Raw genomic sequence first — 72,089 nt, forward strand, 5'->3', positions numbered from 1 at the left:
CATCTCCTAGTTGTATTTACTAGTTTAATTTTTATACTTTCATATGTACATTTTCATACTTTTTTATTGATTTCTCTTTTGACTTTAGGGGTTCCATTTTGATGTTCAATCTGGAATTTTTATTTACATACCCAATTTATTGATCTACTCATTCTCTGTTTTATTATTTATGAATTTAAAGATATAAATTTCCAACAAGCACTGTTTTGGCTGCATCCCACAAATGTTTGGAATGTGGTCTCATTGTTTTCATTTTCTTTAATGGAATTATTAGTTATTTTTATGATTTGTTTTTTGACCTACTCATTTCTTTGGGATTAGGTTATTTAATTTCCAATTAATTTTAATCTGCTTCCATGGGACATTATTGAATATAATTTTATTGCATTTTGGTATGAAAGGGGTGCATTTAATATTTTTTTCTTCTATTATTTGTGAGGTTTTTGTGCCCTATTGTAGGAACAATTTTTGTATAGGTTTCATGTACAGCTGAAAAAAAAAGGTATATTCCTAAGTATTCCCATTCTGTTTTATACAGAAGTCTATCATATCTGTGGGGCAGCAAGAGGTCTCTCTCAGTGGTAGAGGGATGGGTCTGGAGTCAGGCTGACCTGAATTCAAATCTGTTCTCAGACACTTAATAGCTCTGTGATCCTGAGCAAATCTCTTAACCTCTGTCTGCTTTAATTCACTGAAGAAGGAAATGGCAAACTGCTCCAGTATTTTTACCATGAAAACCTCATGGCCAATATGCCCCGTGGGGTCATAAAGAATCAGGTACAACTGAATGACTGAACAGTAACAATAATGATCATATCTACCTTTTATAAGATTCTATTCATTTCTTTGACTTCTTTCATATTTATTTCATTGTCAGATTTCTACTGTCAGATTTCTTTTTGGTTTTTTTTTTTGGTTTGTTTTTTGTTTGTTTGCTTAGGAAGACTCAACATTTATTAAACACCTTTAGTGTGAAAGGCTCGGTGCCAAGATACAAAGATTGACACAAACATTCTGACCTCAAGAGGGCTTAAAGCCTAATATGGGTTTATGTAATACAAAAAAAAATGTTAAAATAAAGGAACAATGACCTCCATTCTTTACCGTTCCAAGTCTTGACCAGCTGTCATTCCCACTCATCTCTACATATAATTAATATCAGTTTTCAATTAACAGGCCATCCCTTTAATGATCAGATTATTGTAATCATTATTAATTACCTATCCATAGAGGATTAACTCAACCTAAGTAGGTAAGGGAAGTCATTTGATTAAATTTAATAGGTCATCCCTTCAATGACTAGGCAATTCTATCATTAGTTCTCCACAAAGAACCCTAACAACCCAAATAGATATGGGAAACCATTTCATTAATGTTCTGAAAACAGGCGATCCCTGAAGGTGATGAATTGGGTTTTCTGAGAGTCTATAAAATTGGGGCTAGCTATCCCTGTCTTTACCACTTTGCATCTCCAATTTCCCCACTCCAAATTTGCCTGGGAATCCAGGCTGTCAGGCACTATTTTAGCCATAGTACTAATAACCAAGGACCCTAGGCACCCCAGAAATGTCCAGCTGGCTTTCTGTGACACATAAATTTCATTAAGTGGTTACAACACTCAGCCATATCCTCAAGAACTTTTCCTACGTGGGGGAAAAGCTTCACATAGTATGAGACTTGGTTTTACTCAAGCCTCTTCCTTTCCAAGACAGAAAACACAAAACCAAGGAATGGAATGGAATTTTGTTTGTTTGTTTGTTTCTTTTGTTTGTTTTGTTTTGTTTTGTTTTTTATTAAGACGAAAACAGTGAAACTCAAAACTGGATCACTTGGCCCTTCCTCTTCTTACCTCCTCCTAGTTCAAACTACTTACACCTCTCAATGGCAAGCATCCTCTTAGACCTACAGTTGGGTTCCACACATTCAAGCTTCAGTACAATCATTTTCGTGTGGTCTTTCCTTTTTGCCGGAAAATTGGTTTTGTTTGACCAACATAGCCACTCTTCTTCCCATCTTATCGCCTCTTTTTCCTGAGCGTACACGGAATCCTTGCCTTTCCTGTACATTGTCCCTTTGTGGGGCTGGTGCTTGTCGCACTTTTTGCAGAAAGTTCTGCGGGTTTTAGGGACGTTCAACGAAGGGTGGAGCTGTGCTTTCAACTGGGCTTCTCTGTAGTCCGGGCGTCTGGGATCCTTCGGCCGAGCGCTCATAGGCTAGCGAAAACTCGGCTGAGAATGACGAGGAGCTGAAGAAGACGACCGGCTTTGAAGGGTAATGGCAGAAGACTGCCTCAGATTTCTAACAGTAGAAAGCTGAAGTCTCCTACTAGGACAGTTTTATTTATTTTCTGTCTTTGTGTGTGTGTGTGTTTGTGTGTGTGTGTGTGTGTGTGTGTGTGTGTGGCTAGGCAATGCGGTTAAGTGACTTGCCCAGGCCACACAGCTAATAAGTGTTATGTGTCTGAGGTCGGATTTGAACTCAAGTTCTCCTGAATCCAGGGCCGGTGTTCTATCCACTGCGCCACCTAGCTGCCCCTATTTATTTTCTCTTGTGATTCATCTAACTTCTCCTTTAAGAATTTGGATGCTATCCCATTTGGTGCATACAGGATTAGTATTGATATTCTTTCTTTGTCTATCGTTTCTTTCCACAAGATCTAGCTTCCCCACTTATTCCTTTTAATTATGTCTATTTTCCGTTATTCTTTGTCTTAGACCATGATTGGTACCTCTGCTTTTTTTTTAACTTCAGGCAAAGCATAATAGATTCTGCTTGAGCTCCTTATTTTAACTATGTGTGTCTCTTTGCTTCAGGTGTATTTCTTGCAAACAACATACTGTTGGATTCTGGTTTCAAATCCAATTCTATTTTAGGGGGAGTTCATCCCTTTAATATTCACAGTTATGAATACTAACTTCATTTCACAATGTCATTTTTTCTTCTATTTATCCTTCTCTCTTTCTCTTCTTATCCTGGCCCTACTCAAAAGTCTATTTTGTTCTGACCACTGCCTTCCTTTATCCACACACTCTTCTATCCTCCCACTCTTTTCTCATTGTCTTCCTCTCCTATTTTCCTGTTAGGTTTGATAGATTTCTATACCCAATTGAGTATGTATGTCTTTTCTTTTCCTCTGAAGCAATTTACATGTGACTGAAATTCAAGCTTTGCCTACCATCCTCCATCATTTTCCCTTCAGTGTGAAAGCTCTTCTGTGTACATCTTTTACATGAGATTTTTCCCTCTTTTTCCTATCCCATCTGCCTTCTCTCATAGCACTCCTCTTTCTCATCCATTTTTTTACATCATCCCAACAGAATCAACTTGTTCCTGTAATCTCTATGTAGAATCATTCTACCTGAACTAATGAGGATAAAATTCTTAGAAGATACATGTTATCTTCCTTTATAGGAAAGTATACAATTTAACTTCATTGCATCTCAAGATTTCTCTTTCATTTTTACCTTCTTAAGCTTGAGATTATAGTTAAGTGGGATGTTATAGTTTCAGTCCTTTGATTTATATATTTTGGGTTGGAACTTCTCTCTTCTGGATCAACCAGTCCATTCAGTAAGTACTAAAAGTGAACCTAATCCCTTCATTAGTTAAGAATATCTTGTATAGGATATTATAGCTGATCATTCACCATTAATGATTGTGGGCAAGGAGTTTTTTAAAGGGTACAGTGTAGAGTCTAGGTAAGAATCCTATAATAGCAAAGACCAAAGTAATATGGAATGGATATGATACATGACAGAAATTTCAGCCAATAGATCACAGGGCAGACTGCCAGAAAAATTAAGGAGTCTAACAATCTTTCCATCAATTGTTGGGAATTGAAGATTTTGGAGATCTTAATTCATACAAACATTGTATTCTACATAGTATGGTGTCTCTTTTTCATATCATGTTTTTCTGTTCATAAAGTATACTTCATGTAAAACTGAGGGTCCTCCAAATCTCCTGGATATTCATTGACTAGAATTACTTCAGTATCTAGAGTAAATGAAGTAAAAAAGAAAGTGGGTAGGAGCAATACTTGGTTTACGTTCTGGGTAGATCAGTAGATTGAGTCATTTGAATTCCACAATTTTAACTAGAACAGCCTAGTCATGCTAGTAGGGTGTGTAAAAAGAGTAGCCACAGAAGAAACCCAAAACTGGACAGGTAAGTGGAACATGATATGTTCTATGACAATATTAACTTGATGGAAGTTGAATCTATGATAAATTGAATCAGCAGATCCAGATACACCAGGAAAGGTGAAGAAGCTGAGATCAAAGAAGTCATCTTGACATTGTCAATACCTTCCAATTGTCTTCTCAAAGAGAGTGTTTATAACATGCATAAATACATAATACATAGACACACACACACGCACACATATATATTAGACAGTTTGAATAAATTTGAAAGGCTTCTCTATAACTTCCACACATGGTTCCCAATTCACCCTCTAGGAAAAGAATCTCTCTCCCCCCCCACACACACACATACACACACTGAAGGTATTTATTCATGTGAATAATCATGCCCACATGAATAACCATAAGTAGGTAATGGTCATCCCATTTGACATGTGTTGAAGGGTTATTTCTCTGTAGAGTGACATTATTCATGATCTTTTACCTAAAAGGAAGGAGTCCTATCTGCATGTAACATATTATTTTGACTTACCAACTCCTCTTAAAATGACTCCTTTCTCTTCCTTCTCATTAGGTCTGTCACTTGCTATTCTCATTCTCACAGCTTCTACTTGAATAATTCTTCACCTCAAATTCTTATTCAATTCAAATTCATTTTTTTTCTTTCAGAATAATTAATTTCTCTCCTTTAACTTCCCTTCAAGGCAGTATGATGCTGTGAAAGAGTGACAGATTTGGAATCAAAGAATGTAAGTTTGAATCAAAGTTATGCTGCTTAAGATATGTGTGACCTTGGGCTTTAGTTCTTCACTTCTGTAATGAAATGTTGAGCTATATAACCTCCAAGATACCTTTCAAATCTAAATCAATGATCCTATGAACTTCATTTTGTATTTTGGTCTCATGGGTAATGAGAATGTCACCGTTCATATGACTGAATTCCTTCGGTAGTATATTAATTAATCAGGAATCACTTATTAAGTAAAAGTATGTGTGAGGCTCTGTATTATATGATGGGATAGACAGACAAAAATGAAATAATGTATTATGCTTAGAGTTGATTTTACTTGTTTTTCTTTATAAAGTTGTGATCAGATACAAATGAAAACCACATTTGGAAAACTAAGGAGTATTTTCAATGATTTCAAGAAATTCCCTGATGAAAAGCTCATTTTTAACCAAAATTCTCCAGAATTTTATCATGATTTAATCTCTGAATGATGAGTAAAACAAAGGGCAATATAAAGGTACATAGCGAGTATATAAAAAGGTTGCAAAATAGTGAAAACAATCATGTGTAAGAAATTGCAAAGAAGAAATGTATGGAGAGTAATACAACTTGTCATTTTGAGAAAATCCAAGAAAAAAATGAAAAAGGTCACATGTTGCATTAGTATTTATGAAATACTGAATGTCTTATAGGACAGTTTCCAAGGCTATCATATATCTTGTACATATATATATATATCAATAAATATTTATTTATTGGCTGATGATTTGAATATTTATGAAAGAATATAGATAAGAAAAATACAGGATGAGAAGTTATGGATGGATAATGAGCTATACTAGTGGAAGGAATGTTCACATCAGCAAGCTTGTGGATCTGCTGAAATATAGAAGCAAAATGAATGGAAGAATATGTATATAAATCACAAACTGTAGATACAGCATATAAACTGTTTTGTGTTTATTTAAATAAATCTTATAAAAAGTTGATTGAATATAGACATAACATGGTACATATTCTTTGCCTTATCTCATACTAATTATGAAAAAAATGGTTGCTAATGAGCATTTTTAAGTATACACTATGTGCCTGACATTGTACTAAGGACTGGGGGTGTGACGAAAGCAAATAGCATTCCTATCTTTAAGGAGTTTGCAATCTAATGATTGTAATAATAATAAATAATAAATGATTATAATATAATTAATTCACATGAATGAATTAATTTCTATTTTTTTTTTACATACTGAAGTCATATATTTCCATGGTCAATTTAGGGACAGAAAAGAGGCTCTCAGATTGAGAAAGAAGCTATTATGAAACACATATTGGCCTCTCCATTCCCCAGTTGTAGACTACAGTAGCCAATATATACCAGGAATTCCAAAATGACAGATGTGTCTATTCTCATTAGTTGAAAGACATATTAGGAGATTCACTGATTCTAGGTCCAAGAATTGCTTGGCTCAAGCTAGGGAAGACCTCATTTGAGTTAGGTCTTGCCTCTCTTCCCCCATTGGAGACTAAAGTTCAGATAAAGTAACAATCTCTGTGTTTAGAATGGAAGCTTATGTACAAAATGAAGATAAAATGATAACAGTTTTAAGAATACTGATAGCTTTTTCATATATCAAAACTTTAACTTTTATCAATGCCTTAGAATTAGTTTTTAATGATTTCCTTATGTTTCTTCTGGATTTTTATACTGAATTTTCCATTGAGTTCTTGTCTTTGTGTTACAAATACCTGAAAATCTTTCATTTCATCGAATATCCATTTTTTTTTTCATTCAGGACTATCTTCAATATTGCTGGATAAGATATTCTTATATTCAATCCCAGCTCTTTTGTTCTTTGAAAAGTAATGTTAAAAGACCTATGTTTTTTAGTGTCGAAGATGCTAGGTCTTGTGAAATCATAATTATTTTCCCACAGTATTTAAATTGTGTTTTTGTTGTTGTTGTTGTTGTTGCTTCAAATATTTTCTCTTTAACCTTGGAATTTTGAAACTTGGCTATGACATTCCTGTAAGTTTTCTTCCTAGGATCTCTTTCAGGTAGTGATCAATGGATTCTTTCTATTTATACTTTACAGTCTTGTTCTAGAACTCCAGGGCAATTTCCCTTAATAATTGCTTATAAAATTGTACCAAGTTTCTTTTTTATCACAAATTACTTGCAGAATGGCTGAGCAAGTTGCAGTATATGATTGTGATGGAATACTACTGTGTTATAAGAAAGGATGAGAGAGAAAAAAATTGAAAGACTTGCTTGAAATAATGATGAGAGAAATGAGTAGAACCAAGGGAACATTGTATATAGTAACAGCAATATTGGGTTTTTTGTTTGTTTGTTTGTTTGCTTTCTTGATGAAGCAATTGGGGTTAAGTGACTTGTCCAGGGTCACACAGCTAGTACTGTTAAGTGTCTGAGGCTGGGTTTGAACTCAGGTCCTCCTGACTCTAAGGCCAGAGCTCTCTATTCACTGTGCCACCTAGCAGCCCCCAACAGCAATATTGTTTTAAGAATGACTTTGAGCAAATAAGTTATTGTGTATTACAAATATGAAGTTAATTATAAGGAACATATGAAGAAAGATGCTATCTGTATCCAGAGGAAGAACTGATAAACAGAAGTATGTATAGAATATTTTTACACACACACACACACACACACACACACATCTTTTTGCGTCTAATGGTAGCCATCTCTAGGGTAGGGGGGACAGAAGAAAAAAATATGATAATTTTGTTTTACATTGGAAAAGAATAGAAAGTTGTGCATAATAGATTTATAGTTTCATGTTCAATCTTTTTTTAATTTTACTATATTATGAAAATGCTTTTTAATTCCATAAATTCAAAATAACATTTAAAAAAATAAAAGAATAAGATTATTTTAAACAAGATACTACATAAACCTTAAATAATTACATAAATATCAGACATTATCCTGTAAGCTTCTTGTAAGCTCAGTAAAGAAAGGAACAGTTTCATTTCTGTGATTAAATCCCCAATTCCTAATACAATGCCTTACAAATATTATGTACTTAATATTTGTTATTTATGAAACATGATCGCAATAGAATATCACTTTGCTGAAAGAAAAAAAATGCATATGACAAATACAGAGAAGCATGGAAAGACATGCATGAACTGATGTAGAATCAACTAACCAGAGCCAAGAAAATAATATACCCAATGACATTTACAATGCAAATGGAAAGATTTACAACAAAAAATCAAAACTAAAAGTTTTGATAAAAGTATAAAGATCAAACAAGAAAAAAAAAGGGAAAAATGACTCTTCCCTTCAATCAAAGAACCAAGAGAGCACAAATGCTCATCCTTACTTTCTCACTTCACTGGATGACTTAAAAGGAAGTTAAAAGCTGGAATTTAAGGAAAGGTTTTTGCCTCCAACCATGTCCCCAGCAATGTTTCAAATTTTGCCAGTCAAATTTTCTTTTTATTTGATTACATAGCAATGAATGAATGAAACAAAAACCTATTAGCAAGGTAAAGTGGTAGAGATGGAGGATTGAGAGTTGGATTTTGCCAGGGGTGTGCTTATAAACATTTAGCTACCAGCTCCTTGAAAAAATGTTCAACAAACTTTTAAGTTTAATATACATTATTAACATTTTCTCCATCATTTTTTGACTTGATAATCAACAAAATAAATCAAGCCCTGAATCATAGACTAGTTTCTGAGATATAAATGTTCACTGATAATTTACAATTGACTCATAAATGAGTAAGATCTGACTCAATAATTCATCTGGATTAGCAAAGCAAGCTGATTAAAATAATCCCGTATTTATCTAATGAGTTTAGGAGTCAATAACAACAATAAAATGATTTAGAAGTGTTTACAATGTGCCAAGCACTGTGCTACAAAATGGGTATGTAAAACAAGTAAACAATATAATTCTTGCCCTCATGGTTAAATTCATTACATTCTAACAGGGAAAGGTAACACATATTGGGTAGGTAGAAATGGAAAAAGTGCACAGTATTGATGCAATAGTATGATTTATGAATGTCTGGGAAATGACATGGCAGCACAATTCTAGCGAAGATAAGATTGCAAAGTCCCAGAGTCCGGATTATGAGTTTCAGTACCATGAGGAGGAGGGGAAGGCTAAGACGACACTGGCTATGGTTTGGAGATATCCAGGAAGTATAGGAAATCTCATTTTTTTTCCAGTGTGAATATAAATTATTTTTCCTCCTCTCTTTTTGTAATCTTTCTAAACTGTTGATCTTTTCTTATTTTCACATTGTTTATTAATTTTAATAATTAGCTATTCTTACACTATTGACATTGTTGCTTCCTTGATAAGATTTAAGAGTAGATTATGCCCTAATCTTAGCAGAGCACATCCAAATAACATTTCCTAGCAATCATAATGGAAGTGCATATTCATTAATGATGGTAAGTGCATAATCTCATCAAAATTAAGACTTATATTCTCTTTAGTTTCTGAGGTGACATATTTTGGCTTATTTCTCAAAGTCTGTGGTACCCTAAATAGAAAATACAGCCACAAATAACGCAGAGCTGGTTTGTTTAGGTAAAATAGAAATTGCTATCACGCACAGTATAGATACACATATGCACCTGTTAGTAGCAAATATGCAAAAGTCATGATCATCTAAGCCTTAGGTAGTTAGAAAATCATCAACTTACCCAAGCAGTGTAAGTATAAATAAGGAAATAGATTCAGCAAGTTGCAATGACTTGCCTAAGGTCATATGTGTGACAGAGAGGAGAGCTGGAACTTCAGCCAAACTATTTCCACTCCCAGTCCAATTTTAGTAAATGTCTTTGAAAAGGAAATCCATGATTAATTAATATTTAGGAGAATCATAGGATCAAAGATTTAGAGCTGGAAATGACTAGATACCTTCAAAGGCGTCTGTTCCAACCTCCTCATTTTAAACATAAGGAAATAGGATGAGAAAGTTACTTGACCAAAGTAACAAGTGGCAGAGTTGAAATTACAATGGCTGAGAGTTAAACCAACATCCTCTTCAGCCCAATATAGCCTCCTTTCTACCATACCATGCTGATTATAAACTTAACTTCATCCACTTGTATTTCATTGATGGAAATTGCTTTATTGGAGAGGCAGCATGGCCAAGAGGAAAGGACATTAGAGATAGCTTCAGAAGACCTGCATTTTAATTCAACCACCAACATTTGTCAACTCTGTGACTGTAGTGAAATTACTATATCACTCTGAGCCTCTGTTTCTTCTTCATACAAATTATAGCATGCCTCTAATTCTTGAATCACCTGCCTCACCTAGTTTTTGTGAGGAAGTGCTACATTAATATGAGCTTTTAGTGATTTTGAATTTGTGTGTATACATTGTTTACTCAACAATCAATATATCATATCACTATTGCTCCAAATTCTAAAAGGATTTTCCCCTTGAAAAGTGTCACGACCTAGAAAGTACAATTTAAGAAATCTTTTTTAAAGTACTATTCCTCTCATCCCCAAGAAATATGTCCTGAGGAAAATAACTAGGTCATACAAATTACTTATATACATATATACATATATACATATATTTATATAACGGGGAAGCACTTTTTAAGGATTCAATTTGCACAGCAGGGCATCTATCTGGCTCAGTTATCCAGAAGTGGAGTCAGCAGATATAATTCTGTCAGTCAATGATTCTTTTGACAGACAATCCAGAGCAGAAGCAAACTGGGAACTCCAGTAGCCAGGCACAGCCAAGCAACATGAAATGCTGACAGCTCTAATGAAGCAAAAGCCAGAGTGAAAAATCTTTCAAATGCTCTGGCAAGACAGCCATTTATCTTTTATTTGATTTACAGGTTCCCTTTGTGAGACAGGGCCTAGCTTATCAGTAGGCAGCCTCTTGGATTAGATAATCAATAAAAGGTCTTTTGAGTAGGTTATGTCAAAATGTCGTTCTACTACTGACTCAGGATATCATGATTGGAAAGTTGTCTTCATTAAGGTCTTTCTTCAGGGGGATTGGAATAGGATCCAAGAACTGTGTCCTTCCAGAGAATAAATAGAATAGATTCAAAGTTCTTGTATACCAAGGTTAACTTTTTGACTGCTTATTTGTGATGAACTGGAGAGTTTTGAGTGTTTACATAAAATATGTTTTATTAATTTCCAGGTATTTTCATAATATCAAATGAAATGAGAGAATAAGGAAATCATGATCTAAAAGAGAACTTATAGATCATCTAGTTTCAATGTTTTGTTTTAGATATAAGGAAACAGATCCAGAGTGATTAAGAGTCTTGCCCAAGGTCACAAAGACAGTAAGAATCAGAAACAGGACTTAAACCTTTTTACTCCAAAGCCCAAACACTTTCCACTAAGAAAACTCAGACAGGAAAGGCACTAACAGAAAAGAAATAATGATTCATTTTTTCCATCCTCACAACGTTCCATGGGACAGATTAGCATTCATGAAAGAATATCTATCTGTTCTTGCTTTTAGTAGGCCTAAAATAGGTACGCTTTCCTTGGCTTAATAAAATGAACATTTGTGTCACAGAGAACATAGCCAACAGGCCATCCAAAAATAAATAACCCAGAGTTAATAGTAGGTATGAATTTTAGAATGGAGCTAATTAGTAAATGAGCTGATTGTGTAGGAATAAAAATTAATGAGAAAATTTCTCTCTACAAAACAGAAATGTATGCTGGCAGAAAGAAAGTGAAACTACTATGTGTGATTTGTGAAAGGGGCTGTCTTAGTTTTTGTAGAAGCAATTCTTTTGTTGTTTGGAAAGTTGGCCCTAATAACTTAAATCCCTTTGAAATATAAAATCTGAAATGTTACAGAAAAGAAAGAAAATACACACACACACACACACACACACACACACACATATGAGATAGGAATTTGGAGTTGCAAAGTCACATGAAAAGCAAATTTTGAAACATTATGAACATTGGAGTAGGACTTCTAGAAATCCAAACTATTACTTTAAGAAATATCCCTGACCACGAATTTTTGCTTATTTTAGTTTTCATTAGGGGAGAGGTATACAAAGAAGAAAAAGATATCCCAAAATATACATACTTATGTCCCATAGCTATAGCAACCAGTTTTCTGGTTATGCCAAGTTTTCTAGTAACTTCTATTACAAAAAAAAAAAAGGCAAATTTATTCAAAAGAAAAGCCCTTCTTTTATCAGGGGCTTATGACATCTGGTACAGTTATATCAGTGAAAACAGCAAATGGATCCAAAGTTATTTTCAAAAACACAGCTATTATCAAACTTCATCATCCCTATGCCTAGCATCTCAAATATCCTACAACATAATGCAGCTCAGATTTCCACAGGGGCATACACAACACAAGGGTATACAATAGTTAAGGAAAGCCACTTAGTAACACCATAACTTTTCCTGCTGTTGTTTTCCTTTGCCAGAAAGGAAGTTTTTGGATCTATTTTCATTCTCAGTCACAGCAATATATTGGCCTGATCTTTCCTGCCAGAAAAGAAATTCTGTTACTTCCATATTTTATCAGCTGATGTGGGCAGTTCCAGAAGAGGGCAATATTTTTGGCCTTTTCAGAAGTATTGACAGCATATGTTGTCTTCCTACACCATGGATTAACTATTTGCTCTTCAACATAGTAATGACATAAAAGACAATGTATCTGAATTTCTAGGAAGGAAGACACATCTATTTAACTATAATATAACCACCTCCTCATACACATAACAGAGAATAAGTGTCATAGGATCATAGATATAGTTCTGGAATGAAACTCAGGTAATGTGTTGAGTTTATGGTGAGTTTATTCTCTTCCCCAAATCAAATTGCCTATAAAATAAAGTTCAATTTTTTCATTATAAAGTACTTGATGCCCTCCAAAATTTCTAACAAGATTTTGAACTTAATTTTTTCCTTTGTATTATTTAATAATATTGTAAATATTATTTATTAACATTCCTTTTAAACTTTTGAGTTCCAAATTCTCTTCTTCATTCTTGTCCCCTCCCATTGAGAAGTCAAGTAATTATACATGTGAAATCATACAAAATGTATTTACATATTAGTCATGTTGCAAAAAAGCAATTAAAATAAGAAAGTGAAAAAATATTCTTTAAGTTGCCCTCAGAAACCATCAATTCTCTTTTGGGAGGTAGATAGCATTATTCATAATGAGTTCTTTGGAACTGTCTTCATCACAATAGCTAAGTCTTTCACAGTTGATTATCCTTCTAGTATTACTGTTGCTGTGAACAATGATCTCCTGGTTCTACTCACTTTATTTCTGACTCAGACTCAGTTCTCTATTATTTGAGAAAAGAAACCTTTATAAGAGAAATTTCCTCTAAATTTATTTCCTAGTTTTCTTCTTTGCTTCTAATTTTGGCTGAACTGGTTTTGTTTGTCCAAAAAACAAACTTCATCTGTCATTCATCCCGACATTTATTTCTGCTCTAGCTGGGCATGTTTCATCAGAAATAATAATTGAAAGCTGGAAGGAACTTTTTTTTTCAATTTTCAGTTTGGAATTTGGAGACAGAAGATCTGAGTTCAAATTCTACCTTTGTTACCACTTGAATAACCGTAGATAATTCAGTTACTTACTTTCGGGCCACAGTTTTATGAAAGAGTGAAACTATGTGATGATTCTCTAAAAGTCTTTCCCATTCTTAAATTCTAAGAGCAGAAGAAACTGATTCTCCAACAGTCTGAAATTTTTGCTCAAGTAATAGGGCCATAGTGAAAATAATGGGAAAAAAACATACTGTATAACATAACACAGAAAGGGAAATATGTTGGATGTCAAGATGTCAGGAAAGGAGACCTGCATTTATTTAGGTGGATATATTACTTATTTTTGATCTGTGTCAATTCTTTCAAATATTAAAGACAAATGGATCTGATTATCTTAATAAAATAATATCTGGAAAATGTCCTTTTTTACCAAAAATAGCTTAAACATTTACTGTGAATTAAGTTATATTTTTAATTCTAGTGGTATGGTTTTTAGTACATTTAATAAGCAATATTTTTTTTGAGAAATCTGAAAGTTTTTTTTTTTTAGTTTTTAATATTCACTTCCATAAGATTTTGAGTTCCAAATTTTCTCCCTATCTCATCCCTCACATCACCCCAAGACAGCATGCATTCTGAATACCTCTTCCCCTAATCTGCCCTCCCTTCTATCACCACCCCCCTTCTCTTATACCCTTCCCCTTCAATTCTAATGTAGGGCAAAAGAGATTTTATGCCCCATTGCCTGAATATCTTATTTCTCAGTTGCATGTGGAAGCAATTTTAAACATTTGTTTTTAAAACTTGTGGTTCAAAATTTTCTCCCTTCCTCCCTCCCCACTAATCTTCATTGAGAAGGCAAGCAACTCGATACAGTTTAGACATGTGAGGTCATGCAAAACACTTCCATAGTAGTCATGCTGTGGAAAACTTACTATATTTCCCTTCATCCTATCCCATCCCCTTTTATTCTATTCTTTCTTTGACCTTGTCCCCCCTCAGAAGTGTTTGTTTCTGATTACCCCCTCCCCCAATTTGTCCTCTGCTTTATCATTCCTTCACTCTCTTAACTCCTTTTCCCCCTATTTTCCCTTAGGTTAAGATAGATTTTAATACCCAATTGAGTGTGTATGGCATACCCTCCTTAAACCAAATCGATGAGGATAAGATTCACTCATTCTCTCTTACCTTCCCCCACTTTCCCTCCGCTGTAAAAGGCTTTTCTTGTCTGTTTTATGTGAGATAATTTACCCCATTCTACCTCTCCCTTTCTATTTCTCCCAGTACAATCCTCTCTCCAGATATCACCCCTTCATCTTCAACTCACCCTGTGCCCTCATCTATCTTTATCTTTCTTTCTATCTTTCTATCTATCTATCTATCTATCTATCTATCTATCTATCTATCTATCTGTCTGTCTGTCTGTCTGTCTGTCTGTCTGTCTGTCTGTCTGTCTATCTATCTATCTACCTATCTATATATACATATACTTTTCCCCTCCAACTACCCTAATACTGGCAGAGGTCTCAGGAGTTACAAATATCATCTTTCCATGTAGGAATGTAAACAGTTCGACCTTAATAATTCCCTTATGATTTCTCTTTCCTGTTTACCTCTTCGTGCTTCTCTTGAGTCTTGTATTTGAAAGTCAAATTTTCTTTTCAGCTCTGTTTTTTTTTTCATCAAGAATGCTTGAAAGTTCTCTGTTTCACCAAATGTCCATTTTTCTCCTGAAGGATTATACTCAGTTTTGCTGGGTAGATGATTCTTGGCTGAAATCCTATCTCCTTTGACCTACAGAATATTATACTCCAAGCCCTCAAGTCCCTTAATGTAGAAGTTGATGAATCTTGTGTCATCCTGATTGCTTCCACAATACTCAACTTGTTTCTTTCTGGATGCCTGCAATATTTTCTCCTTGACCTGGAAACTCTGGAATGTGACTACAATATTCCTAGGAGTTTTCCTTTGGGGATCTCTTCAAGAAGGTGATGGGTGGATTCTTTCCATTTCTATTTTACCCTCTGATTCTAGAATATCAGGGCAGTTTTCCTTAATAATTTCTTGAAAGATGATGTCTAGGTCCCCCCCCCTTTTTTTAATCATGGCTTCAAGTAGTCTAATAATTTTTAAAGTCTCTCTCCTGGATCTATTTTCCAGGTCAATTGTTTTTCCAATGAGATATTTAACTTTGCCTTCTATTTTGTCATTCTTTTGATTTTGTTTTATAATACCTTGATTTCTCATAAAGTCACTAGCTTCCATTTGCTCCATTCTAATTTTTAAGGAAATATTTTATTGAATGATCTTTTGGACTTCCTTTTCCATTTGCCCAGTTCTGCTTTTTAAAGCATTCTTCTCCTCATTGGTGTTTTGGACCTCTTTTGCCATTTGGGTTAGTCTGTTTTTTAAAGTGTTACCTTCTTCAGTAATATTTTTGGGAGGGAGCCTCCTTTACCAAGCTGTTGACTTGTTTTTTAATGATTTTCTTACATCACTCTCATTTCTCTTCCCAGTTTTTCCTCTACTTCTCTTACTCCACTTATCAAAATCCTTTTTGACCTCTTTTATGGCTTGGGACTGATTTATATTTTTCTTGGAGGCTTTGGATGTAGGAGCTTTGATTTTGTTGTCTTCTTCTGGTTGTATGTTTTGATCTTCTTGGTTGCCGAAGTAAGAGCCTATGGTCTGACTTTTCTTTTGCTTAATTTGCTCATGTTCCCAGCCAAGTACTTGAGTTTTAAACTCTTCGTTAAGGTAGCGGTCTGCTTCCAGAGTGGAGAATGTACTGTCCCAAGATTTGGGGGGTTTTGTTCAACTGTTTTCAAAAATATTACTAGGGACCTGTAAATTTTCAGTTCTTCTAAGGTAGTATGATCAGTGGCAAGGTGTTTTCTCCTTTCCTGGCCTGGGCTTTGGTCTATGAATGACCACAAGCCCTCTTGTCTGCCTTTAAACTGTGAGGAGGATTTACTCTTCACCTCAACTACAAAGCTCCACCACACCAGTGTTCCTCCTCACCCCAAGACTGCCACCCAGAACTGTGACCCAGATCCAAGCACAGGCAAAGCAAGAGAATCTTGCCTCAGCACCAGCAAAGAGATCCCTATATTTCCTCTCTGATCAGCTACTTTATTCCCCCCTCAACATGTGGGCCAAGCTCAGGAAGTAGCCTCATCCCCAGAGCTGCACTGGGACTGGGGCTAGGACCAATCTTCTCTCTTGCCATTGTCACAGACTCTTCTTACTGACCTTCTTGGTTATCTTTGGCATTTGTGAGTTGAGAAGTCTGGAAACCATCATAGCTCCTGTGATTCAGTCCTCTGAGGCCTGTTCCAGGTTCACTGAGGCCTGGACTTTGCCTGTGCACCTAAGGTGAACTGTGTTCCTCTCCCAGCCAAGTGCAATAGACCTTTCCAATCAACCACCAACATTGTCTTTGGCTGGAAATTTGTTTTGCTCTGTCTTTTTGTGGTTTCTGCTGCTCTAGAATTTGTTTAGAGCCATTTTTTACAGATATTTGGAGGGCTTTGGGGGAGAGCTCAAGCAAGTCACTGCTTTCACTCTGTCATCTTGGCTCTGCCTCCCTCAATAATCAATATTTTACCATGTTCTCTGGAGTTGTTGAGCATTACAATTTAAAAAGTCTCAAGAAACCAAGTGAAATTTCATTTTGTATTAGAAATATGAAGATAATTTACAAAAATCATTAGGTTGTGGCATACCACTAACTAGCTAGATTAGACAAAAAGGAAAGACAAATGATAGAAATGAAAGTAAGAAGATAGAAAAAAAATAGATCACTTAAATGCTTACTATGTGCCAACCATGGTTCTGATTTCTGAGAATAAAAATAATAAGTTACAAGGCATTTCCTGACCTCAAGGAACTTACATACAAGTACATGGAGTGTACCCATGCAGGGCCTATTATAAGGGACTGCAGGAAGTAGCAATAGTCTCAAGGTATACATCCTGGCAGGATAAGACAAATATTTCACTCATCATGTACAAGTATAAAAGTGTCATTGAAGGAGATTTTCAGTAACTTGTAGAGGGTCATTGCTTGAAGAAACTTAAGAAAAAATGTAAAAGAATTAAAATGTTTATATCAGGACAATAAATGTCTGTAGGATATGGGAAGGGTATGGCTAAGCAGGTTGGAAGGCATATTCAAGATTTTCTCATTAACAATTAAGAAATGCACACACACACACACACACACATGCATGCACACACACACACGCAGTACTTTACTATGTTGTGGGAATACAAAGAGATATATGTCATTAGCTGTCTATGAATTATAATTGAATTGAAAATGATGTAAGCAATATTAGCTCATTTTGAAAGGCTGAGATAAATGACTATACCATATGATGAAATGGATGTTGATGGAATATTTGTAAAAATACTCATAATGGCTAGCATTTATATCTTACTTTAAGGTTTCCATAATTCTTTATATTTGTTCTCATTTGATCCTCATGAAAATCCTTTGAGGTAGGTGTTATTATTATTTTCATTTTCCAGCTTTTATGCATTGTTTTCCTCCATCAGTTTGTAAGCTTCTTGAGGGCAGGAACTTGGCATTCTTCTTCTTATTTGCATCTCCAACACTTAGCACAGTTATTGGAACATTGTATTTCTTAATAAATGTTTAGTGTATTGTATCACAGTAAACTCAGTCTCAGAAAGGTTCATTGACTTATTTTAGGAATGATTTCTGCTGAGCAAGGATTCAAAATAAAGCCTTCCCAAGGCCAAGTCCAATACTCCACCCACTGCATCAACTCACTTCTTTCCTATGTATTAGGTACTATGGTAAATTCTGAGGTGACAAACACAAGACATGAAAATTTCTGACCACAAGAATCTTATGTGTATTAATGAGTGAGGACAACAACAGTATATAAAGAGGTTATAGAAAGTTTTTTCTTGTGTATGTGGGAGGTGGTGCTCATGGAACATTTGTAAATATGCTTTAGGTTTAATTCAAGTTAAACTTTGAGCAAAGTTAATTTGACACATTAAAATATGTTTAATCATTTGGGAAATCCTTCAGTCCTTCACCATGGTATGAAGATGAATCTAAGGTCTCAAATACTTTGTCAGAGAATATAAGCTTTGATGGAAGCTATAAAGTTGGAAAGACTGCAATTTGAGGCTTGAGGACCAGCTTAGTGAAGTTTGGAAATACTGATTAGCAAATTGTTCAAAAAAAAATGTCTAGAGAAGTTTTTTAAGATTGTCTAAGTATTTGTAGAGGGGTTGAGATCTTTGTTAACTATGTAAACATCCAAATAATGAAATAATGGCTTTTTGAAGTATTGGCTTATGCTAGTTAAGTAAAAATGATAAGTGCTTTATGTGACAAACACAGTTATGATTGCTTCCTTGGCCAAACTAAGCATTCCTGTGGTCAGCTGGGGAGAAAGAAAAAAGGAATAGATAGAAAGAAAGGAGTTTTGAGGCTCTTCTAAAAATTTCTGAATCTGTAACACTGAGGGATAAAGGCAATTAGGCCTTTTTATTGACTTTAGACTACTTCACACCTCCACCCTTACCTTGGCCCCTCTTCCCCATTCCCCACACACTGAGAAAACCAAACTCTATAATCAAAGTAGAATGGTCAGTAAAATAAGATTAAAGAAGAAAAGATTATTAATAGTCTACTTAAAATATGGCTCCAAGAATTTTATTTAAACCTCCAGTTTTGGTATGACTATGTCAAATTAAAATAAAGTTTTAACCTCTTTCTCTTAGGAAGGTCTTATATGACACTCATAAGGCAGCATAAGATCTCATTAGGGATATTTTCAGCTGCAGAATCATACTATTGACTGATACTAAGCTTTTCATTTATCACAGATTTAAGATCTCTCCTTTTTTAAATGAAATATCCCCTAATCATCCTCACTCTACTTTCTTATCATATGCCTATGAAGCTGATTTTTTGAAATTTTGACAGACTTTGTGTTTATATCTTTTGAATTCCATCTTGTTAAAATTGACCTGACTTCTATCTAATGGCTTCCTAAAAAGAGGAATTGCTACATGAAAGAGGCCTGCCATAAAAGCCAATGCCAGCTCATATTTGCAGAAACATGCTAAAAACAAGTGTAACCTGTAAGGATCTATACTTGGGTGGCAGAAAGAGGGGTGAACTCCTATGAAAAGGTTCAAAGGATATGGGAAATCCAAAAATTGATATTTTATAATGTCAGGAGTAGCACTGATCAGTCCTAGCAGAGTAGCCCTAAGAATAAGACCCTCCCCAGGTCCTGGAGTTCTGAGATACCATAACAAGCCCTGAATATATAAAGCTAGGAAATTCAAATATACATGGTCTAGGAAGTAGAGGGTTAAATCTATCAGTCCTGATAGTGAAAAAGTCATTCTGGGAGGTGGAAGTCAATGGAAGAACCCAGGTGACACATGTAAAGACAAAGTAGAGTTGACCATCTTATCCAAAAATGTACAAAGAAGTGGAGTCTGGCCCTGGTACAAAGCCCCAATTCAGGAACTATTGCTAGAAATGTGAGTAGACAGATGTCATCAAACATTTGTAACACACTATAGATACAGAGATACACAAAACTTCAAGCTAAAACAGAGTAAATCCACAACAGACACAATCAGAGACTCAAATGGAGGAGAAAATTTCCAGAAGAACTTTTTCAATACCTAGAAGAAATGAAGCAAGAGACTAAAAATTAAAGTGATGGGTAAACAAATTACACAGAGAATTAATAGAAAACAAAAGAAAGTAATCAAATTACCCAAGTAATGAACTCCTTGAAAATTATAAATGATGAAAATAAAGTTTGAAAGTCCATGAAACAGCAAGCAACATTGGAAACAAAATTATAAAGTATGAGGTATGTTATAAAACACACACACACACACACAGACAGACACACACACACACACACACTTACCTGGAAAAAAGCACAAGGAGATCTGACTTAAGATTTGTTGTACTCCTAGAAATAAGATTCCCCCCCTCCAAAAAAAAAAACACTAGACATTATATTTTAAGAAATTATACATGAATATTCAGATATCTATGAGAATTGGAGACAAAGTGAAAATAGAATCAACTAGCAATTCACTTCATAAAAAAAAAGTCCCAGGAATGATAGACAAGATTCAGAGTTTTTAGGTCAAAGTAAAAAATATTACAGAGAATCAGAAATAAAGGTATTGAAAAAGAAATAAGGAATGTTACAAAGAACCAGCAAGAAAGCTCAAGTACCAAGGAAACACAATCAATATCTTGCAAGACTTGACAACTTTTATAAATGAGAAGTTATCTTGGAATATAAAATTCAGGAGAGGTCAAATGTATGAGTTAATTTCCTAAAGTAACTTGCCCTGCAAATATCACTGTAATGTTAAAGGCAGGACACTCCTGATGAAAAGATCAAAAATGAGTAAAAAAATTGAAATAAAAATGAGAGCCAAGAGAAACCTAGGGAGTTAAATTTAGTTGAGCCTTTGAAAGATGCATTATGATAATGAAATGCTTACATTGTAATAGGGTAAAAATAAGTATCCCTTTATTTTATTTTCAATTTATGTAATAAAACAAGCATTTCCATAACAGTACGCTAAAAAATGATTATACATGATACTGCAAATCTACTATGCATAACTTATTTCTTTCAAATATACAACAAAATTATTATGTAAATTTCTTTTTTATCTTTTTTTTAAATTCCCTTTAATTGCATTCCCCATTCAACCCCCCACAAATAGCTACCATTAGACACAAATAGGTGAGTGTATATGTATTATGTATGTATGTATGTAAAATTCTTTTGTACGTATCTCTATTTATCAGTTCTTTCTTTGGAAGCAGATAGTGTTTTTCTTCATGTGTCATTTATACTTAATTTGTATATTTGTAAAAGTCAAAATGAATTATTTGGTCCAAGTCATACTTAAAACAAGGCTGCTGTTACTGTATCTCTTGGTGCTGCTTATTTTACCTTCATTATTTCATGCAAGCCTTTCCATATTTTTTTCTAAAATAATTGAGCTCATAATTTCTTCTAGCACAGTGGTATTCCATTACAATCGTATAACACAATTTGTTCAGCCATGCCCCAATTGTTGGGTGTCTCTGCAATTTCCAGTTCTTTGCCACCATAAAGAGAACTGCTATGAACATTTTAGAACACATATTTTTTTTCCTTTTTACCTAATCATCTTTGTAAATAGACCGACACAGTCTTTTTAGAATCTTAATGTCTTCAAAAGGTGTTGAGAGCAATAAATGACAAGTGTAGGATCTGAGTAAGGATTGCTTTTATCCTATGATTTTTAAGAGTGTCTCTCCTCTTTTGATGTATGTAAAAAGAAAGTTAAAAGTAACATACAAGTGTAAAAAGGAAGACAACTTAGCATATTCTTTATTGATTCAATAAAGGGAATATTTAGCTTTTATCTTCTGGGATTTTTTCTCTAATGGCATTGCTATTTAATATTTTCTCTTCCACCCACAAGTTACTAAACACTATGTTTGCATGGCATACATTCTAATATAACTACAAGATAGCAAATAGTACAATTTTAAAATGTAGATTCTAATCACGGGTCTGGATCCAGAGTATGCTCCTGCCGTCTCATCCCTACAATTCAGTACTTCACTTAAAAGCTCTGAATTGCTTAGATACAGGAGAAACCAATTTGAAAATGCATGGTTTACAACACGTAATCTTGTCACTAGATCAATTCAATCTAGAATCCTTTTAAGGTAGCTCAGACAGTACAACCATGTTTCCCAGAAAGTGGAGATGTTTTATCAACTGGGAATTGAATTCTGACTTGTTAGATGTCTGTTTAGTTAAGGCAACACAAAAGATATGCCCTTAAAATGTTTGTGTAATAGTACTGTAGCAACCAAGAAAGTTGTTGGAAAGCTTGGAATTCTATTCAAGATGGTAGAATGCATTTTAACTGAAGACAATCTGGGAATATAATTCTGAGTAAAGACAAGTACTTCAAAAAATTGGCACTTGAAAAAAATTTCAAGTAAGAAAAAAACAAGAAAAAAGCTTCACTGGAATCAACACCTGTTTGATGGATTCATTATAATCAAATTACTCTATAATGATCCTAGAATACAGAAAGATAATTCAGAAACAATTTTTCTGTTGTAGTTAACAACTGTGCCTATGGACTTTCTCAAGGTCATAGATTGAGGATATGTGTGTGTGTGTGTGTATATATATATGTGCGTGTGTGTGTGTATATATATATATGTGTGTGTGTGTTTGTGTGTATGTATATATGTGTGTGTGTGTTTGTGTGTATATATATGTGTGTGTGTGTGTGTATATATGTGTGTATGTATATGTGTGTGTGTGTGTGTGTGTGTGTGTGTGTGTGTGTGTGTGTGTGTGTGTATATATATATACATACACACACACACACACACACATTCCCAGCAGTTAAGAAAGAAATACTTGCACAAATAATTCTCAACAACTTGGAGTGTTGAGGCCATAAACAACTGGTACTTTCTTACTAGCTATGGCTAAAAAACCTTATACTTATTTCTTCCCTAATTCTAGTAATTCAGCATCAAAGTATTTCAGATCAGTAAACTCTTTTCCTCTGCTACTTTCACCCAACCACATTTCTCAACATACAACTCTTTCCTCTTCAAACCCACTTTTTCCATTGCACTCTCACGGACTTCTGTTCTATCACTAACACACCTCCACCAATATTTAATCTCTTCTCTTCACTCATACCCTTTCAATTTCCTTGCATTGTGTAGCCTGGTTCTATTTACAAATGTACCTCTGGCAATCTTATTCAAGATTAGTTGCTGTTGAAACTCCTGACACATGAGAGCAAGAGCAAAAGTTGGCTTACTCCTTGCTCCACAACCACTTCTAGTAACTCAGTAACTTTAGCTCCAATGAGTTTTACTACATTATTATTATAATATGGCCCTGATCCTTGACATTTCCATCTACCAGCATTTATAACTAATTTTCCCTCCTTTATCAAGGACATAAGTATCTGGTTTACAATACCTTCCATTCTGCATCAGAATATCAGATTAGGAGCAGATGTCCCTTCAAAGACATTATCCTCTCAGTTTATCAATCTACTCAAAGTCCATGACCTACAGCTTTGACATGCCTTTCAAACTACAAGCTAAAATCATGTTTTAGATTTCATGATTGTCCATTAATTTGCTCTGATGTGATATAAAATAATATTCTTCACTCTTCATCACTTCCCATAATTTCAGGTTTCCTGAATCTTTCATTTTTTTTTTTTGCAGATTGCAGGAATATTCCATTTTATTAAAATATTGTAATTTATTCATCTATTTTCTGATTGCTGAGCATACAAAAAATTTTTCCTTTTTGCTGTAACAAATAATGCAAGTATAGTTTCTAAAAGGCAACACCCCTTCCTTTCCTCATCAATGGTCTTATTAATAGTAGTAGGCTAGGAATAGGAACTGGGCCTGTAATTTAATTGGTATAGGAACCTCTCAGGTAGGAAAATATCTATATCTATCTATCTATCTATTTATCTATCTATCTATGTGTGTATCTATATATCTTCTATATCTATCTATATATTGATATATCTATATTTATACATATGTATACATATAAATAATATACATATATGTGTGTGTATACACACACACACACACACACACACACACATATATATATATATATATATATATAAAGTAGGTTATCACTTCTATAAAGTATACGGTCTTGGAATACGTTCTAAAGACTATAAGAAGACTGGAATCATTTTCTTGCCTCTCTCAGTAAGCACCAAGAGAATAATTTATTTGCTTTTAGTCACACAGCTAATATATATTAGAGCCAGGACTTGAACCTGCTTCTTTCTAATTTCCAGTCAACTCTGTATCAAATATGGCATGCTGTCTCTTATAGAATGTTGCCTGTCATGCTGCCAATGGGAGCAGAAATGTGGAAAAAGGGTAGAAGGAACCAGAAATTATACATTTTTAGTCTATGTGTAAACAATAATTTAGTTTTGGACTCTGTGGTAAGTTGGGTGTTCAATGAGTGGATTATTAAAGGAAATCTATGATAAACAATTCAGACATTCTTTTTCTAAAACAAACAAGAAGAAAAAAATGGAAGTTTCAGTTAAATTTAATGGCACTTCAAAAATTCTCTTCTGAGAGAGACCAAAGAAGAATAAAAGAGTCAGTAGAGTTGATTTTATCACTCAACCAAAGGAAATATCCCTTTGGAAACTTGGTTATGTCATGTTGTAAATACAATGTTCATTATAAGTTTTTGCAAAGAAAAAAAAAAGAAAAAGAAAAGAAATGAAACAAAAAGCATAAAAATTATTTACATTGTGATGTGTTAAATTATTTTGTATTGAATGAAAACATAAAGAAATTCTGTGAAAATTTAAATAATACCTTTTGAAGTAAATTAGCATAACTTTCATACACAGTACATTCAATACAAACATAGGAATATGCAAGGACAGTATCAACAATGTACCAGATACTGTGGTTACTATTGTGAACAAAGCCAAAAATGGAATAAATTCTCTGATTTCAAGAAGTTTACATTTCATGCTGAGGAGAAGTGAGAGGGATGAAAATAGATTTTTTTTTCAGTTGAACAAATACAATAAAACTTTGAATTAAAATAATGTATAAATGAATAACATACAACATGTTCAAATGGATTACACAGTAATTGGTGGTGTATGGAAGAGCTTATTAGCTAAAGAGAGATCAGGATATGTCTACTAGAAGAGGTACCAGTTACCTTATTCATATCTTAGAAGAGATCAGCGTCCTAGTCAACCTCAATGTTATCTTCAACTCTTCCTTTCTCTCACTCATCATATCAAACTAATTGCCATTTTTTTATTCTATCCGTATAAAATCCTTACATTTCTTTCTCTCTACCTATTTTTGCCACTCTAGTTCAAACCTTTATCTCTTTTTATTTGTAATATTATGATTGCCCCTTTATTTATTCTCCTTGCCTTAAGTCTGTCCCCCCTCCACAGAGCTACCAAATTGACAAATCTGAAGCATAGACTTGGCTCTATTCTCCATTCAAAAGGAGTGCCTTTAGGTTCTAGGATAAAACATAAGGTCTTGTTTGGCCTTTGAAACCTTTCAAAATCTGGTTACAACCTATCTTTGCAGGCTTATTACACATTACTCTCCTTCATGTACTTTATTTCCTCCCAATTGGCCTGTTTCCTTTTCCCAATACACAAAATTGTACTTTACTCTTTTAGATTTGTACAAACTGTTTCCCCTTCCAAGTATAAATGTTCTCCTCATTTCTGCATCAATTATTTCTGTACTTAAGTTAAGCTTACTTAATTAGTTGCTATAATGAACACTAAAAGAGCCTAAATACCACCTCAGTCAGCAAATGCTTGGCCTGATTACCTGATATATATCTAATAGACAAAGATGACAGCAGTTTATAATATACAGTATATAATGTACATAGATAGATAGATAGATAGATAGATAGATAGATAGATAGATAGATAGATATTAGAAGATTGTGAGCAGTAATATTTAATAAAACAGTAAGAAACAATGCAAGTTCAAAAATGAGATTTAAAGAAAGCTTGGTCAGATATTCAACTGAGAGAAGTCATCTTGGTGGCATTTATTGAAGAAACTGTCATGACAAAAAAAAATACAAGATAGAAAAGAAATGTAAACATTATATTTTGCTTCACAATATTGTCATCATCATTGAAAATGAATGCAACAAATTTGGATATAATATTATAATTTTTAGAAATACATCTTGAAAAAGTAGAGAAGTAAACAAAGATAATTAAAACAGTTTGCATACATCATATATTTATAGAAGTTGTCCATGATTTACCTCAAATAATTTTGAGGCTGTTGAGGGATCAATCATCAAGGCAGAGGAAGGAGTGAATGATATCAAAAGTGTTAAGGAAGATTTCAGAAAATCCTCTAGGTATTATTATCAAATGATTAATAATAATAATAATAATAATAATAGAATAAGTATCCTTGTCAAAGATATTCCCCACTGTCTTATAGGAAATCTATACAGCCCAAGAAAAGTATCAAAATCCTTGTGGCTTTCCCTAGATGCTTCTGGTTATGGGTATCACTGATATCAGGCCCAAGAACATTTTATATGGTGCGTTAGATCCACAATCTCTCCAAAGAATTTCACCTAACTGTACACACAGGAAAACCCACACAGAATGTCCAGATTATGATAGACATTTCAACAAAATTTAGACCTTGCCCCTCAGTACATATTATATAGCTTTGGTGAACCTTATAAATAGATAAAGAGATAGACTCTAATCTGAATAGGTGAAGGACAGAGGGCTGAATTGTCCTTGGAAAGTTTCAGTTCTTTTAATAATTCCAAGGTCATCTCTGGCACAAAGGACTGTCTTTCAAAATGTAATGCACATCTGGAATGTTGAATGGTTGTGACTAATGGGAAGCTATAATCTCTAAAGAACTGAAGTTGAGGATCCCCCAATATACCATTCAGCTATGCTTTATAGGGGCATGAGCAGGCTGCAAAGCATTATAAGTGGGATGGTAAAGACAACAGTAGGATAGGTAAGAAAAGCATTATAAAGGATATCATCAAGGACATGCATGGCCAAAAACAAAACAAAAAAAACCCTATAGTTCAATAATGTAGTTAGGTCAAGGAATAACAGGTGCCCAGGCAATGTACTCTATGTATATCTTCATAGTATCAAGAAAAGAAAGTCTCCCATGGTGACACATAGGAAAACATAGATGAGAGTCATATAGGATGAGGGCCAGTTGATAGAGTGTCAGTTCTGGAGTTAGGAGTACCTGAGTTCAAATCTGATCTCAGATATGTATTAGCTGTGTGATCTTGGACAAGTCATTTGACCCTCTTTGCCTCAGTTTCCTCATCTACAAAATGAAATGGAGAAGGAAATGGTAAACCACTCTAGTATCTTTGCAAAGAAAATCCTTAATAGGGTCATGGAGAGTCAATTACAACTGAAGCAACTCAATAACAACATACAGGATAAGGAGGCATCAAAGAACATTGCTAGAAGGAATAGTTATATTAATGAAATCCCAGAAAATGTATTTGGAATTTGCTATGATAAATGGTGGAATATATCGACCTAAACCTTGCTTTTTTTGTACAAAAGTGCTGAAAAAATTTCCCTGTAGTTCCTCACAAATAATTTCTCTCCCTTGATAGTTTGTATTACTGGTTTTGCTGAACACTGGGGAATCGTGCATATTTCCTTTTAGGTACTGTATATTTTGTTTTCTACACTCCTCTACTTTTCTTTGTTTTAACCAGTGTAAGAAAGTTTTGAAAATTCCCATTTTAGATCAATTAGACTGCACCCATTCTTGTGTTTTCATCTTTTCTTTGAAAATCATTACCTTTTGTACCTTCATATCACTTCCACAATTGTTTATCTTAATCTATAATGTATCCTCTTGGTAATTTGATTAACATAATACTAAATCTATAGATAAATTTTATGCTATCATGATTTTACCACATACAATGTTAGTGGCATTTAATATGTATATAATTTTCTCTTTTTTATAAATGTTATTTTGTAGTTACATTTATTTAAAATTTTATTATCCTTTTTTTTTTACTATGTGTCATCTTCTTATATAATGCCTCTTCATTGAACTGTGGCTTTTTAACAATAACTACCAACAAAAGAAGTACTTCCAACAGCTTGGGTTACTTTATTCATGCACAGCCCTCCAATTCTTTACCAGAAATAATGAAGTATGTTTTATCATCAGTGTTTTTGGGCTATGATTGCAAGTTAATCTCAATTTTGCTACCTTAGTGCTTTCATCACAGTATTGTAGGAATTATGTGTGTAGTTCTTCTGGTTCTGCTAACTTTTGTCTGTGCCAGTTTATGTATTTGTCCCATATTTGCACTTTTAACATACTTATTCATCATATTCATAATTTCTTAAATTATATTCCATGGTATTCACATGTCCCAGTATATCCTACCATTCCCTAATCTATGGACCCATCAATGTTTTAAGTTTTCATTTCTTTGTTTGTTTTATCACATGCCACAACAATACTATTCTTAGTATTGATGAGATTTATCTTTATCTTTTACATTCTGTTATGTATAATCAATATTTTATTTCATCGTAAAATGATAGAACAAATTAGAAACTTTTCTACATGACTCAAATGGTTTCCAAAAATGGTTGGCCCTGTGCTGTTCAACAGTTTTATGAATGACTTAGAAAACCACATATAGGGAATGGATATTAAACAGAAACACAAAGTAGAGAGGGATAGATAACAGTGAATAACAATCAGAATCCCAATATACCTTGACAAGGCAAAACTGCTAGTGAATATACTAAGATGAAATTTAATAGGGATAGACATAAAATCTTTAACTTGAGTTGAAAAAATTATTTTCACAAATATAGAGATACATACATATGTCATTAGGCATAAGGGGAAGGTAGGTTTAGCCTTCACCTCTCATTCACCAATTTCAGTTTTAGATACTACTCTCCACACCACCATCACCGCCAATAACACTCTCCTTCCTCTTGCTACATATCCTAGATAATCTTTTCTCAATTGTACTCAGTGCCATTACTCTTTCCTGATTCTTTTACTACATGTGTGATTGGTCTTTTCCTATTCTCCTTTTCTGGGAGTTAAACAAAAATGTAAAGGAAGGCATTTTAACAGTTCCAGATTTCAAGCTATTTAAAAAAGTGATAATCATCAAAACAGTCTGGTAGTGACTAAGAAATGGAGTAATGGATTAGTGGAATAGATTAGGTATGAAACACACAGTAGTAAATGGCCATAGGAATTTATTGTTTCATAAACCCAAAGAACCAAGCTTTTGGGACAAAAATTCACTTTTTGACAAAATATCAGAGAAAACTGGAAGCATTTTGGCAGAAACTAGGCATAGACCAACATGTCACACCATATACCTAGTTAAGGTGAAAATTGATACATAATTTACTTATGAGTGTAATATCATATAGGAGAACATGGGGGGAAAAGTGCCTGTCAGATCTATGGGTAAGAGAAGAGTGTATGGCCAAACAAAAGATTCAGAGGATCACAAGAAATAAATCAGATAATTTGGATTATATGAAATTTAAAAGGTTTTGCACAAACAAAATGAATGCAGCCAAAATTAGAAGGAAAATGGGAAACTGAGGAGAAATTACAAGTTTCTCTGGGAAAGTTTCTCAAATATATAGGTTACTAAGCTAACTTTATAAAAATAAGAACCATTCCCCAGTTGACAAATGGTCAACGGATATAAACAGACAGCTCAAGTAAAATCAATACATGCAGTACACCTCAAAAGAAGAGAGTACACTTGGTGACAAGAATTTTTTTTTTGGTCATTTCAGTTATATTTGACTCTTCACGAACTGTATGGTGTTTTCTTGGCAAAGATATTAGAGTGGTTTGCCATTTACTTCTGCTCGTTTTACAGATGAGGGACTGAGGCAAACAGAATTAAGTGACTTGCCCAGGATTACATGCTAGTGTCTGAGGCCAAATTTGAACACAGGAAGATGAATCTCTCTGACTACAGGCTTGTTACTCTATCCACTATGCCACCTGGCTGCCTGTGATAGCAGTAGAATTAGAGTTGAGAAGTTCTAGAACTATTTTTTGAACCTTCTTTCAGACTGTTCCCTTGTTTGTAAAATTTGGATGATAATAGCACCTACTTCAAACTGTTGTTCTGAGCACCAAGTGAAATAATATGTAAAGTGCTTTATAAGCCTTAATGAGGTACATTAATGCTAGTTGTTATTGTTATTTTTTTATCATATGATACTAGAATAAGTGTCTTCTAAGAGACAGGAGGGGAGCCATGTCTCTGTAGGGACAAGTGTGAAAAATGAGAAAATAAATGAAATTAGGAGGATTTTTATCATATGAATGGCCACAATGGAAGTAGAAGACACAGTTGGATAGGAACTTAAGAGTGGGACTGAGGTGGACATAAATGAGAATGTAGGAAATGGTAGTGAAGAAAGGGTTTTTGATTACCTCATACTACTTCCTTAGAAAAACAAATGGGCCTATGGGCCCAATTTCCTTATTTGTAGAGTCAAAGGGTTGGTCTAAATGATGACTTCTGAGATCCTTTTCAGCCCTTAATGCATAATCATATAATTACAGAGCTTATAATCCATGAATCACTAAGGTTAGAAAGGAAGAGGAGGAATTTTGCTAAAGCACAGGGCAAACCTACAGTTTCCAAAGTAATCTTTCTAAAGGAGAGGTCTGAACCTAGTTACATCTTTACTCAAAAAGCATATTGTTTCTCCACTGTGTACAGAATTAAAAACCAATACAAATCCCATGCTCTGACATATAGGGATTTCCAAAATGGGGTTCCCAGGAATCATTTAACTATTGTATATACCCCCCACTTTATGGCCCCTGTATTTTATTGAAAAAGGAACAATCACTATTCACTAAACTCAGGATTCTATCTCCTGCCTCCAACATTTCCATGTCATCCTCTATGTCTGGAATATAGACCCTGCTCTTCACCTTCTCTCTTACTTAAGCAACTAAGGGTTTGGCTTTGTTAATTTCTTCTTCATAAAGTCTTTTCTAATCAATCCAGTTACTAGTTTTCTTTCCTTCCTCTATTTTCCTAGTACTATAATTACTTGTATACATATTATTATGTCCTATCCAAAATATCATAAAAGCTCCTTGAGAATAAAAGTCATTTTTTCCTTTGTATATTAGAAATGTATTGTGCCTATCACAGTTCTTTTCAAATACCAAATACTGTATTTTTTAGAATTTAATTCATCTGAAAAACTCAAATACTGGAGTCCTAGAATTTGTTTTACCTAAAAGACACTTCAGAGATTTTATAATATATTTTTGAAGAATCTGAGTGCTAGAGAAGTTAATGCATGACCCAGGTCAAATAATTAGTGAATAATAGAGCCAGGAATAGAATTCATGTCTTCTAAATTGTAATTCAGTTTTCTTTTCAGAACACCACTTTGCTTCTGTACTTTAACTAAAGAATCAAGATTGAAAGATCATCTATTACAGAAATTTGAGAGGTGTATCAAGGTAAGCATACTTAGAAAAGGAATATTAGAAACCTTTTTTTTAATGCTCCTAGAAACTCATTCTCAATTTTTTTTTCACAAGTATGTCTAAAATAAACGATTGCGTATGTTTGGAGATATACTATTTAATTGACCTAATCTATTTGAATATAGTGAAAATATTAATGAGCTGGACTAAATGATGTGTAAAAATGTGTCATGCCCAGGTACTGTTAATCAAATATTTTTTCTACTTGTAATATAGAAAATCAGAATATTTACAATGAATTAATATACTTGTAGCATTATTATGTCTATAAGAATGTACTGACTGAAAGAGCTCTTCAAATACCATTTGGGTCCCTGAGACAAGGATATCCCAGCTTCACAGTACCCTGTTGTGATGAATTCATTCAAATTGTAGCTCACAAGACCCCACCAATGTGTTAACCTTATAAATCATTCAAAGCATAATCCATAGCAAAGGCATTTTACCAAAGCAGCATATCAAGAAAATTAGCCACAAAATGTTTTCCCCATAAATGTGGGGAATGCTTTTGATAAAAGTAGGAAGAAGTGCCACACAGAGAACATGTATGAAGAATTACACCTACAGGGAGTGGTGAGGAAGGTATGTGAGGAGACAAACTCATGGGGATTATGTGGACCTTATGGAGATTAAGACGCATGTTTCCAGTAATACTTGGCAGGTAGGTGGCACAATGGATACAGTATCAGGCTTGAAGTCAGGAAGACTCATCTTGTTGAGTTTAAATATGTTTTGGGGCTTCAAGATAACTGCAGATGATGACTACAGCTATGAATTTAAAAGATGCTTGCTCTTTAGAAGGAAAACTGTAGCAAATCTAGACAGTACACCAAAAAGCGGAAACATCACCTTACCCACAAAATCCATAGAGTCAAAACTATGTTGTTGTTTTTTTTTCCAGCAGCAATGAATGGCTATGAGAGTTGGACTATAAGGAAAGCTGAGCACTGCAACATTGATGCTTTCTAATTGTGGTGCTGGAGAAGACTTTTGAAGATCCTTTTAATAGCAAGAAGATTCATGTGTGTGCAGGGTGGACATGTGGAGTAGTAACATGCTTTTTAGAAGACATGATCACTGATATTCTTTTAATGATGTTATTAAACTATTCCCAATGGGCTTTTACCTTGTTGGGCTTATGAATTTCTTCTTTGATTTGTGTGTAATTTCTAAAGGTCCTGTACTTTTCATAGGAATTGTACTCTGTTGGGAGTTGCTCCTTGCTTTTCAAGAATAGCTGTCACTTAGCATTATATATCTATTGGTCACTATCATACATGATTTCAGTAGTCATGACAGAATGTAATATCTTTCTGCTTTCAACTTTCTGTTTCATCTGGAGTACTCAGTTGGGATGTTATCTCCTCCTTGTAGGAAGATGAGCCGGTTCTATCATTGCCTCTTGGCTTGATCTCATAAGTTTTTTTTTTTCTGTTCTTCTCTTTTTAAGAAGGCTTAACATTTAAAACATTCAGACATCAGAGAGAGAAATGCCAGTTGTGGTGGTTTTCATTATTTCCTCCCCTAATTAGGTTCTTGAGAGCCTTGACTAAAATTGGCTTTCTTTTCCAGAAGGAGATTCTTCAGTTTAGGTTCTGAGCCCTCTGGAGGTCAGAACCATCCTCAAGCTAACTTTCAGGCTCAAATCTATTATTTTTTTTCCCATCTAAGTTGTCTCTTCAGAGAGGCAACATAGCTTAGTGAATAGAAAATCAATCTCAGAATCAGGGACATTTGTAATGAAATTGCATTGCTGAAGCAAATCAGACACATGATGATGGGCAAGTAACTTACTTTTCAATGATTCAGATAATTATCTTTTACAAATTTAATACATGTTTTATTTGTTTCAGTAAATATCTCCCAGTCCCATTTTTAAATTAACATTTTTTTAAATTGAATTACAAATTCTATCCAGAAAGCAGACATCAATTACTCATGTGAGCATGCAAAATATATTTCCATATTATTCATATTGCCAAAGAAAACACACAAAACCCTAAGAAAATAAAGAAAGTGAAAAATATATGCTTCACTTTGCACTCAGAGTTCAAAAATTCTCCCTCAGGAAAGGGATTCCATTTCTCATCAGAGATCCTTTGGAATTGCCTTAGATCATTGTCTTGATGAGATTAGCTAAATCTTTCAAAGTTGATCATCCTTACAATATTGCTGTTACTGTATACAAATTCTCCTGATTCAACTCCCCTTGCCTTGCATCAATTCAAATAATCTTGCTAGGTTTTTAAGAAATCATTCTGCATGTCTTTTTTTTTTTTTGCTTTTTTTGGTGAGACAATCAGGGTTAAATGACTTGTTCATGGTCACATAGCTAGTAAGTGTCAAGTGTCTCAGGCCAGATTTGAACTCAGGTCGTCCTGACTCCAAGGCCAGCTCTCTAGCCACTGTAATATCTAGCTGCCCCTTTCTGCTTGACATTTCTTATAGTGCAATAATATTTTACCACAATCACATACCGCTGCTTGCTTAGGAATTCCCCAATTGATAGCATTCCTTCAATTTTCAATACATTACTACAACAAAAAGAGCATCTATAAGTATCCTTCTAAAATAAGTCCTTTCCCCTTTTCTTTGATTACTTTTCGGATACGGATCCAATAGGGCAATTACTTTATAAAAGGTTATGCAGTTTTACATTCCTTTGGGCATGTTCCAAATCATTCTCCAAAATTTTTAGACTAGTTCACACATTCCACCAACAAGGCATTAGTACCTGAAATTTTCTACATTTCTTTAAATATTTGTTATTTTTCATTTGCACTATTTTAGCCAATCAGATAGATATTAGGTGGTAGCTAAAAGTTGTTTTAACATGCATTTCTGTAATCAATAGTTACTTACAGCATTTTTTTCATGTAATTATTCATATCTTCAATTTTTCCTTCTGAAAAAATGCCTGTTCATATCCTTTGACCATTTTCCAACTGGGGAATGGCTCATATTTTTATGAAGTTGGCTCAGTTCCCTATGTATTTCAGAAATGACAGAGAAACAATGTAAACTTTTTCCAGTTTGTTCTTTCCTTCTAATTTTGGCTATATTAATTTTGTTCATGCAAAAGGTTTTTATTTTCATGTAATCAAAATTATCCATTGTATTTCTCATAATCTTTTAAAACTTCTTTGGACATAAATTCTTCCCTTATCCAAAGAACTTAACAGGTTCACTTTTTTCCATGTTCCCCTAATTTACTTATGATATTACCCTCTATGTGTAAATTATTTATCTATTTTGATTTTATCTTGTTATATGGCATGAGATGTTGACATGAGTCTAGTTTCTGCAAAATTGCTCCCCAGATTTCCTCAATTTTTTTTGTCAAATTGTAAATTCTTGTCTCAAAAGCTTGAATATATGGGTTTATTAAACACTAAGTTACTATGGCCATTTAAAATGGTGTATTGTAGACTTCCGCTTCCTGGAGCCAAGATGGTGGAGTGAAAAGATAGTCGCTCTCACTCTCCCCATCAACCTCTGAAAACCCAGAAAATATCACCCCAGGAAAGAAAACCTGGAACACCTGAACTAGAAGAAACATGGGAGATCAGCAGTGAAGCAGCCCAGCAAACAGGTCTCCCAGTGCCACAGCAAAAGTAAGGGAGGCAGAATTACAAGGGGCCCCAGGCTGATAAGCACCCTGCGGCATTCATCTGAAAGGAGGTTAAGAAAACAACCTAAAGGCTTCCTAAAGCCCTGGCCTTGCTGATTTCAATCCAACACCAGGTGAGCTGTCAGAATTCTGCAGCCTCCAATTGTGAAGAAATCCTGAAGCCCAGGTGGCAGAATGGGCAAACATCAACACCTGGACCTGCCAGTGCCTCAATGAGGATGGGGAACCAGTAGAAACCAGCTCAGAAAATCACCAGGTGCCTCTACACTCTACTGCAAAGGAATCTCCCAATGCATCATCAGAAACAAGGGAGACAACACTGCAGGGGACCCCAGGCAGATAAACACCCTGCAGCACCCATCTAAAAGGAGCTGCCAGAAACCTACAGCCTCCAATTGCCATCATGAGAGGACCCAACACACAAAGCCAGTGACCAAGACCTAGGCTCCCAACACAAGAACCTTGGGTCAGTACCCTCTGTTCCCCAGCAGGAGAGCTCAATCTCTTTAAAGGCCAGGGAATAAACACCATAGGGACAGCTAGCTGGTACAGTGGATAGAGCACTGGCCCTGGATTCAGGAGCACCTGAGTTCAAATCTGGCCTCAGACACAAAACACTTACTAGCAGTGTGACCCTGGGCAAGACACTTAACCCCACTGCCTAAAATAACAAAAAAAAAAAAGGAAGAAACACCATGAGTAAAAAGAAACATACCATAGATTCATATTATAAGAAGAGTGAAGATCAAGACAGAAATTCTGAAGAGGTAAACATTATCAACAATCCCACATCTTCAACAACAAAAGGGAATACGAACTGGTCTCAAGCCCAAAAAGCCTTCTTAGAAGAGCTCAAGAAGTATTTTAATAGTCAAATGAGAGAGCTAGAAGAGTCCTTCAGGAAGTACAGTTGGCCAAATGGCAAAAAAAATACACTGAAGAACACAAGTCCCTAAGAAACACAATTGCCCAATTGAAAAAGGAAGGACAAAAGCTAACAGAAGAGTACACTGAAGAAAACAAGTCCATAAAAAAAAGCAATTGGCCAACTTAAGAAGGAAGTACAAAAACTAACAGAAAAAAGCAGTCTGTTAAAAACTAGAATTGGACATATGGAAACTAACGTATCTATGAGAGAGCAAGAATCAGTCAAACACAAACAAAAAAATGAAAAAATAGATGAAAACATAAAATACTCATCATTAAAACAACCGACCTGGAAAATCAACTCAGGAGACACAATTTAAAAATTATTGGACTACCAGAAAATCACGATTAAAAACAAAAGGCCTGGACAGCGTCTTTCAGGAAATCATGACGGAAAACTGCCCGAAAGTCCTAGAACCAGAAGGGAAAATAACAATAGAAAGAATCGACCCGTCACCACCTGCAAGAGATCCCAAATTGACAACGCCGGAAATATAATAGCAAAATTCCAAAATTACCAGATGAAAGAGAAGGTGCTGCAAGCAGCCAGAAAGAAACAATTTAAATATCATGGAACCACAGTCAGGATTACACAGGACTTTGCAGCTTCTACATTAAAAGACCGCAAGGCATGGAACATGATATTCTGTAAGGCAAAGGAGCTTGGAATGCAGCCAAGGATCAATTACCCAGCAAAAATGACATCATTTTTCAAGGAGGAGTGGATATTCAACTAAATAGGAGACTTCCAAACTTTCCTGATAAAAGACCAGAGCTCAAAAAAATTTGATCTTCAAGTACAGACTCAAGAAGGACATAAAAAGGTAAATGGGACAGAAAGATTCAATATGTTGTTAATAAGGGTAGACGGTATGTTTAAACCCCTACAAGGGAATATGAGACTTGCAACCCTTGAGAACTTTATTGTTATTACACCTTGTTAAAGGAGTATACATGAAGAGGGTGGATATTAGTTGACTTTGATGTAATGATAAAAAAAAATCTAATCAAGTGGGTTAAATGGATCCAAATAAGTGGATCAATCTGATCTTAGAAAATGTACTGAGAAAGGAGGAGGCAGACAAGGGTAAATTACATTACAGGAAAAGACACAAAATCCTATTACAGCAGAGGGAAAGAAGGGAGGGGGGAGCATTGTTTGAACCTTACTCTCATCAGATTTGGCTCAAGAAGGGCATAATATAATCAGTTAGGTATAGAAATCTAACTTGCCCTATAGGCAGTAGGAAGGAAAAAGGGAAAGAAAAGGGAGGGGGGAAAGAAAAGGAGGGGGAAAGAAGGGAGGGAAGAAGCAGTAAGAGTAAAGGGGAAGAAAAGGGAAAGGGATAATAAAAGGGGAGGGACTGAAGGAGGCAGTGGTCAAAAGCAAAACACTAGTGAAGGGGGAAAGGAAAAAGGAGAAAGAAAAGCATAAATGGGGGGAAAGGATGGAGAAAAAGACACAGATAGTAATCATAACTGTGAATGTGAATGGGATGAACTCTCCATAAAATGGAAATGGATTGCAGAATGGATTAAAAACCATAATCCTACAATATGTTGTTTACAGGAAACACATTTGAAAAAGAGTGACACATACAGGGTAAAGGTAAAAGGCTGGAGCAGAATATATTATGCATCAGCTGAAGTAAAAAAAAGCAGGGGTAGCAATCCTGATCTCAGACAAAGCAAAAGCAAAAATAGATCTAATCAAAAGAGATAAGGAAGGAAACTACATCCTGCTAAAAGGCACCATAGACAATGAAGTAATATCATTACTAAACATATATGCACCAAATGGTATAGCATCCAAATTCTTACAGGAGAAGTTCAGGGAGTTACAGGAAGAAATAGACAGCAAAACTATACTAGTGGGGGACCTGAACCTCCCCTCTCGGCACTAGATAAGTCTAACCACAAAATAAACAAGAAAGAAGTTAAGGAGGTGAATAGAACATTAGAAAAGTTAGGTATGATAGACCTCTGGAGAAAACTGAATGGGGATAGAAAGGAATATACTTTTTTCTGGCAGTACATGGCACATACACAAAAATTGACCATGTACTAGGGCATAAAAACCTCACAATCCAATGCAGAAAGGCAGAAATATTAAATGCATCCTTTTCAGATCATGATGCAATAAAAATTATATGTAATAAAGGGCCATGGAAAGATAGACTAAAAAATAATTGGAAACTAAATAATCTAATCCTAAAAAATGATTGGGTCAAACAACAAATCATAGAAACAATCAATAATTTCATTCAAGAGAATGACAATAATGAGACAACATACCAAAACTATGGAATGCAGCAAAAGCAGTTCTTAGGGGAAGTTTTATATCTCTAAATGCTTACATAAAAAAATAGAAAAAGAGGAGATTAATGAATTGGGCATACAACTAAAAAACTAGAAAAAGAACAAATTAAAAATCCTCAACTAAACACCAAATTGAAAACCAAAGGAAAAATTAATAAAATTGAAATTAAAACTATTGAACTAATAAATAAAACTAAGTTCTGATTTTATGAAAAAAAATAAAATTGTTCAACTATTTGTTAATTTAATTAAAAAAAGAAAGGAGAAAACCAAATTACTAATATGAAGAATGAAAAGGAAGCTACACCAAGGAAGAGGAAATTAAAAATAATTAGGAATTATTTTGCCCAACTGTGTGCCAACAAATTTGACAACCTTAGTGAAATGTTTATATATTTACAAAAATATAAGTTGCCCAGATTAACAGAAGAGTAAGTAAAATGCTTAAATAACCCTATCTCAGAAAAAGAAATTGAACAAGCCATTGATGAACTCCCTAGGAAAAAATCTCCAGGGCCAGATGGATTTACATGAGAATTCTGTCAAACATTTAAAGAACAATTAATTCCAATACTATATAGACTTTTTGGGGAAATAGGTGAAGAAGGAGTCTTACCAAATTCTTTTTATGATGCAAATATGGTGCTGATACCTAAACCAGGAAGAGTCAAAACAGAGAAAGAAAATTATAGATCAATTTCTCCAATGAATTTGGATGCAAAAATTTTAAATACAATGTTAGCAAATAGATTACAGCAACTTATCACAAGAATAATACACTATGGCTAGGTAGGATTTATATCAGGAATGAAGGGCTGGTTCAATATTAGGAAAACCATCAGCGTAATTGATGATATAAACACCAAAACTAAGAGAAACTATATGATCATCTCAATAGATGCAGAAAAAGCTTTTGACAAAATACAACACCCATTTCTATTAAAAACACATGACAGCATAGGTATAAATGGAGTCTTCCTTAAGAGAAGAGCTATCACTCTCCAGATGATGTGATAATATACTTAGAGAATCCTAGAGAATCAAATAAAAAAATTCCTTGAAACAATAAACAACTTTAGCGAAGTTGCAGGTTATATAATAAACCCACATAAATCATTGGCATTTCTATATATTACCAGCAAAACCCAACAGTAAGAAATAGAAAGAGAAATTCCATTTGAACTTACTGTAGACATTATAAAATATTTAGGAGTACTGAAACAAACCCAGGAATTCTATGAACACAATTACAAAACACTTTTCACACAAATAAAATCATATCTAAATAATTGGAAAAACATCAATTGCTCATGGGTAGGCCTAGCTAATATAATAAAAGTGACAATTTTACCTAAGCTAATTTACTTATTCAGTGCCATACCAATCAAATTACCAAAAATTATTTTATAGAGTTAGAAAAAATCATAAAAAGATTCATTTGGAAGAACAGAAGGTCCAGAATATCAAGGGAACTAATGAAAAGAAATGCAGGGGAAGGCAGCCTAGCAATTCCAGATCTTAAATTGTATTACAAAGCAGCAATTATCAAAACTATTTCATACTGACTAAGAAATAGAGTGGTGGATCACTGGAATAGGTTAAATATGTAAGACACAGTAGTCAATGAGTATAGTAATCTATTATTTGATAAACCCAAAGAACCCAGCTTCTGGGATAAGAACCCACTCTGAAAAAAAGAACTGCTAGGAAAATTAGAAAAGAGTATGGCAGAAAATAGTCATAGACCAAAATTTCACACTGTATACCAAAATAAAGTCAAAATGGGTTGATGATTTAGATATAAAAGCTGATATTATAAGCAAACTGTCAGAGCAAAAAATACTTTACCTATCAGACCTATGGAGAACAGAAGAATTCATGACCAAACAGGAGACAGAGAACATTATGAAAAGCAAAATGAATGAATTTGATTACATTAAACTGAAAAGTTTTTGCACAAAGTCAATATAACCAACATTAGAAGGAAGGTAGAAAATTGTGAAAGAATTTTTGCAATCACTGTCTCTGATAAGGGCCTCATTTCTAAAATACATACAGAATTAAGTTAAATTTGTAAGAATACAAGTCATTCCCCAATTGATAAATGGTCAAAGGATATGAACAGGTAGTTCTCAGATGAAGAAATTAAAGCCATCCATAATTACATGAAAAAATGCTCTAAATCATTATCGATTAGAGTAATGCAAATCAAGACACTCTGAGGTACCACATTATACCCATCAGATTGACCAATGTGACAAAACAGGAAAATGATTCATGTTGGAGAAGGTATGACAAAATTGGAACACTAATATATTGTTGGTGGAGTTGTGAAATGATCCAACCATTTTGGAGAGCAATTTTGAACTATTCCCAAAGGGCTATAAAAATGTGCATACCCTTTGACCCAGCAATAGCACTTCTAGGGCTCTACCCCAAAGAAATCATACAAGTGGGAGAAGAACCGATATGTACCAAACTATTTGTAGTAGCTCTTTTTGTAGTGGCAAAGAATTGGAAGTTGAGAGGATGCATATCAATTTGGGAATGGCTGAGCAAGTTGTGATGTATGAGTGTAGTGGAATACTACTGTGTTATAAGAAATGATGAACAGGCTGACTTCAGAAAAACCTGGAAAAACTTGTATGGTCTGATGCTGAGTGAAGTGAGTAGAACCAAGAGAATGTTGTACACAACAGTAGCCACTTTGCACAATGACTGATTTTGATAAACTTCCCCTTCCCAGCAATACAAGGATGTAAGACATCTCCTTTGGCCTCACAATGGAAAATGCTATCCACATCCAAAGAAAGAACTATGGAATTTGAATGCAGATTGAAGCATAGCTCTTTGCTATTTTTTTTTCTCTTCTCATGAGTTTTGTTTTCCATTTCTGGTGGTTCCTCCTATTAGTTATAATTTTTACTTACAACATCACTAATGTGAAACTATGTTTAATAGGAATGTATATCTATAGCCTATATCAGATTGTGTGCCATCTTGGGAGGGTGGTGGGGAGGAAAGTAGAAAAAAATTTTAAGCTCAAATGCATGTGGAAGTGATTGTTGATAAATCAAAATAAATTAATAAAAAAATCTGAAACTACTAGGCTGTCTTCACATTTTTTCATTGATTCCTTTGATATTCTTGACATTTTCTTTTTTCATATGAATTTCATTATTATTTTTCCTAGCTCTAAAAAAATATTTCTTTGGTAGTTTGGGTTTTTTTGTCAATACAGTGAATAAATAAATTAACTTAGATATAGTTGTCATTTTTACAATATTATCTCAGCCTACTCATGAGGAATTAATATTTCTCCATTTGTTAAGATCTATATTTATTTGTGTGAACAGTAATTCTGTTCATACAGTCCCTGGATCTGCCTTGGCAGGTAGACTCTGAAGTATCTTATATTGTCTGTCATTAGTTTAAATAGAATTTCTCTTTCTATTCCTTGATGCTGGACTCTTTTGGTAGTATATAGCAATGCTAATGATTTATGTGGGTTTCTTTTATATCTTGAAGTTTTGGTACATTGTTAGCTGTTTCAACTAGTTTTCTTAGTTGATTCTCTAGGTTTCTCTAACTATATCATCATATCATCTGCAAAGAGTGGTGGGTTTTTTTTTCCTCATTGCCTATTTTTATTTCTTTAATTTCTTTCTTGTCTTATTGCTATAATTACCATTTCTAATAAAATATTGAATAACAACGATGATAATAGATATCTTTGCTTCATCCCTAATCTTATTGGCTAACCTTCAAATTTATCCTTTTACAGGTAATGCTTGCTCTTGGTTTCATGTAGGTACTACTTTTCATTTTAAGAATTACTCCATTGATGACTATGTTTTTCAGGGTTTTTAATTGAAATGCATGTCGTGTTTTGTCAAGAGCTTTTTTGTAGCAATTGAAATAATCATATGATTTGTGTTGTTGTTGTTTGTTAGCTGATATAGTCAATTAATCTGATGGGTTTCCTGATATTGAATGAGCCCTGATTTCATGACATAAATCCACCCTGATCATAGTCTAGAATCATTGTGATATGTTGTTCCAATGTCTTGGATAGTACTTTATTTTTTTTTGCATCAATATTCATTAGGGAAATTGGTCTATAATTTTCTTTTTCTGTTGTTATTCCCTCTAGTTAGGTATCAAAGCATTACTTACATCATAAAACAAATTTGGTAGGACTATTTCTTTGTCTATTTTCTAACAGAGTAGGACTCCTTCTTTGCCTATTTTTTATATAGTATTAGAATTAAATCTTTTGTAAATGTTTGGTAGAATTCATTTGCAAATCCATCTGTTCCTGGGGATTTTTCCCAGGGTGCTTATTGATGATTTGTTCAATTTCCTTTTCTATATAGTGTCATTTAAGTATTCTATTTCCCCTTCTTTTAAACTGGGCAGTTTACTTATTTCTATATATTCAGCCAAGTTTTAATGGTTTGTAATTGGACAAAATAATTCCTAATAATTTCCATAATTTTGTATTCATTGGTTGTGCTTAGTTTTATTTATTACTTCAGAATTCCTTTTTACTTTCTGATTTATTAATTTCTCTGATTGTTTTTAGAATTTCCATGTTGATGTTTTATTTAAGATTTTACATTTATTTTTTTTTTAATTTTTAAGGTTGCACACCCAATTCATTAATTAGCTCTTTATTTTACTGAAGTATACATTTAGAGATACAAATTTCCCCCTATATACTGCTTTGTCTGCATCTTACAAATTTTTATAGGTTTTCTCATGGTTTTCATTCTATTAAATTTCATTAAATAAGGGAGAAAAGAGGGGAACCCAACAGGGCAGTAACGGAGAAAGGGGGTAAGAGAAGGTTGGGGGGATTTAAAAGGGAGGGCAGATAAAGGAAGACACTATTTAGACTCAAAACAGACTTAATGAAGTAACAGGATAAAGAGAGACAGAGTCAGAGACAGAGAGACAAATAAAGACAGAGAGAGAGAGACAGAGAAAGAGAGGAGAGAGACAGAGACAGAGAGATACAAGGATCAACGGAAAAAAATAGGATGGAAGAAAATACTCAGTAATCATAACTGTGAAAGTAAATGAAATTAATTCACCCATAAAACAAGAGCTGGTAGCAGAAGGAATGAAAAACTGGAATCCAACAATATGTTATTTACAAGAAACACACTTGAAACAGACACACAAAATTAAAAAAAGGAGCTCGGCAGAATCTATTATGCTTCAGCTGAAATTAAAAAAAAAGTGGTATAGTAATCATGATCTCATACAATGAAAAAGGAAAAATAGGGGAAAACAAGGAAAAGAAGGAAAAATAATTAAAAGATATGAGTGGGAAACTACATCTTCTATAAGACACCGTGGGGATTAGAGGGGAGAGGCAGAGCCAAGACAGTGAAGTAAAAACAGTGACTTGCTTGAGCAGGCCCCCAAATCCCACCAAATACCTGTAAAAATGTCTCTAAACAAATTCTGGAGCAACAGAACCCAGAAAAAAAGAAAAACATAGTGAAGCAAATTTCCAGCCCAAGACAACTGGATGGTTGATAGGAAAGGTCTGTTGCTCCTGACTGGGAGAGGAATGCAGTTCAGCATGGGTTGCATAGGGAAATACTAGGCCTCAGCGAACCTGGAGTAGTCATCAGGGGACTGAATCAAGGGAAACTGTGACAGTTTCCAGACTTCTCAACCAACAAACACCAAAGACAACTTCAGAGGTCATAAGGAAAGGAAGTTCTGTCTGACCTTGGTAAGAGAGAAGCCATTCAGGCCACAGTCCTGGTGAAGCTCCATGGCAGCAACTGCTTCCAGAGCACTTGGCCCACAGCTGGAGGGGGAATTGAGTGGCTGATCAGAGGGAGATTGCAGGGATCTCTTTGCTGGTGCTGAGGAAGGAATCTCTTGCTTTACCTGTATTTGGATCTGGGTCACAGTTCTGGGTGGTGGTCCTGGCATGAGGAGTGCTGGTGTGGTGAAGCTTCCAGAGGTGGTGCAGAGAAAATCCTCCTCACAGTTCCAAGGCAGAAAAGAGTGCTTCTGGTCACTTACAGACAAGAGTACAATCCAGGAAAGGAATAAACACCACACCCCCCTTAATAATACTACTTTGGAAGAATGGAAAATGTACAGGTCCCTAGAAGTATTTCTGAAAACAGCTGCACAAAACCCTAAAAGCCTGGGACACCACAGTGTCTTTTCTTTTTTTTTCTTTTTAGGAATTAGAGTTAAGTACCTTGCCAAGGGTCACACAGCAAGTAAATGTCAAGTGTTTGGTCTGAGGCCAGATTTGAATCCAGGTCCTCCTGACTTCAGGGCCAGTGTTCCACCTACTGCACTACCTAGCTGCCACAAACAATACATTCTCCACACTGGAAGCAGACCCCTACCTTAACAGGAAGCTGACCCTTACCTTAAGAGTTTAAAAGTCAAAGAATTGGCTGAGATCATGAGCAAAGTGAGCAAAAAAGTCTGACCATAGAGTCTTACTTTGGTGACAAAGAAGATCAAACATAGAATGAAAAGAAGACAACAAAGTCAAAGCTCTTACATCCAAAGCCTTCAAGAAAAACATGAATCACTCCCAGGCCATGGAAGAGCTCAAAAATGATTTTGAGAAGCAAGTAAGACAAGTAGAGGAAAAACTGGTAAGAGAAAGGAGAGTGATGCAAGAAAATCATGGGAAAAAAAAGTTAACAGCATATTGAAAGAGATCCAAAACATACTGAGGAAAATAGCTTCTTAAAAAGAGCCTAATCCGGCAGAACCAAGATGGCAGACTGAAAGCAGTGACTTGCTTGAGCTCTCACCTAAACCCCTCCAAATACCTATAAAAAAGGGCTCTAAACAAATTCTAAAGCAGCAGAACCCACAGAAAGACAGAGTGAAACAAATTTCCAGCCCAAGACAACCTGGATGGTTTATCAGAAAGGTATGTCATGCGGGGCTGTGAGAGGAGCACAGTTAAGAATGTGTGCTCAAACCACAGCAAACCTGTAACAGGCCTTAGAGGACTGAATCTCGGGCAGTTGCAGTGACTTCCAGACTTCTCAACCTGGGAATGCCAAAGACAACATAGAAGGGCAGTGGGAAAAGTTTGTTTTTGCGGTGAGAGAGGAGCTAGGTCTCAGAGCCAGTTCCCAAACACAGAGCACAAAGCACTGCCCTGGGGTGGTGGCTGCCTCCTGAGCTTCTGGCCCAAACTGAGAGGGATTGGAGTGGCTGATCAGAGAGGCATTGCAGGGATCTCATTGCCAGAGCTGAGGCAGGAATCTCTTGCTTTACCAGTGCTTGAATCTGGGTCATAGTTCTGGGTGGAGGTCGTGGGGTGAGGAGGAGCCCTGGCATGGAGGAGCTTGTAGCAGCTGTGGAGAGAAAATACTCCACACAGTTCCAAGACAAGAAAAGAGAGCTTGTGGTCGCTTATAGACCAAAGCACAGACCAGGAAAGGAGTAAACACCTCGTCCCTACCACCTTGAAAGAACTGAACATTTACAGGTCCCTACAAGTATCTCTAAAAACAGCCATACACACCCCTGAAGCTTGGGACAGTACATTCTCCACATTGGAAGCAGACCTTTCCCTTAACAAAGAGTTTAAAACTCAAGTAATTGGCTGGGATCATAAGCAAACCTCTCAAGTAGTGTCAGACCATACAATCTTTTTTTGGTAACAAAGAAGATCAAAATATACAACCAGAAGAAGACAACAAAGTCAAAGTTTCTACATCCAAAGCCTCCAAGAAAAATACAAATTAGTCCCAGGCCTTGGTAGAGCTCAAAAAGGATTTTGAGAAGCAAGTAAGAGAAGCAGAGGAAAAACTGAGAACAGAAATGAGAGTGAGGCAAGAAAATCATGAAAAACAAGTCAACACCTTGCTAAAGGAGACCCAAAAAAATAATGAAGAAATGGCAACTTAAAAAATAACCTAACCCAAATGGCAAAAGAGGTCCAAAAAGCCAATGAGGAGAAGAATGCCCTAAAAAGTAAAATTGGCCAAATGGAAAAGGAAGTCCGAAAACTCACTCAAAAATATACTTCCTTAAAATTAGAATAGAGCAATTGGAAGCTAGTGACTTTATGAGAAATCAAGACATTGCAAAACAAATCAAAAAGAATGAAAAATTAGAAAACAATATGAAATATCTCATTGGAAAAACAACTGACCTGGAAAATAGGTCCAGGAGAGACAATTTAAAAATTACTGGACTATCTTAAAGCCATGATCAAAAAAAAGAGTCTACATATCATCTTTCAAAAAATTATCAAGGAAAACTGTTCTGATATTTTAGAAGCAGAGGGCAAAACAGAAATTGAAAGACTCCACCAATCTCTTTATGAAAGAGATCCCTAAAGGAAAACTCCTAGGAATATTGTAGCCAAATTCCAGAGATCCCAGGTGAAGGAGAAAATATTACAAGCATCCAGAAAAAAAAATTCAAGTATTGTGGGAAAACAATCAGGATAACACAAGATTTAGCAGCTTCTACATTAAGGGACTGGAATATAATATTCTAGAGGGCAAAGGAGATAGGATTACAACAAAGAATCACCTACCCAGCAAAATTGAGTATAACCCTTCAGGGGAAAAATGGTCATTCAGTGAAATAGAGGACTTTCAAGCATTCTTGGTGAAAAGATCAGAGCTGAATGTAAAATTTGACTCTCAAATGTAAGACTGAAGTGGAACATGAAGTGTTAAACAAGAAAGAAAAATCATAAGAGACTTTTAAGGTTGAACTGTTTATATTCCATCATGGAAAAATGACATTTATAACTCATGAGACCTTTGTCAGTATTAGTGTAGTTAGAGGGAAAAAATTATATGTGTGTATGTATATATATATATATATATATATATATATATATATATAAATAAAATGTATATGTATATGTATGTATATATATACACACACACACACACACACACACACACACACACACAGATATGGATAGATAGATAGATAGATAGATAGATAGATAGATAGATAGATAGATAGATGACCCAGGAGGAGTTGAAGATGAACAGGTCATATCTGGAGAATTAAATTAAAGTGTGAGAGAGGATTATATTGGGAGAAGGAGAAATGGAGAGGTCAAATAGGGTAAATTATCTCACCAAAAAAAACAAACAGAAAAGAAAAGGCTCTTACAGTGGAGGGAAAACAGGGAAAGGTGAGAGGGAATGAGTTAATCTTATCCTCATAGGATTTGGCTTAAGGAGGGAATAGCATACACACTCAATTGGATATGGAAATGTGTCTTAAACCACAGGAAAATAGGGGGAGAAGGGGACAAGAGAACAGGGGGGTGATAGAGAGGAGGCAGATTGAAAAAGGGGGTAATCAGAAGCAAATACTTCTGAGGAGGGACAAGGTCAACAGAAAGAATTGAATGAAAGGAAAGGGCAGGATAAGATTAAGGGAAATGGAGTTAGTTTTTCACAACATCACTACTATGGAAGTGTTTTGCATAACTGCACATATATAACCTATATTGAGCTGCTTCCCTTTTTAATGATGGTGGGTGGGCAGGGAGGAAGAGAGAAAATTTGGAATCCAAAGTTTTAAAAACACATATTTTAAAAAAGTTTTCACATGCAACTGGGAAATAAGAAATACAGGAAATTGGGTACAGTAATCTATCCTGTCCTACAGGAAGGGAAAGGGGATAATAGAAGATGGGGAGAGATAAAAGGGAGGGCAGAGCAGGGGAAGGGATATTCAGAATGCATGCCATCTTGGGGTGGGGGAGGGATGAGTTGGAACTCAAATTCTTGTAGAAATGAATGTTGAAAACTAAAAATAATTAAATTTAATATATATATATATATGGCCTAACCCAAATGCCAAAAGAGGTCCAAAAAGCCAATGAGGAGAAGAATGCCTTAAAAACCAGAATTGGCCAGATGGAAAAGGAAGTCCAAAAACTTACTCAAGAAAATCCTTACTTAAAAATTAGAATGGAGCAAATGGAAGTTGGTGACTTTATGAGATATCTAGACATTGTAAAACAAAACCAAAAGAAAGAAAGAATAGAAGACAATGTGAAGTATTTAATTGGAAAATCAACTGACTGGAAAATAGATCCAGGAAAGATCATTTAAAAATTATTAGACTTATCTGAAAGCCATGATCAAAAAAAGAGCCTAGACATCATCTTTCAAGAAATTATCAAGGAAAACTGCCCTGATATTCTAGAAACAGAGGGTAAAATTGAAATGGAAAGAATCCACTGTTCACCTCCTGAAAGAGAACCCCAAAGAAAAACTCCTAGGAATATTGTAGCCAAATTCCAGAGTTCACAAGTCAAGGAGAAAATATTGCAAACAGCCAGAAAGAAATAATTCAAGTATGGTGGAAACACAATCAGGATAACACAAGATTTAGCAGCTTCTACATTAAGGGACCACAGGGCTTGGAATATAATATTCCAGAGATCAAAGGAGATAGGATTGCTGCCAAGGATCACCTACTCAGCAAAACTTAGTATAATCCTTTAGGGAGAAAATTGATATTCAGTGAAATAGTGGACTTTCAAGCATTCTTGATGAAAAAACCAGAGCTGAACAGAAAATTTGGCTTTCACATACAAGACTCAAGAGAAGCGTGACAAGGTAAATAGGAAAGAGAAATCATAAGGGACTTACTAAAGTTGAACTGTTTATATTCCTGCATGGAAAAGATGATATTTGTAACTCATGAGACTTTGTTAGTATTAGGGTAGATGGAGGGTAAAATATATGTATAAACAGATAGATGGATAGATAGAGAGCACAGGGTAAATCGAAGATGAAGGGGTGATATATAAAAAATAAAATTAAGGAGTGAGAGAGGATTATACTAGGAGAAAAAGAAAGAGAGGTAGAATGGGGTAAATTATCTCACATAAAACAGGAAAGAAAAGGCTTTTACGGTGCAGGGGAAGTAGGGAAAGGTGAGAGGGAATGAGTGAATCTTATTCTCATTGGTTTTGCCTTAAGGAGGAATAACACACACTCAATTGGGTATAGAAATCCATCTTACTCTATAGGAAAATAGGGGTGAAGGGGATAAGAAAACAGGGAATGGTAGAAGGGAGGGCAGGTTGGGGGAGTGATAATTAGAAGCAAAACCTTCTGAGGAGGGACAAGGTTAAAAGAGAGAATAGAATAAAGGGGGGGATAGGATGAAGGGAGATATAGTTAGTTTTTCACAACATGACTACTACGGAAGTGTTTTGCATGACATCAGATGTATAACCTGTATTGAGTTGCTTGCCTTCTCAATGAGGGTGGGTGGGCAAGTAGGAATGGAGAAAATTTGGAACCCAAAGTTTTAAAAACAAATGTTAAAAATTGTTTTCACATGTACCTGGGAAATAAGATATACAGGCAATGAGGTCTAAAAATCTATGCTGTCCTACATTAACATAGAAGGGGATAAGAGAAGTGGGGTTGCGATAGAAGGGAGGGCAGATTAAGGGAAGGGGTCCCTGCATACTGTCTTGAGATTGGGGGGAGGGGAAAAATGGGGAGAAAATTTGGAACTCAAAATCTTGTGGAAGTGAAAACCAAAAATAAATAAATTAACGATGAAAAAAGGAGCCACAGACAATGGAGTAATATCAATATTAAACATATATGCAACAAATGGCATAGCCTCTAAATTTTTAAAGAAAAGGTTCATGTATTATAGAAGGAAATAAATAGTAAATGGGGGACCTCAACTTTCCCCTCTCAAACTGGATAATTCTAACCACAAAATGAATAAGAACAATTTAAGGAGATGAACAGAGTTTAAGAAATTTATTTATCACAGACCTCTGGAGAAAAAATATATGTGAATCCAAATAAGTATACCCTTTTCTCTTGTATACATATTTTTTTTTCACAAAAATTGTCCATGTACTAGGGCATAAATACTTCACAACCCAATGTAGAAAATGTAGAAATATTAAATAAACCCTTTTGAGAGCAAAATAGTACAAAAATTAATTCAATATAGGTCTCTGATACATACCCAGTAAGGGCCCCTGATCACTTGGGATTGAAGTTGATACTGCTACTCAGGGCACCTGCTCACTCTTTACCAAAAATGTTCCTCCCTACACTTGAACTATAACCCAGAACAGGTTGTAGACAAAGAAACAGCCAATCAGTATCTGGTCCTGTGTCCAGTGATAATACATGAGTCCTCTGTAATCTCTTTCTGACTATGTGACAAGTATTTCTGACCATTATCTGGCTTGAGAGTTCCTCGAGCTCATGATGCTGCTGTCACAACAACCAAGTCCCACTGTTTAAGTTGCATACACGTAGGCTGTGGGCCAGCCTCCACTCCCATGTCACAAGTCTTTCCTTCCAATCTCCTCAGTTGTTTTTGGATGAAAAAAACCACCTCACCCTGACCTTTTGGTGCCTCTGTCACTCTAGAATTCCATTTGAGGCCTTATTTTAAAATTGTTTGGATAGGCATGTTGAGAGAGCTTGACTGAGTGCTTCCTCAATACCACAACCATGTTTCAGGTAATTCTTTAACACCAAAAATAATAATAAAGTAGTCTATCTTCATTGCAAGGGGAACTTCTTCATTAGAGTTTCTGGTAAAGTAACAAGTCCAGACCAATACAGGAAAAATAAAATATCATCTTCACTAAGGCATCTGTCTCTTTCAGGAGACTGTCTAATATACACTCAGAACTTGCTACATGAACATGATTTCCAAATGTGAATTTGCTTTTAGTCAGCCTCCATGTAACTCAGGGGATCTTAATCTGGAGTCTATGAACTTGTTAGATTATGTGTCACATACACACACATCAACACAATTGGTTTCTTTTGCAGTCATATACATTTAATTTTATGTATTTAAAAATATTCTGAAAAGTAGTCCATAGGCTTCCCCCAAATGTCAAACATGTAAATGACACAAAACACAGAAAGAATTTTTTATTTACATCACAGTCTTCTAGGAAATGTCCAGAATTTTGGAGTACCCACAGGTTCTCATTATCAAATTCTTTAGTTTTCTTATGCAGAGGGGTGGAAGAGAGAAAGAGCACAAGACATTTTAACTAAGTTAAAATGTGACTCCTGCCATAATATCTCATATGTATAATAGTTTCCATTTATACTGTGAAATATGATAATAATGTGCTGCAAGAAAAATCTTTTATGTAAAGATAATCCCAACTCATAGCCCCTTCAGTTAGTCTAGTTTTTCCTTTAAAGGTGTTGAAACTGAAATCTTATTCTTTAATTGGCACAGGTTTGGGCCTTTCAGGAAGCTTTCTTTGTACCTAGGTACAATACAGTCAGGAAATGAGTGGCTAAGGCTCTTCCATAAGGCTTGCTAACAAAGATAAGAAACATGAGTAACACTGTTTCCATTTGGCAGACACAAATATGATACAACACTGGGAATCAATGCTTTCTCCTTAAGATCACTTTCTTGCTTTGCATGTCTTTCCTCTGCCATAGCTAAGAAAATTGGACAATGAGGGTATCATTTAATTTTAATTTTGCACCTAGACTATCATGGGAATAATCTAGGTCAGGCCAAGTTTATGACAAATGTTTATTTAATTATCATCCAATCCTAACAAAATGGTGAGGTACATAGTATATATTTATATGTTTGCTGTGGTTATTTTGTTTTGTTTTACTCTGCATCTGTGATTTCACTGGCATTGGGAGCTGTCACTGTCAAATTATCTTCCAGAAATGCAATTGTCTCAAACTTAAAATCTTAGTGCATTCCCTGTTTTACTGAGAAGCTACCTGACTTGCCTATTATCAGACACCTATTATTTGCCAGAGGCAAGGCTTGAACTGAGGTCTTCCTGAATTCAAAGTTAGAGTCACTAGCATACATTACTCCTCAGATTAAATATTATTATCATTGTTATTCTCATTTTTTGCATGAAAATCTAAGGCTAAAAGAAGTTAAATGCCCATGAAAAAATTGTAAATGACAGGCCAAACTGCAAATCACATTATGTGACTACAAGACTCATCTGTTGCTACTATACCACCATTGTTACACTGAACATCAAATTTTTTATACCTTAATTTAAGAAGAAATTTTATCAGCTCCAATTTTCTTTTTGCCATATTGTTATTCCTATTTAGCTTTTATAATGACCTGAGAAAAATGTGCACCATCTCAAAAACTGACACTATTTCCTGAGCTAACTAGATTTTATTGGCAGCCACTAATATAAGCTTGCTAATAATTGCCCTGACAAAGATTTCCTACCAATTAAATTAAATAGTTTGATGAATAGTAGTGGTTCTTCTTGGTGCAACATTCTTTTGTCTGATGAGAATGCTTCTCTCAGGTTTAGTTCCTAGGGACATAATGTGTTCTAGTGGAAAGTTCAATGGACTTGGAGGCATAAGACCTGAGTTTGAGAAATATTAAGTTATTCATCCATTAGTTATTGCTTTGAATTTAAATTAATCTCTAAGCTGTTCTTTGACTCAGTTCCCTTATAAGTTAATCAACAATGTTATTTTTAAAGCACTCGAAGTGTACAAAGCATTGTGCTAGTTTTATGAAAGAGTTAATAAAAGTTGCTAACATGTATAGCACTTTAACATTTTCAGAGTAATGTTCACTTATTTCATCTCATCATTACAAGTACTACTGTCATTATATCTTATTTAAATATAGAGAAATAGTGGTAGAGTGAGATGTTAAGTGAGTTGCCTAGTCACACAACTAGTAAGTATCTGAGGCAGTATTCAAATTCAGCCCATTCTGACTTACAAAGTCCAATATTCTATCTGCTACAGCCCCTAACTGGTTCACTAATGACATTTATACTCTCTACTTCATAGATTTATTGTTAGTCTCAAATGAGACAATGCATGCATAGTCATATCATGAGTCATAACCTGACACATCATCAGTATCTTCATTGACATATCACAATCAGAACTAATCATAATGACATTTGGCATTATCTAGCTCTAAGGTATGCAAAATACATTATTATTGTTGTTGTTGTTGTTGACAGTTATAATAACTAGCACTTATAGTGCTTTAAGGTTTGAAAAATGCTTAATAAATATTACTTCATTTTATACTCACAAGAACTCTGAGAAGCAGGTGCTCTTATTATCCCTATTTAACAGATGAGGACATTGAAGAAGACAAAGTTTAGGCCTTGCGTGAATCTAGTGTCTGAGACATATTTGAACTTAGGCCTTCTTGACTCCAAGTGCAGTTCTCTATCCATTGTACCACCAGCTGCTTCATAGGCATCATGTATTCTAGACTTGGAGTAAGAAGACCTGAGTTCAAATCCGGACTTTCTATGAGACCTGGGCAAATCACTTAATCTGTATCCCAGTTTCCTCATCTGCAAAATAGAGATAATAATATCCCTACTTCCCAGGGTTGTTGTGAGGATCAAATGAGATATAATTACAAAGTACTTAACCCAGTGCCTAACACATATTGGGAGCAACATAAATGATGATTCTCTTCCTCACTATCCACTGGGTCAGGCTGCTGCATATGTGTATGTGTATATGAGTATGTGCACATTTGTACACATACATATGTACTTATATATGTATATATGTGTGTATTATAATATTTGCTCCATTAAATAACCCTGTAAGGTAGGTGCTATTATCCTTATTTTATAGCTGATAAAACTAAGATTTAAAGGGCTTGTCCCAGCTCACATAGTTAATAAATGTCTGACGTAGGCCTTGAACCAAGATCATAGTATTAAAAAAGATCATAGAGTTGGAAGGGACCTGGAAAGCCACCAAATCTAACACCCTTCTTCCTTTACCCCCATTTTAAAGATGAGGAAACTAATACACAGAGAAATTAAGAGACCTGCCCATGGTCACATATGTAGTTAAGTGCTAAAGGTAAAATTTGAATCCAGGTATTTCTGACAACAAGTCAAGTACTCAATTCACTATTCCATGCTGTGTCCAACATTCATGAATCACTAGTGTGTTACTCTGCCACTCACTTGAGATGCAAAGATGGTAAAAAAAAAAAAAAAAGGTATCCAAGCTCATCATTGGACACAAAGGTTTCAATTCTTCTGAGCCTCAATCAATTTACTTTTCAATTTTAAACATTGTTCCTGTGGGTTGGCTACCTCCTATCATATTGTTTTGCCTTAAATTGTGTTTTTGTGAAAGCACTCACTTACATTAGGTAGTGTATGACCATAACACATTCAATAAACTTTAAGTTCTTTTTTTATTTAAGCAGCATTTTATTTTTCCCAAATTACATATTAAGAAAAAAAAATAGCTTTCATTTTTGTAAGATTTTGAATTCCAAATTTTTCTCCCTCCTTCCTTCCCCTCCCATCTTCTGAAAGTGAAGGGCAGTCTGACACAGTTTATGCATATGGTATCAAGTAAAACATATTTCCATATTTTGTCACAGTTGTGGAAAAAAATAGATCAAAAGGAAGTAAAACCATAAGAAAGAATAAAGTAAATAAAAGAATATGCTTCAATCTACATTCTGAATCTGTCAGTTCTTTATCTGGATATGGATAGAATTTTCCTTTGTGAGTCATGTGTACTTGTGGATCATTGTGTTGCTGAGAAGAGACAAGACATTCATAATTGATCATCACACAATGTTGCTGATACTATGTACAATGTTTTGCCTGGTTCTGCTCATTTCACTTTGCATCAGTTTGTACAAGTCTTTCCAGGTTCTTCTGAAATCTGCCTGTTCATCATTTCTTACTGCATAATCCATTACATTCATATTCCACAGCTTGTCCATCCATTCCCCAGTTTATGGGCATCCTCTCAATTTCCAATATTTTTCCATCATGACAAGGGCTGCTATAAATATTTTTGCCCCTCTAGGTCCTTTTCCCTCTTTTATGATCTCTTTGGGATATTGACTTAGTAATATTATTGCTGGATCAAAGGGTATGCACACTTTGGTCGTCCTTTGTGTACAGTTCCAAATTGCTCTGAAGAGTGGTTGGATCAGCTTACAACTCCACTAAGTGCATTAGTACCCCATTTTTCCACATCCTTTCCAACATTTACCATTTTCTTTTTTTTTTTATCATATTAGCCAATCTGATTGGTGTGAGATAGTATTTCAGTTGTTTTAATTTGCATTTGTCTAAGCAAAAGTGATTTGGAGCACTTTTTCATATGCTTATAGATAGATTTGATTTCTTCATCTGAAAACTGTCTGTTCATATCCTTTGTCCATTTATTAATTAGGGAATGGTTTTTATTCTCATAAATTTTACTCAGTTTTCTATATGTTTGAGAAATGAGGCCTTTATCAGACACTTCCTGTCAAGGTCGTTTCACAGCTTTCTATTTTCCTTCTAATCTTGGTTGTATTGGTTCTGTCTGACAAAATCTTTTCAATTTAATATGATCAAAATGATTTATTTTATACTTCATGATGCTCTCTATGTCTTATTTGGCAATCCCTTCCCCATAGACCTGGCAGGCAGAATATTTCTTACTCTTCTTCTTTGATTGCTTCATTATCTATGGTACGTTATAGCAAGAATTAGTTTCCTTCCTTATCTCTTTTAATTAGGTCTATTTTTGCTTTTACATCATGTAAGATCAGAATTACTACCCCTACTTTTTTTTTTTACTTCAGCGGAAGCATAATAGATTCTGCTCCATCCCCTTATCTTTACTCTGTGTGTTTCTGCTTCAAGTCTGTTTCTTGTAAACAACGTATTGTAGGATTCTGTTTTGTTTTTAATCAGTTTCTGTTTTATACAAGAATTCATCCTATTCACATTTACACTTATGATTACTACCTTTGTATTTACCTCCATCCTATTATTCCCCTTGCCTGTCCTCTCTCTCCTTTCATCCTTTCTCTCCTCACCAGTGTTTTGCTTCTACCACTTCTTCTGATCTGTCCTCCCTTATGTCATTCCTCCCTCCTCCCTTCATCTCCTCTCCTCCTACTTCCCTGTTGGGTAAGAGAGATTTCAATATTCAACTGATTATATGTATTATTCTTTCTTTGAGCCAATATTGATAAAAGTTAGATTCAAGCAATACCCATCACCCATCTCCCATCTTCCCCTTCGTTGTAATAGATATTTCTCACTTCTTCACATAACATAATTTATCCCAGTCTACCTCTTCCTTCCATCCACACCTTTTGCACTCCTATTTCTTATCCTTTAATTTTTGTCATTCCCCAAAATTCACTTTATACCCCATCCTCTGTTTATGTATATTCCTTTTAATGTGTATTGTTAGTGATATGATTTTTAAGAGTTACAAGTATCACCTTCCTGTATAGGGATGTAAATGGTTTAGCTCTATTCAATCCCTGATTTTTTTTTCTTTTCCCTTTTTACTTGTTCATGCTTCTCTTGGGTTTTGATACTGGAGGTCAAATTTTTGGTTTATGTCTGGTCCCCTTATGAAGGCTTGAAATCCTTCTATTTCTTTGAATGATCATATTTTCCCTCACTGTAGTATGCTTAATTTTGCCAGCAAAGCAATTCCTGGTTGTAATCCTAGCTTCGTTTCCCTCCAGAATATCATGTTCCATTACCTCTGATCCTTTAATGTTACAGCTGCTAGGTCCTGTAGGATCCTGACTGTGACTCCTCAATATTTAAATTGTTTCTTTCTGGCCACTTGTACTATTTTCACCCTTGACCTGATAGTTCTGAAAGTTGGCTATAATATTCCTTCGGGTTTTCATTTTGAGATTTCTTTTCTGAGGTGATTGGTGGTTTTGTTCAATGCCTATTTTGCACTCTGGTTCCAGGACATCAGGGCAGCTTTCCTTGATAATTGCTTAAAAATGCTGTCCAGGTCCTTCTTTTGATTTTGTCTCTCAGGGAGTCCAATGACTTTGATATCATCTTTCCTGTATCTACTTTTCAGGTCAGTTGTTTTTTTCCCATGAGGTATTTTACATTTTCTTCCATTTTTTTTTCATTCTTTCAAATTTGTTTGGTTGATTCATGAAGTCTCACAGAGTCATTAGCTTCCATTTGCTTAATTCTAACCTTTAAGGTATTGTTTTCTCTGATTAACTTTTGTACTTTTCCATTTGGCCAGTTATACTTTTTAATGATTTTTCAGGCTGTCAACTTTTTTTCATACTTTTCTTACATTACTCTCATTTTTTTTAGCCCATTTTTTTCTACCTCCCTTATATGATTTTTAAACTCTTTTTTAAGTAATTCCATGAGATCTTTCTGGGCTTGAGACCACTTTCCAATTTTCTTTGGCATATTGCTCATAGGTATTTTGACATTATTGTCCTCTTCTGTTTGTGTGTGTGTGTGCGTGTGTGCGTGTGTGCGTGTGTGCGTATGTGTGTGTTTTGGTCTTGGTCTTCCCTGTCACCATAATAACTTTCTATGGTCAGATTACGTTTTTTTTTTCTACTCATTCCCCATTTTTTTTTTGGCCTTTTTCCTTTTAAATTTGAGCTCACTTTCCAAGGTGGATAGAACACTGTCTCTGGCTTGTTGTGCTATTGGCTACAGGCCCTGGCTGTTTACTTGGTTCTGCACTAATATTGCCCTGAAACCCACAGGACTTCATATCTGGTGTTGCTGCTCAGGTTGGGTGGGGCTTGGCTGGCACTGCTGCTGGCCGTAGGGGTCTGGCAACTTATCTGGTACTGAGCTGAGGTCCCAGTGGTGATATCTGGTGTGTGCTGGGGCCCAGTGGGAGATTTCTGCATTTCGCAGGAACTACACTGAAGCATTTGAGGTCAGCCCTCTGGAGACTGCTTGTTTGTCTGGGGCTATCCTAAAGTGTGGCTGATGCCTGCCTGTTTGCTTAGACATCCATTGGATAGGCATCTACCTGTTTGCCAAAGGCTGTGCTGAAGCATGTGGAGGCTTGACAGCTGGAGGTTGCCTGTTTGCCCAGGGAAAACCTAAAGCACATAGAGGTTCTCAGAGCTGGAGACTTCCGGTTCCCCTGGTTATGCTAAGGCATGTGGGAAGTCCTGGTGTTGGTGTTTGCCTACTCCACTACACTGGGATTCAAGATCTGCTGTTGGTTTGTTGAAGTGGAGTTTGCTGTTTCCCATCCTAGGCTGCACTCCCCTTTTACCTGAGGTGGACCTTTCTTGATGAGCTTTCAAGTTTCTTGGGCTAAAAGATTATTTCACACTGTCTTTTTGCTGGTTTTGCTGTTCAGGATTTGTTTGGAGGTTCTGTGTTATAGTTGATTGGAAGTGACTATGGGAGAGTTGCAGCAGTTTACTGGTTGCTCTGGCATCTTGGCTCAAACATTACGTTCTGTATGTTATTTTTGTTATATACAGAGTGAGACTTTGTACCACTTGTATAGCTTATACTAATGTATGTACCTTTCTTAAATGGAAACTCTTAGATCAAGAATTGTTAATCTGTTCTCTCACTTTTCTTACCCAGCTCACCCTACTTGTTGTTGTTCAGTCACTTAAATCATGTCCAACTCGTCCTGACTCCATTTGGGGTGTTCTTGGCAAAGATATTAGAGCAGTTGGCCATTTCACTCTCCAGATCATTTTACAGATAAAGAAACTGAAGCAAATGGGGTTAAATTACTTTTCCAAGGTCACAAAGCTAGTAAGTGTCTGAGGCCAGATTTAAATTCTGGTCTTTCTGATTCTAGGCCTATTGCTCACTCCACTGCATCACCTAACTGGCCCCTTCACCTTATTTAGCCCCTAATATAAAAATAGAAGATACTGACTTCATATGATGCTTTATTTATAGAAGCACACAACCATAATTATGGTTAGGTAGATAGGTAGTTCTTGAGCATAGTGATTAGTCTGAAGTTATTTTTTAAATTTTTTTATTAATTAATTTATTTTCTTTTAGTATTCAACATTCACTTTCATAAAATTTTGAGTTTTAAATTTTCTCCCCCAACCTTTTCTCTCTCCTCCCCAAGACAGCATACAATCTGATATAGGCTCTACTTACACATTTATATTAAGCATATTTTCACATTAGCCACAAGGTGCAGAAGAATTATAACTAATGGGAGGAACCATAAAAAAGAAGAAACAAATCAAAACAATAAAAGAAAAGGAGAGCAAATAGTATGCTTCAGTCTGCATTCAGACACCATAGTTTGTTGGGTTTTTTTTTCCTCTGAATATGGAAAACATTTTCCATCATGAGTCTTTCGGAATTGTCTTAGATCTTTGTATCTCTGAGAAGAGCTAAGCCTATCAAAGTCAGTCATCAGACAATGTTGCTATTACTGTCTACAATATTCTGGTTCTGATCACTTCACATAGCAGAAGTTCATGTAAGTCTTTCCAGGTTTTTCCTGAAATCTGCCTGCTTATCATTTCTTATAGCACAATAGTATTCCATTACATTCATATACCACAACTTGTTCAGCCATTCCCCAATTGATGGATATCCCCTCAATTTCCAATTCTTTGCCACCACAGAAAGAGTTGCTATAAATATTTTTGTGCATGTGGGTACTTTTACTATTTGTATGATTTCTTTGGGATATAGACTTAAAAGTGATATTGCTGGGTCAAAAGACATGTTCACTGTTACAGCCCTTTGGGCATATTTCCAGATTTCATTCCATAATGGCTGGATCAGTTCACAACTCCACCAACAATGCATTAGTGTTCCAATTTCCCCCCATCTTCTCCAACATTCATCATTTTCTTGCTTTGTCATGTTACTTAATCTCATAGGTGTGATGTGAAGTTATTTTAAAATACCATATTATATATTATTTTAAAGACTTTCAGATTTTACTCCTAAAATTTATATATTAATATGACCACATGCTCTATTGAAATATAATTATCAAAAATAACATTTAGTTTAGACGTGTGACCCCAGCACTTAGCACAGTGCCTGACACATAATAGGTACTTAATAAACATTTGTTAACTGATTAGTCTAAAGAATGCATTTGTTGCAACTTAAATCATATATATATATATATATATATATACACACATATATATACACACACACATATATACATTATATATATATATATATATACATACACACATATGTATATATGTATATATGTATACAGGTTATACCTTTAAATATGCAAAATCTAGTGCTTATAGAGCTTACTTATGTTCATAATCTAATGAGGAGGGGAGGAAGAAAACTTATGACACATCACACGTAAGCTCCGTTTCTTAGCTATATGTTGGGTAGTCATTATGTAGATGCTATTCACCCAGGGCTTATATTAATTATTAAATATTGAGAAGTCAGGTGAAGGTAGAGTGAAGGAGATAAAAAATTGTGTATCTATGCTAATGTATATGCCATTTGAGACATAGCACAACATAGGAGATAGAAAGCCAGCCTCAGTGTCACCAAGATTTGGGTACAAGGTTCCACCTATGTGTGACTCTGAGAAAGTCACTTGAGATTTCAGTCATAGGGTAAAAAAAAATCACCAAACTGTGGAATTTTACAACATAAAGAATGGAATATGGCTTATATTGGGGGTGATATAGCACATAAAATTGCATTGGGGACCTAAATGAATATAACTGGATCATACTTTTATGGATATCTAGTTGTTCATGCTATTCAGGGAAAAGTTCTTTTTGTAATGAAATTCAAGTTTTAGGAACAAGAACAGTAGTTCAGCATAAAAAAAAATCACTGGAGGTTAGCAATGAAAAGCAAGTATCCAGAGACTTTTTCAGACTGAAAATGATTTGGTGTAAGGGGAGTCTAATACTTCTTTCTAGGTTGTAATGTCCATTTTGTAGGCTTGAATGTATTGAAGTTTGTCATGAACTCTAATATTTTGGGGCCTTTGAGCAAAGATTAAAGAGTGTGTGTGTGTGTGTGTGTGTGTGTGTGTGTGTGTGTGTGTGTGTGTGTAAGAGAGAAAGAGAGAGAAAGAGAGATTGATTTCAATTGCTCCACTACCTTGGGATTTTCCCTTTAAGACATTATAGGGGAGGGGAAATGAAGGGAAATGGCATTAAGAATCTTGTTCTTGGGGGAAAATGTCTTTATGATACAGTCATGTCTTATTTCATTTCTTTGGTAGGCTTGTTGATATGACAAGTGTTAGCCATCTATTAGGGATGTGATTGATAGGAATATTATAAAGATGGATTGGACCAGCATCTGTCTGTTGACTCTTGAGAAGTGTCGAGAAACTGATAATGCCTGCTGTAATTTTGTTTATTTTGAGGCATGAAGTTTGACTGGTGGAAGTTTTTTTTTTAGTCTGACTAGAATCACATTTAGAGTTAACATGCACATATTAGCTAAACAGATACCAAAAAAGCATCATAAGGTAAGAGCTTGAAGAGAAGGCAAAATTCATCAACTCTAACCCCCTCATTTTACATATAAGGAAACTGAGATAAATATGTGTTAAGTGGCATGTCTTGGGTTGGAGTGATTACCTGAGGTGGCTTTGACTTCAGTTCCTCCCAACTCCAAGACAAATGTGCTATCAATTTTGCTGCAATGTACACAAATAGACTGCACCTTTAATCCACACAATTGAGTTCAATTCAACATTTACTCCTCTCTACCTATACTGAAGACCTTGTTACTTGCTACTGAAAGATGCAGAAAATGAGAGATCCTATTTTGTTAATCCTTCCTTAATAGTTTGTTGATTGAATGTGGAGTGGGACAGAGGATCGTTTGACTCAATAGAGCAAAGTACAGCCTTAAAAACTCTCCTGCTAGAAGGAAACTCTGATCCATATGCTAAGATCATACTAGATTCCTTGATGAATGCAATCCCTGACATTGCTCTGTTTAATGATGTGTTTGATGTTTATTGACATTATGAAAGTTAAAATTAATTAATTAGTTAATTCAACAAGCATATATAAAGCCTCTAATTTATGCCAGGAAGCAGGGTTAAGAACACACACACACATGCAAATTTCTTACCCTCATAGAGTTTACATTCAAATGGGAGAAATAACCACATAGAAAATTAAATTTAAAATATGTAAAAGTAGTTTCAAAGAGATAAAACTAGCAAATAGGGGATGAGGATGGAAAAGGAAAAGACTTTTGAACAGAGCTTTGAAGAAACCTAGGGATTCTATGACATAGATGTTAGAAGAGATTGCATTTAAAACTAGATAACTTAAAAAGATACAGCTAGAAGAGGAATTCTTGACTTATTAAGGTATATGATTTTGAAGAGGATCAAAATGACATTACTATGTTAGAATCAAGTTTTTGTGTGTCCAACCATGGCTGATCAGACCAATATGAGTTCAGAATATTCTACTACAGGTGAGATACAAATAGTCTGTGTGAACATTTGTGATGGACTCTAACTTTGCAAATCTTGTGTTTCACTTGAGCTATTTCAATGCTGCTTTGCTCATAGAGCACAGGACCTTCTCTGATGTGAGCATGCCATTCTGAGCAGTCCTGTGCCAGTGTCTCTCATGTTACAAAATCAGTTCCAAAGTTTGTTTGGTTATTTTTTGCATCTAATGTATTTTTTTTTAAATATTGATTTATTCAGTTTTAGTTTTCAGCATTCACTTTTTTTTTGGGGGGGGTAGAAAGCATTCCTTTAATTGGCTTTGCATTCTATGCCCCTTCTTTTTTTTTGATTTTACTAATGTATTTTGATTTATCAATATCACTTCATACGCTCTTGAGTTTAAAATTTTTCTCCCCCTTCCTCCCCACCACACTCCCCAAGATGGCACACAATCTCATATAGGCTATACATTTACATTCCTATTAAACATATTTTCACATGAGTGGTGTTGTAAGTAAAAAATAAAACCAATAGGAGGAAGTATCAGAAAGAGGAAACATAACTCAACAGAAGAGAAAAAAATAGCAATTCAACTTCCATAGTTTTTTCTTTGGATAGGGATAGTATTTTCCATCAAGAGGCCTCTGGAGATGTCTTAGATTGTTGTATTGCTGAGAATGGTTAAGTCTATCAATATTAGTCATCGCTCAATGTGGCTGCTATTGTGTACAAGGTTCTCTTGGTTCTGCCCGCTTCACTCAGCATCAGACCATATAAGTCTTTCCAGGTTTTTCTGAAGTCAACCTGTTCATCATTTCTTATAGCACAATAGTATTCCATTACATTCATATACCACCACTTGCTCAGGCATTCCCCAGTTGATGGGCATCCTCTCAATTTCCAATTCTTTGCCACCACAAAAAGAGCTGCTATGAACATTTTTGTACATGTGGATGCTTTTCCCATTTGTATGATCTCTTTGGGATATAGCCCTAGACGCTCTATCACTGGGTCAAAGGGTATGCACATTTTTATACCCCTTTGGGCATAGTTCCAAATTGTTCTCCAAAATGGTTGAATCATTTCACAACTCCACCAACAATGTATTAGTGTTCCAATTTTCCCACATCCTCTCCAACATTTATCATTTTCCTGTTTTGTCATGCTGGTCAATCTGATAGGTGTGATGTGGTACCTCAGAGTTGTTTTGATTTGCATTTCTCTAATCAATAACAATTTAGAGCATTTTTTGGTATGACTATAGATGGCTTTAATTTCTTCACCTGAGAACTGTCTGTTCATATCCTTTGACCATTTATCAATTGGGGAATAGCTTGTATTCTTACAAATTTGTCTTAATTATCTACATATTTTAGAAATGAGGCCCTTATCAGATAGACTGGTTGTAAAAATTCTTTCCCAGTTTTCTACCTTCCTTCTAATCTTAGTTGCATGGCTTTGTTTGTGAAAAAGCTTTTCATTTTAATGTAATCAAAATTATCCATTTTGCTTTTCATAATGTTCTCTATTTCTTATTTGCTTATGAAGTTCTTAAGAGAGACCTTGAGAGAGTCCTTGCGTAGCTTCTTCTGACCACCACGGGAATACTTGCCATGTGTGAGTTCTCTATAAAACAGTCTTTTTGGCAAGCATCCCTTTGGCATTCAAACAACGTGGCCAGTCCATAAAAGTTGCACTCTCTGAAGCAGAGTTTGAATGCTTGACAGTTTAGCTAGAGAAAGGATCTCAGTGTCTGGTGTCTTATTCTGACAGGTGACCTTCAGAATCTTACTAACACAACTCAAATGTATATCAAGGGATATAGGTGATCACCAAAGATAGAAAATTTCAATTACATGAAATTCAAAAATTCAATGCAACTAAGGTAAAAAAGGAAGCTATCAATCAAGAAAAAATCTCAATCTCTTATCAGGATTTTAGATCCATGATATAAAAATATCACACATATATACATACACCTGTGTATATACATATGCACACATATATGAATATAAGACATATACATATGTAGGAATACTCATACATATAAAAACATATGTGTGTATGTATGAATACACATGTTTATACACACACATATATGTGTGTGTAATATAAACATATGTATATACACATATAAAAATTATCTCTTCCCCAATGCATAATTGATCAAATGATATGAACAAATAATTATCAAAAGAACAGCAAACTATAGTTACATCAAAGACAACTATAGATCACTAGCAATACATGAAATACAAATTTTAAAAAATACTGTGATTTTATCTTATACCCAGTAAATTTAACAACATGTTAAGAGATGATAATAATCCATATTAGAGGAACTGTGCCAAGACAGGAATACTAATATACTGCTGGTAGAGTTATGAGTTGCTTTGAAATGTTTTGTAAAGGAATTTGGAAGTATTTCAAGGAAATGAATAAATATCCACACACTTTAACACAGACATCCCAGTGATAGACCTATACCCCAAAGCATATACAACAAAATTTTCTGAGCAGCTCATTTTGTAGTACCAAAAAGTGCTCTCTATTGTCCAGAAAAACTGACTTGTTTTTTCCCTATTTTTTACAGTTAATATTTATTTTATTTTATTTTATATTTTTTAAACAAAAATTTATTTATTTGTAGTTTTCAACATTCATTTCCACAAGTTTTTGAGTTTCAAATTTTCACCTCATCTCACCCTCCCCCCACCCCAAGATGGCATGCATTCTGAATATCCCTTCCCCTACTCTGTCCTCTTTTCTTTCTCTCCCCCCTTTTCTTGTCCCCTTCCCCTTCTATTTTCCTGTAGGGCAGGATAGACTTCTGTACACCATTTCCTGTATTTCTTATTTCCCAGTAGCATGTGAAAACTTTTTTTTAAACATATGTTTTTAAAACTTTAGGTTTCAAATTTTCTCTCTTCCTCCCTCCCGACCCACCCTCATTGAAAAGGCAAGCAACTCAATATAAGTTGTACATGTGCAGTTATGCAAAACACTTCCATAGTAGACATGTTGTGAAAAACTAACTCTATTTCCCTTAATCCTATCTGCCCTCCCATTTATTCTATTCTTTCTTTTGACCCTGTCCTCCTCAGAAGTATTTACTTCTGATTACACCCTTTTCCAATCTGCCCTCCTCTCTATCATCCCCCTGCTCTCTTGTCCCCTTCTCCCCCTATTTTCTTATAGGGTAAGACAAATTTCCATACCCAATTGAATGTGTATGTTATTCCCTCCTTAAGCCAAATCCTATGAGAATAAGATTTACTCATTCCCTCTCACCTTCCCCTGCTTCCCCTCCACTGTAAGAGACTTTTCTTTTCTGTTTTTTTTTTGTGAGATAATTTACCCCATTCTACCTCTCCCTTTCTTCTTCTCTGAGTATAATCCTCCCTCATCCCTTAATTTTATTCTCCAGATATGACCCCTTAATCTTCAACTCACCCTGTGCCTCTATCTATCTATCTATCTATCTATCTATCTATCTATCTATCTATCTATCAAACATATATATTTTTTCCTCCAACTACCCTAATACTGACAAAGGTCTCATGAGTTATAAATATCATCTTTCCATGCAGGAATGTAAACAGTTCAATCTTAATAAGTCTCTTATGATTTCTCTTTCCTGTTTACCTCTTCATGTTCCACTGAGTCCTGTATTTGAAAGTCAAATTTTCTATTCAGCTCTGGTCTTTTCATCAGGAATGCTTGAAAGTCCTCTATTTCACTGAATGACCATTTTTTCCCCTGAAGGATTATACTCAGTTTTGCTGGGTAGGTGATTCTTGGTTGTAATCCTATCTCCTTTGCCCTCTGGAATATTATATTCCATGCCCTGCGGTCCTTTAATGTAGAAGCTGCTAAATCTTGTGTTATCCTGATTGTGTTTCCACAGTACTTGAATTGTTTCCTTCTGGCAGCTTGTAATATTTTCTCCTTGACCTGGGAACTCTGCAATTTGGCTATATATTCCTAGGAGTTTTCCTTTGGGGATCTCTTTCAGGAGGAGATCTGTGGATTCTTTCAATTTCTATTTTGCCCTCTGGTTCTAATATATCAGGGCAGTTTTCCTTGATAATTTCTTGAAAGATGATGTCTAGGCTCTTTTTTTGATCATGGCTTTCAGATAGTCCAATAATTTTTAAATTCTCTCTCCTGGATCTATTTTCCAGGTCAGTTGTTTTTCCAATGAGATATTTCACATTGTTTTCTAATTTTTCATTCTTTTCGATTTGTTTTACAGTGTCTTGATTTCTCATAAAGTCACTAGCTTCCAATTGCTCTATTCTAATTTTTAAGGAAGTTTTTTCTTCAGTAAGCTTTTGGACTTCCTTTTCCATTTGGCCAATTTTTCTTGTTAGGGCATTCTTCTTGTCATTGGCTTTTTGGACCTCTTTTGCCATTTGGGTTAGGCTATTTTTTAAGGTGTTAATTTCTTCAGTATTTTTTAGCAAGCTGTTGACTTGTTTTTCATGATTTTCTTGCATCACTCTCATTTCTCTTTCCAGATTTTCCTCTGCTTCCCTTACTTGCTTCTCAAAATCCCTTTTGAGCTCTTCCAAGGCCTGCAACAGATTCATATTTTTCTTGGAGGCTTTGGATGTAGGAGCTTTGACTTTGTTGTCTTCTTCTGGTTGTATATTTTGATCTTCTTTGTCACCAAAGTAAGATAATATATTCTGACTCTTTTTGTGCTACTTGCTCATGATCCCAGCCAATTACTTGAGTTTTAAACTCTTTATTAAGGTAAAAGTCTGCTTCCAATGTGGAGAATGTACTGTCCCAAGTTTCAGGGGTTTGTACAGCTGTTTTCAGAGATACTTGTAGGGACCTGTTAATTTTCAGTTCTTGCAAGGCCTTTCCTGGCCTGTGACCACAAGTATTCCTTTCTGTCCTGTAACTCTGAGGAGGGGTTCCTCTTCACAGCCCTTGAAAGCTCCACCATGCCAGCACTCCTCCTCACCCCTGCACCACCGCCCAGAAGTGTGACCCAGATCCAAAAAGGGCAAAGCAAGAATTCTTGCCTCAGCACTGGCAAAGAGATCCCTGCAATCCCTCTCTGATCAGCCACTGGATTCCCCCTCAGTCTGTGGGCCAGAAGCTGGGGAAGCAGCTGCCCTCCCAGAGACCATGCTCTTGGGGAATGAAGCTGAGACCCTGCCTTTCTTTCTCAGCACCAACAGAAACAGACTTTTCCCACTAACCTTCTAAGTTGTCTTTGGCATTAGTGGGTTGAGGAGTCTGGAAACCTCCACAGCTGCCTGAGATTCAGTCCTCTGAGGCCTGCTCCAGGTTTGCTGTGGTCTGCACTCCCATGCTGTGCTGTGCTGAGCTGCCAGCCCAGCACAATACACCTTTCCAATCAATCATCCAGGTTGTCTTGGGCTGGAAATTTGTTTCACTCTCTCTTTTTGTGGGTTCTGCTGCCTCAGAATTTGTTTAGAGCCATTTTTTATGAGTATTTGGAGGGTTTGGGGGGAGAGCTTAAGCAAGTCACTGCTTTCACTTTGCCATCTTGGCTCCGCCCCCTCCCTCTTCTTTACATACTGTAATCATCACCTGTCTCCAACCCTCTGGAAATAAAACAAATGTCCAAAAGATTGGTGAAGTTTTATACAAGTTGTGGCATGCAAAGGTAGTGGAATATTATTGGTCCATAAGAAATGAAGACTATGAAGAATTAAGAACAGAATGAGAAAATATACATGGACTGACACAAAGTGAAGTAAGCAGAGGCAGGACCAGGAAAGCAATACACATGTCACAATTATAGGTAAATGTACAGAATGTATCAGTATGTTCAGGTGATATTGATTCCCCATGACCTCAAGAATTCATTCAACTCTAAATCTGTGATTCGAAGATCCTAAATTACATGATCTAGCTCTCAGTGATCTACAAGGAGATATTTAAAAATACTGCATTTTGAAAATCATCATTACTGTGTTCTTTCTTCTTCTTGTCCAGTCATGCAATAAGTGTATTATGTAAATTAGTTGCCACCACCTCACCAAAGGCTAAGTATGACTCCTTAGTATCTGTTGTGACAAGACATTTCATTTAACCAGGTTTTAGAAATGTTTTGTGAATTCAAAAGTTAATTATTCAAATCTCATGTATCTGGGATATTTCTCTATACCTCTATGGTGTATATATGAAATTTCTCACCTCATTTGTCAGTTGATTAAAATGTGTTCTGAATAAATTATGTAAGTAATACCTCAATCACAGAAGTTTAATTCTCAATCCAGAAAGTGAACACAAGAAACAAAATGACACTCTGTGAAGTTTTCCATATGTGAACATTATTTAAAATTATTATGTCTATGTACTTGTGAAATTGTCGTCCTTGGGTCTTTCAGGATCATTCCTTTAAATATAAAACAAATCATTATGCACCACTTGGTAAATTCTACTGTCTTTGATGATTTTTAGAAACAAAAATAAATGCCCTATGACTGTAATCTCTATTGCCTCCAGTGTATTCTCACTTGGTTTTCACAATTTTAAAGTCATCATCAGCCCTTTCTGTCACAAGTCTGACAGGAGATGCCCTGCATTAAACTGAAGTATATGATATTAAGAGAAATATTCCTTCCTTTCATTGCTCGCTTTCCTTGTTTTAAAAAATTCCTTGCCAAAGCAGATCTCTTCCTGAAATTGCAGATAATGAGAAACTGTGCTCATTTCCCTCCTGGGGGCAGTCAGCCCCTTTATTTCTGACATCTTTCAAGTTCATTCTGAGTTTATTTAAAAATCTAGGCAGCACCCACACAGTTTGTATATTCAGCTAGTCAAAGCTTGTTAAAGTTTCCAGCATTCTGTTATTCAAGAGTGATTTTGATCATTTGACATGTATAAAAAAAAAGATGAAAGAGCACATGATGATTTCAGAATTTTAACATATCAAAGAAAACAAATGTTTTAGTGCCCTAAGGACTGTGTTCAGAAATTTTAATGAAAATAAATATGTGAAATCTTTGTTTTATAGAAATTTTCTAAGCAAGATCTTTCCTACTATTCAAAGAAGTAACTGTGGTGAACATACAGAACTTCTTAAGATCTAGTATGGTCTCCATCATTTAGACCCATCATAACTCTATGAGTGAATACCATTGTTGGGGAATTTGAGGTTTTCTCTAAAGGGATACTTTTAATTCTTTCTTCAGACTATACCTTTGCCTCAAATTGTTACTACCAGATAACTAATGATGCCTCTTTTTTATCACCTATTGCTTTCCACAGGAAGTTTAATTATGACAAATGTTCAATTGTGGAGATATATAGTATTACTGAAATAGATTACAGACCAATAAAAAAAAAACAGGAGAGGAAGATGATCTAAATCTGTCAGAGCATGAAGTGAGTGTGATATAAGAAAGTAAAGATGGATGCTATATTAAACCATATATACCATAGGAGAAAGAAAAGTGGAAAAGATACATAAATTTAATGGAATAATAAGACAAAAGATCAAGAAGTTCTGAGGATCATTGTCAAATTAACTATAATTGATAGACTATAAAATATCTACTGGGTTGTGTTATGAACAGTTCTTGCATTCCCCAGTGTTTGGGCACAAGGGAGTTTATCTTGTCAATTTGGGGAAATTCTTTAGAATCTCTCACCAGTAAGTATGTGAATGAGTTTCATGGCTCCATGTCTCAGCTCTGGATATTTTCTCTGACTGCTTCCCATATCTGGAATGTTCTTCCTTCTTCACCTCAATTACTTACCTCCCTGGCTTCCATTAATTCTCAACTAAAATCATATCTTCTAAAATAAGCCTTCCCTAACCCTTCTTAATTTCAGTGCTTTCTATTTTTTAAATTATTTTCTTCTTATCCTATATAGAGTTTACTATGTTTATATTTATTTGCATGTTGTTCCTCTATTAGATTGTAAGCTCATTGAGTGTAGGAACTGTCTTTTGCTCTTTCTGTAACCCCAACACTTAGCACAGTGCCTGGCACTTAGTAGATGTTTAATAAATTATTGATTGATTGTTATAAGATTGTCATTGTGTATGGGCTCTTACTGAATAGGTATACTTTTAGTGTGCACACTTTAAAAGACCACAGAGGAAGTGAAACATGGGGTCCTAACAGCTGGGATGCACGTATTTAACTAAGAAAGGATAGCAGATAGCATTCTGAGCTCTGAAATCTCATTTGGACCTTGATATTGGGCAACCAAGGGATAGCATGACAGAACTTAATGCCTAAGATTTCTGTTAGGTTTAGATCATAGGAGGAAGGAGAGAAGTACTGAGAGAAGCAATGGGAAATTTTGACCACCTCACAATTTTCTTGTTAATTCACACTTATGATTTTGTAAACTCATCACTATTTACATGCAAAGTATTACTGGTAATATAATGCAACTTACTTATACTTCTTTATACCTTTTCATTAACCTTTGGATCATCATGTGGGGCAAGAAGCAATTGTGTTCAAACATTTTATTTTATAGATGAAAAAAGTGAGGCCAATGAAAATTATGTAACTTGTCCAGGATCAGACAGATAGTAATTATCAGTATTTGCATCCAGTTCTTCCTGACACCAGGTCTAGTATTCTATCCACTATACCACCATTTAAACTCTTTAAGTCTAATATTATTCTGTTGTATCTTCACTTAACAGAATCAAGATGACATTTATATGAAATGTTATGATTTACATTTAACTTTACTATACCTCACTAAATAAATATCAATACATATACGTAGGTACATGTATATGTGTGTGTGTATGTGTGTGTGTGTGTGTGTGTGTGTGTGTGTGCGCTCACGTGTGTGTATAAACATATCTATATAGAAAGGCTATGTCGGGGGGGAGGGTAAGGATGGAGAGAAAATTTGGAACTCAAAATCTTAAAAGAAGGACCTGACCCCTCCCCCCCCCTTAAGTTACATTTCCCTTAAGGGGCAGAGGAACCTGCCTGGTATGTTGTGTTACCCTAAATAAATGCCTTTACTTGATTTGGAGACAACTTGAGCAAAATTTTTTTGAGACAACCTTGCACTCCAATATTTTGGAGTGCCCCTGAACCTCATCACAACGACATTCTCTGCGATTAATATTTCACTCCAGTGACTTCTATATACTCATGCTTACAAAATTCTCACATAAACTAAAACATTATGCTATTTTAAAATACGAATATGTAACATCTGAAGATTATAAAAGAAGCCATGGAAAAATAAAATATTGTCCAATTAATGACACTGATACAGCAAAGTACATTTAAAAAATCTCTTACTCAGCAATACACATAGTGGATAATCATTAGACAAAACTCTGAGACTGTACTATTGGGTGGAACTATAGAACTATATGGATATTCTCACCATGGACTAGAAAACATCTTAATTCCTACACTACACTATGTTAGCACCTCATGCTGTTTTGTTATTT

At 35.1% G+C, this 72,089-nt stretch overlaps 1 pseudogene; it reads right to left on the reverse strand.

Annotated features, from left to right (window-relative positions):
• Positions 1-1,814: 1,814 nt before the first annotated feature.
• LOC110217379 (uncharacterized) lies at positions 1,815-58,136 on the reverse strand (annotated as a pseudogene).
• Positions 58,137-72,089: the final 13,953 nt, after the last annotated feature.

The sequence above is a fragment of the Phascolarctos cinereus genome, unplaced genomic scaffold (assembly GCF_003287225.1).
Source record: "Phascolarctos cinereus isolate Bilbo 61053 unplaced genomic scaffold, phaCin_HiC Scaffold_1;HRSCAF=81, whole genome shotgun sequence".
In the NCBI taxonomy this organism is placed as follows: Eukaryota; Metazoa; Chordata; class Mammalia; order Diprotodontia; family Phascolarctidae; genus Phascolarctos; species Phascolarctos cinereus.